General features: G+C 52.8%; 5 protein-coding genes across 9 annotated transcripts in view; all 5 read left to right on the forward strand.

Annotated features, from left to right (window-relative positions):
- The first annotated feature begins 5,977 nt into the window (after positions 1-5,977).
- Madcam1 (mucosal vascular addressin cell adhesion molecule 1) lies at positions 5,978-9,926 on the forward strand. 2 transcript variants are annotated; one of them, XM_021641825.2, is made up of 5 exons: positions 5,978-6,050; positions 6,465-6,731; positions 6,977-7,306; positions 8,059-8,496; positions 9,623-9,926. In XM_021641825.2, exons 1-5 carry the CDS (start codon positions 5,990-5,992, stop codon positions 9,751-9,753), a joined length of 1,227 nt encoding a protein of 408 aa, XP_021497500.1. In that variant the 5' UTR covers positions 5,978-5,989; the 3' UTR covers positions 9,754-9,926. The 2 variants fall into 2 exon arrangements, with proteins under 2 accessions (XP_021497500.1, XP_060227063.1); XM_060371080.1 differs by having other exon boundaries at positions 8,059-8,286.
- A 902-nt stretch (positions 9,927-10,828) lies between these two features.
- Positions 10,829-16,560, forward strand: Tpgs1 (tubulin polyglutamylase complex subunit 1). Its single transcript, XM_021641909.2, has 2 exons — positions 10,829-11,190; positions 15,824-16,560. Exons 1-2 carry the CDS (start codon positions 10,853-10,855, stop codon positions 16,359-16,361), a joined length of 876 nt encoding a protein of 291 aa, XP_021497584.2. The 5' UTR covers positions 10,829-10,852; the 3' UTR covers positions 16,362-16,560.
- Positions 16,561-25,711: 9,151 nt separating this feature from the next.
- Cdc34 (cell division cycle 34, ubiqiutin conjugating enzyme) lies at positions 25,712-33,441 on the forward strand. Of its 2 annotated transcripts, none has more exons than XM_060371082.1 (5): positions 25,712-26,120; positions 28,870-28,956; positions 29,074-29,171; positions 29,301-29,435; positions 32,917-33,441. In XM_060371082.1, exons 1-5 carry the CDS (start codon positions 25,944-25,946, stop codon positions 32,957-32,959), a joined length of 540 nt encoding a protein of 179 aa, XP_060227065.1. In that variant the 5' UTR covers positions 25,712-25,943; the 3' UTR covers positions 32,960-33,441. The 2 variants fall into 2 exon arrangements, with proteins under 2 accessions (XP_060227065.1, XP_021497596.1); XM_021641921.2 differs by having other exon boundaries at positions 25,715-26,120; positions 32,913-33,441.
- Positions 33,442-33,595: 154 nt separating this feature from the next.
- On the forward strand, positions 33,596-38,977 carry Gzmm (granzyme M). 3 transcript variants are annotated; one of them, XM_021641922.2, is made up of 5 exons: positions 33,596-34,780; positions 37,010-37,169; positions 37,822-37,960; positions 38,037-38,303; positions 38,708-38,977. In XM_021641922.2, exons 1-5 carry the CDS (start codon positions 34,726-34,728, stop codon positions 38,879-38,881), a joined length of 795 nt encoding a protein of 264 aa, XP_021497597.1. In that variant the 5' UTR covers positions 33,596-34,725; the 3' UTR covers positions 38,882-38,977. The 3 variants fall into 3 exon arrangements, with proteins under 3 accessions (XP_021497597.1, XP_021497598.1, XP_060227064.1); XM_021641923.2 differs by having other exon boundaries at positions 38,770-38,977; XM_060371081.1 differs by having other exon boundaries at positions 37,013-37,169.
- A 10,772-nt stretch (positions 38,978-49,749) lies between these two features.
- Positions 49,750-50,651, forward strand: part of Bsg (basigin (Ok blood group)) — a 7,505-nt gene continuing 6,603 nt past the window's right edge. The window contains exon 1 of the mRNA XM_021641864.2: positions 49,750-49,909. Coding sequence (XP_021497539.1) covers positions 49,843-49,909 — 67 coding nt within the window. The 5' untranslated portion in view covers positions 49,750-49,842. The remainder of the gene's footprint in view (positions 49,910-50,651) is intronic.

A 50,651-nucleotide genomic window follows, 5' to 3' on the forward strand; every position in this document is an offset into this window, starting at 1 on the left:
GACTAGAGTACTTCCGTGCTTCCCTACCACAGGCGATGCCCCCAGTTAATGCCCGGCGACCTCTCTGCCGTGTAAGGCACAGGACATAAGCTCCTTGGGCCAGAAGTGTCTGTGGTCCTTAGAACAACCCTTGCACATAGTATCCCTCAATAAATTCATACCGAGTTACTGACGGTCCCTCGCCCAAGTAACTGCGCTCACACTCCAGGACCTCAGGGCTCTGCCACAAATTCTTGCATCAAACAGAACCCCAGCATCCCTTACCACCATGTCTGTTTCCAGACACACCCTGCAAACCTTTAACAGAACATTGCATCTGCGTGCTGTGGTGTACTCCTGTACCGGAAGAGTCGGGAGGCTGAGGCAGGATAATTGAGTTTGAGAAAAGCCTGGGCTACAAAGTGAGTTCCTGGCCAGCCTGGCTTATAAAAATTAAATAAGGAAAACATCACATTTCCCCAGCATCTTCACTCCAGGCAAGGAAGCGAGGCACTTGACTCCATCCTGGCAACAAGGCTTGCTGCTTAGCAACCTTGTCATCATGATCTCAGCCCCCTAGTAACAGGACCGTAACTTTGGTAACAGAACCCAGACACAAGGAAATTGAACTCGTCTCCCTAGCAACAAGACCCCAGACCTATCAACACGAAGGCAGCCCCTATCAACAAGACTTCAGGCTTAGCAGTAGGCCTCTACCCTTGGCAACATGGTCCTATCGCCTAGCAACAGGATCCCAACCAAGTAACACGGTCCCAGACCCTAGCAACAGGATCACAGCCTAGCAATATGGTCCCAGCCAACTGTGCCAAACAAAGCCAAATTCCCCTCGAAGCCAGGAGTACATCTCTCTTCTCTACTGCCTCCACCCTGGCACTGGCCAAGGCCCCCTAAGGGAGATCTGTGACTGACAGGGAATTGAGAACCACACTTCACTCAGTTCCAAAGCCCTCTGCAGCCCTTGTATCCTCACCTGGGGGTGCTGAGGACTGAGCACTCATAAAGCTTCCATAACTCTGTGGGTTACAGACTCAGCCAGAGGCATGATGGGAATTGGAGTTCATCCACGGTGATGACAACAGAGAACTGTGGACTTGGCTGAGACCAGAAGGAAAAGCTAAGCTTGTGTGGGTGGGGCCAGGCGTGGAGAGGTAGAAGGGAGGGTATTGAGCCCATAGGCTTGTCCTTGGTGGGTGGGGAGGGCTAGAGAAAGGCGTTCTCTGATGGGCAGGGCATGGAGCCCGTAAGCGTGGCATTGGGTAGGTAGGTCAGAGGCAAGGGAAAGGCTGAGTGCTGGTGGGTAAAGAGGATGTGGAGGGGAGGACGCAGAGTTCGTGGCCAGGAACTGTTACAGGTGTGTGTGGCTGAAAACCGGACTCTGCTCCTCCTCTGCCGACTTAAGGCTAGAGTGGAGTTAGGATTGAGGCTAAGGCAGAGTTAGGGTCAGGGTTGAGGTAGAAGGTTAGGGTTAGCAGTAGGGCTAAATGCCTCGTCGTCTGTAATTTGTGCTCCTAGATCCTGGTAAACCTTCTCCTTCCTGTGTCCAACCATCAGCCATGTGAGTTTGGAGACCAGCCAGGGCCCCTGCTGGAGGGTGGCTTCACGTAAGAAGTGAACGTGGCATACCCTGGCATGTGACAATCGACAGGAGACCTGAGATCGGGGCTTCAGTCTGTTCAGTCGAGTGAAGGGCAGTTCTGGACGCCAGGCCCTGTCAGGTCCTAACTCAGGGTCCTCAGGCCACCTGTGACACTCCCCCCAGGCCTGCCTGCTGCAGCTGGCCCCACACCTGAGCAGAGGCAGCACTCACCAAGCAGCTATGACTTAGTAACATGGCACTCCAGTCCTCCAGCTGTGAGGAGCCACCAAACCCCCCCACACACACACAGGCCTCCAGCCTCTCAGTCTAGCTTCGTCCTCCGAAGCCGCTGTCCCCATGTGGGATGCCTTTTTTTCTTGGACATCCAGCTGCTTGGGGCTTCCCAGACCAGTACCGTCTGCCTGAGACAGCCCCACAAGGCCCTGCAAACCTGCCACCAGCCCACCCCACCCCTGGCCAGCAGGTGTCGCTATCAGCCTAACCAGGAATCCAGGAAGCACTCGGTCGCCCAGACCCCAGCAGGCGTTCCTGGCATCCTCAAAGCTAGAATTCATCTTCCCGGAGCTACTGTGGCCCCGATGTCTCCAGGGCCAGGCGAATAACCTCCTCCTGCCTCCCCCGATGGAAGGCAGCGAACAGCATGACGTAGTCCCTCAGGCTGCCAGGCCCTGAGACAGCTTCCCCACCCCCATCTCTGCAAATGACAAAGACAGGCAGAGCAGACCTCTCTCTCTCTCTCTCTCTCTCTCTCTCTCTAACAGTTTGTTTTCATTTTATGTACATTGGTGTTCTGCCTACATGTGTCTGTCCGCGTGAGGGGGTCAGATCCTCTGAAACAGTTGTTACAGTTGTGAGCTGACATGCGGGTGCTGGGAATTGAGCCCAGGGTTCACCCAAAGAGCAGCCAGTGCTCTCAACCGCTGAGCCATCTCTCCAGGCACCACAGACTTTCCTTCATTGCTTGTGGTCCGGTCTCCCCGCCCCCTCCCCCCCCACCCCCACCCCCACGGCCTCCCAGGAAGCCCAGCACAACTCAAACAGATGATTTCTGGGGCACAGGGTCATGTGGGCTGCACTCGAGTGTCCCCCCCCCGCCATGCATGGACGGTGGATAACCAGCTCTGGCCCTACCTCCGAGGGTGATCCATGTGTTTCAACCATGCACGAGGGCATGTTGTTTTTTAAGATATTTTTAAAATTTATTTTATTTTATTCCTTTATGTGTGATGGATGTTTTGCCTGCACTTATGCTCATGCCCTACAGCGCGCCGTGCCCACAAAGGCCCTTGGGACTGGAATTACAGGTGGCTGTGTACCATCCTGTGGGTGCTGGGGCTCAAACCCCGGTCCTCTAGAAGAGCAATAAAAGCTCTTAGCTGCCCCCCCCTCCAGGTCCTATTTTGGTTTGTTTTGTTTTATATCTATTTGGTTTTGTTTTTCAGTCAGGGGCCTCTATTCCTAGCCCAGGCTCTCCAGGAACTCACTATGCAGACCAGGCTGGCCTTGCATTCACAGGGGTCTAGCTGTTTCTGCCTCCTGAGTGCTGGGATTACACCTGTGTGTGCAGGGATGGGGATGGGGGTTAGTACACGTGACCTCAGAGGTCAGGCTAGAAGGTCAGATCTCCTTGGAACTGGATTTACAGGTGGTTGTGAGCTACCTGACCTGGGGTGATAGGACTCAGGTCCTCTGAGAAGCAGCCACTGCTCTTCACTGAGCCATCACCCCAGCCCCCCACCCCACTGTCTCAAAAAGTCCAACCTCCACCCAGCCCCCACCCCTCAAGCTCCTCTGGATCAGACCACACACCAAGCCAGGGATCCCAGAGAGTCTCTGCCACCCTGGCCTCTGGGAACCACACTCTGAAGGAGCATGCAAAACTGACGGATGGATGAGGGTGAGCGGAGATACACTCTCAGAGCAAGCTACCTTCTGGAACCTTCCTCGGGCTATGGGCAGGGGAGCCAGGATGTCAGGTCTCCTGAGAAGGTTGGACCTCTGTGGGGAGGGGGGTTTCCTGAAGAGCCAGGAGGACTTCCTCCTTGCAGGACAATGGCGGGAAGGGGGGTCGGGCCCTGGGTTTGCAGGGGAGAGGTGAGGACAGGAGGCCCCCCAGGTGCCCAGAGAGCACAAGAGTCCTGCTGGCTCTTGGCCCTTCTGGAAACAGCTGGCTCTAGGCCAACAGCGCTCCGGGGCCCCTGTGCCCTCACTGTTGCTACCTGTGTCTCTGCTTTTGTACCTCTCTGTGTCTGTTTCTTAGTCTCTGTCCCAATTATCTGTCTCTGTCTGGCTCCATCCCTGTCCCTCTCTGTCTCTCTGTCTCTGTCTCCCTCCCTCCCTCTCTGTCTCTCCATTCTTGTCTCTGTCTTTCTATGTCCCTGTCCCTCTCTCTCAGCTCTGTGTCTGTCTCTGTCACTCTGTCTCTCTGTCTCTCTGTCTCCCCATTCCTCCTTGCAGCTCTGGCCTTCCCCTATCTTGTCCCCTCTGCACGTGGCTGGTGGCTCCTGCCCCTTCTCTCTCTTCACTAACTTGAACAGGATGCCTCAGTGTCTTGCAGATGGAGTCAGGGCTGAAAAGAGTGTCTCTTGAGACCTTCAAGGAAAGCAGGGACTGCGCCTTCGGCTCTCAGCACCTCAGCCTGCCAGGGGCCTGCTGACCCCTCCCCACCTGGCCCTGGTGTAGCAGGAAGCTGGGGCAGGGGCAGGGAAGCAGCCCATTCACCAAGCCTGCTGACCCCCACTCGGGTTAAGGGCCCAGCTTCCCGGGAATGACCAGTGTCTTGGAGTCACCTTCCTGCACAGCTTCCGGGCACTGGTACATGCTGGACAAGAGGGGGGGATGGGACCCAGGCAGCCATAGCACCTGAGCCTGGTGTCCACTACTCTCTCCATGCCTCGGTTTCCCCATTGTGAAACCAGCCTCCATCTGCCACACACCCTGCCACTGGTGCCTCAGTTTCTACTTCTAATAAGATTTTCCACAGTCTGTTTGCTGGGCAGGAGTCAGGGGTCATGGCTGAAACAGACAAGGTCTCACCCTGTATAGTTCAGGGTTTTGTTGTTGTCATATAAACACCATGACCAAAAGCAACTTGGGGAGGAAAGTGCTTATTTCAGTTTATAAGTCCTTGGGGGAAGGAACTCCCAAGGCAGGAACCGGGAGGCAGGAGCTGATGCAGAGACCACGGAGGGGTGCTGCTCACTGGCTTGCTCCCCATAGCTTCCTTTGCCTGCTTTCCTATAGAACCCAGGACCACCGCCCCAGGAATGGCACCACCTCCAGTGGGCTGGGCCCTCCCATATTAATCATTAATCAAAAAACAAACATACAAAACAGAGGCCTGCCTATGGACCAGTCTGGTGGGTAAATTTTTTTTCCAATTGAAGTCCCCACTTCCTGAATGACCCTGTTTATGTCAAGTTGCCTAAACTCTAGGCAAGACGTTTGGGTTTGGGAACGCTCCCCATGCTGAGTGGAGACAGACTTCAGGTATTCAAGATGCCTGGGGGGGGGGATGCAGAAGAAGGAGGTGGGAGGGTCTTGGAGACTAGAGAGAGCAGAGCAGTGGGACAAAGGTCCTGTGGCTGCCTGCAGCCGGGACACAGAATTCTAGCCCTCCTTTTGTGGGCACGAAGCTCCAGCCTGGAAGTGTGGGTGTGCGGCGGGGTGTTCCTCAGTAAGGGTCTGGGCCAGAAGGGAAACATGGGGGAGACAGTGGGCTGATCTTGGAGGAGAGCGGGAGAGAACTCAGAGGGGTATATGATATTGTCAGAACTCAGCAGTGGGGCCCAGGATCCACCCAGACCTGGTCTCCACGCTGCAAAGGGAGCCAGAGTCCAGGCTCTGTTGGGCTGCAGGCTCCTACGCAGTGGAAGCACACAGACTCGGGACAGCTGGGGACTTCTTCCAGACACGCATCACCTAGAACCCAGTCCCAGGAGAATTCCTACCCTGGTGTGACCCCCTCCCAGGGGACCCCAACCATCCAGACCCAGGCCCCTCTGCCACGCTCATGTGGCCACCAGTGGAAGTAAAGGCACAGTTCAGGCCAGCTAGGGTGGAGCAGCCTAGGACTGGCTGATTTCCACACACTTGACCATGGTGACCCCCCTCCAGCTTTTAGCTTCAGCCTTCCTGTCCATAGGAAGGAACCTTCCCAGACTGTCCCTACCCATCTGTTCTGGGTCCCTGGGTCCCTGCCTCACCTCTGGCCTTTGCCTCTCTGCCTCCTATGAAGTGGGGGTCGGGCTGGGAAAGCCCCCCGGGAAACTCCCACAGAGCAGGGAGGAGGGGGAGGAGAGGCAGGGTCTCAGGCAGCAGGAAGCCGCCAGCCTGCTGCTATTTAAACCGCTCCCCCCCACACACCACTGTTTAGAAGGCAGAGGGAAAGGCATGGAGTCCAGCCTGGCCCTTCTTCTGGCCCTGGCCGTGGTGCCCTTCCAGCTCTGCAGATGTGAGCAGGGATGTGGGGCGGGGAGGAGGTTCCCAGGGATGTTTGGGAACGCTCTGAAAGCCAGGAGCTTCTTTTGAGAGGCTGGTCTGGGGAGGTGGGAAGCAGGCTCTGGCTGCTCTCAAGGCCCAGGGTTGTGAGACCCAGACCTCTAGACAGCAGTCGAGAGCCCTGGGGTCTGAGAGCCCTGGGGTCTGGAGGAGAGCGGGAGAGAACTCAGAGGGGTATATGATATTGTCAGAACTCAGCAGTGGGGCCCAGGATCCACCCAGACCTGGTCTCCACACTGCAAAGGGAGCCAGAGTCCAGGCTCTGTTGGGCTGCAGGCTCCTATGCAGTGAAAGCACACAGACTCGGGACAGCTGGGGACTTCTTCCAGACACGCATCACCCCAACGGAGCTGCTGTTCTCCCTCAGGCCAGTCCCTCCAGGTGGATCCCCCTGCGCGTGAGGTAGCTGTGGCCATGGGCACCTCCCTCCAGCTGACCTGCAACCTGTCCTGTGAGGAGGGGGTCGCCCGGGTGCACTGGCACGGCCTGGACACCGACCAGGGCAACACGCAGAACTTCCCGGGCAGCAGCATCCTCTCTGTCCAGGGCTTGCTGTCAGACTCGGGCACTCGTGTGTGCGTGGGCTCCTGCGGAGGCCGGAGCGTCCAGTACTCCATGCAGCTGCTTGTGTACGGTGAGGCTCACCCTGCCTTTCTTGGTGACACCTACCCAGGGGGATCAGGGCCTTGTACCACACCGTCACCCAACAGGCCCCCTATTCCACCGCCTCCCCCACACCCTAGACCTTCAAAGCTGACTATCCGCCCTTCCTGTTCTGGCCACCTAAGGCACATAGCTGCACTATCACCACAAACCCACCTCTGCCTGGTCCAGCCCTAACCTCTAAGCTCAGCCCTGGGCCCCACCATCCATCCACAGCCTTCCCAGACCAGCTGGTGGTATCCCCGGAGTCCCTTGTACCTGGACCAGACCAGGAAGTGTCCTGCACAGCCCACAACATCTGGCCCGTGGCTCCGGACATTCTCTCTTTTGCCCTGCTACTGGGAGAGCAGAGGCTGGAGGGTGTCCAGGCCCTGGAACCGGAGCAAGAGGAGGAGGAGATGCAGGAGGATGAGGGCACACCACTGTTCCGAGTGACACAGCGCTGGCTCTTACCCTCCCTGGGGACGCCCGCCCCTCCTGCCCTTTACTGCCAGGCCACCATGCAGGTGTACGATCTGGTACTGACCCTCAGAAAGGAGCTTCCAGGTAAGCCACCGGGACCCATCTGCCTCTAGGCTAAGATGCTCTGGGACTTGGACCAGGATCACTTGTACCCACTTGTAGATCCCCAACAAAACCGGTCAGTGTCTGTCCCATGAAGCAGCCAAAGAAAAGAACAACTCAAAAGATGAGGACCTACTCTGTGCCAGGCCCGATATTTCTGTCATTTCTGTCCAGAAATTCTTGGCTTGGCCAAGATCACACTGTCCTGAAAGTCTAGGATAGAGCCACCAGTCAGTAGGTGTTTTATAAACACTGCCAAGACTCAAGGTGGGGCCCAGAACTTAAGAGGTGTGCTACAAAAGCTGGCAGAGCAGTCATAGGACCTGGCACTTCATAAACACTGACCGAGTACACTCGGAGAACCCTGCACCCAGTCGGTGTTTTATAAACAGCAGCGTGGGCAGGCTGTGGTGGTGCATGCCTTTAATCCCAGCACTCTCTGAGTTTGAGGCCAGCCTGGTCTACACAGTAAGTTCCAGAACAGTCAGGGCTACGCAGAAAAACCCTGTTTTGAAAATACAAAAATATATAACATCAACTAGTGACCTAGTTGACTTATATAGGACTCCGGTACCCACTAAGTGTGCTGTCTGTGTCATCAGCTCCTGGTCCCAGCTCGCATGATGCCCTGTGTCCTTTGAGTGATGGGGCGGGGGGTTCTGGCCCAACACTGGGTTGGCAGATGAAGAACACTGAGGCAGAAGGGCTTGTACAGAAGAACATTCTGTTTGCAGTCCTACAGGGCCAGACCTCACCAGAGGCCCCCAACACTACTGCTGAGCCCTACACCCTGACCTCATCACACACTGCCGAGGCTGTCTCCACTGGGCTCCCCAGAAGCATGACGGGGTCACCCACCCCTGCACACTCCGCACTCGGCGCTTGGAATGCGAGCGCTGCTGGAATCAGCCCCTGCCGCCCTGAAATCCGCCAGGACCTGGAGGCAGGCTACAAGCTGCTCTGTGAGGCACGCTGCGAGCCGGGAGTGACTGTGCGCTGGACACTGACTCCTGGAGGCCTGACAGCCTACCACAAGGAGGAGGCTGGGGCCCAGGCGTGGCTAAGCATGCTGCCCCCGGGTCCCATTCCTGAGGGCTGGTTTCAGTGTCGCCTGGACCCCGGGGGGCACGTGGCCAGTCTGTATGTCCCCGGCCAGGTGGTCCCAAATCCCTGTGAGTGCTGGGGGCCTGGGAGGGATAGACAAATGGGATGAAAACAGTAGTGGGGGTTCTGTGCCAGGTCTAGCCTATGTTCTCCCTAAGTTCTGTATGCTTTCCTGACTGTGAGACCACTGAGAACTCCAAGCACCTTGCAGACTCTAAATTTTCGAGACCAGAAGATCCAGTGAAACAAACAGTAAAGAGAGAAGTCCCAGATATCTATCTATCTATCTATCTATCTATCTATAATGTTAGTTTCATATGGCCAAAGCTGTCTTCAAACTTGCTTTGGAGCTGGAGATGACCCTGATGGTGCCCTCCTGAGAGCCAGGATAACAGGCATGCACCACTGCACCTGTTTCAATGGTTGATTTTTAAAACACATTAATCGGGGCTGGAGCAATGGGTGGCCCAGAGTCAGGAGTACTTCCTGCTCTTGCAGAGAACGTGGGTTCGCCACAACCACCTAAACCCCAGATCCAGGAAGCACTAAAAAGTGCTACCCATAAAAACAGGTGTGGTGCTGCACGCCTTTAACCCAGCACTCGGAGGCAGAGGAAGGAGCCTCACAACAGCCTGAAACTCCAGGACCCAGGGGCTTGACGCTCTGCCCTGGGCTGGCCTCCAAGGGTACCTGCCTGTGGCACACACAGACACACACGTTTATATATATAAACAAAAATAATCACTAAAAAAATTAATCTTAAGCCAGACAGTGGTAGCATACAGCTTTAGTCCAAGCGCTTGGGAGGCAGAGGCAGGTGCATCTCTGAGTTCCAGGACAGCCAAGGCCACAGAGAGAGACCCTTATCTCAGAAAAACAAAAGAAACAGACAACTTTAGAACTATGCTGGGTATAAGCATTCACAACTGTAACCTAAGTACTTGGGCAGTAGAAATAGGAGGGCCAGTTTCAGCCTGAGCTACAGAGCGAGAGCCCAATTTAAAAACAAACAAAAGAATACTTCCTTTTAAGTATGCTTTCATTTTTCCATGCTGTGTCTGCACAGCTGGGTGGCTGTTTCTCCCCAGGTGGTGGCCGGCCAGTTGGGGAGTCCATTTGTAAGCAGTAGCCGTCTATGTACAGTTCTCTGTGGGGCAGTGAGGCTGATAACTGCCTTTCTTCCTACTCTTTCAGCCTCCTCGGTGGCCCTATGGACTGGCAGCTTGGTGCTGGGGCTGCTCGTGCTGGCCTTTCTTTACAAACAGCTGCGGAAACGCTACAGGCCAAGACCTCGCCCAGACACCAGCTCATGCACTCTCCTATGAAGCTCGATTGTGCCACACTAAGGGGTCCAGACGGTGACCCCTGCAGGGTTTGGGGCAGTCAAGATGATACACTGTGTCTCCTTTCCTCAGTCAGCACATCTACACAAGCTCCTCCTAGATGCTGGGCTTTCCTGCCTGCTCGCCCGCCCAGGGCAGAATAAAGGACCCATCTCTGCTCACTGGTGTGTCCATTCATACTGCGCATCTCTCGGTCCTACAACCCGGAGTCCCCGAAAACAGCAACACATCCCAGTCCAGCTTGGTAGGCCCGAGCAGAAGACAGGAGGATGGCAGGCCGGGAAATAACTGCACTTAACGAGAGTAACTAAGCAGGTACCCAACGGCCTGGGAAAAAAGTATTTGGAGCGTATCCTGGGCAAACACGAAGATGAGGTATGGGAGCGAGGGGGGGAGGGGAGGGGGGAGGAGGGTGGAAATTATGTCAGTGGATGAAGAGGCAGCAAAACACAGAAAAGGGACAAGCGGTACTAGTGCGCACTTCAGTTATAACAAGCGCAACCCCCTCTGGTGGTCAGGAAGGGTAACGAACAGCCTAGGAAAAGAAGGGTAACCTGGTCAAGACTCGCTCCAGGCGCCCCAAACGCTAAGGAGACAAAGGGACGCCAAAAGCCCGGCAGAGCCCAAGCCGAGTACAAAGTGTGACACAAAACACAGAGAAGGTCTGGACCCTACTCTCAGTACATCCCCAGTGGATGTAAGTTTGGTGGGGTTTCTCTGGTACCCAGGGATCCTGGTTGCTAGGAGACCATGCTTAGGAAGACTTGCCCACTACCAAGATGGCAAGCAATCACACTTCAAGCCAGAAACCAAGCCCTTCCTGGGGGGCCATTTTGAAGTCTGGCAAGCCCACAATCTCGGGCCGAAGCTAGGAGATGCAGTCACGGAGTACCAGGAAACACGCAAACAGAGCAAGCCATTAGGACACAGGAGGGAAAGTAGCCTGCGCTTGTCACTGCCGAGACTCTTAACACTGACGGGGCAATCGCCTCTGCCCTTAACAAAAATGGCCGTCCAATGAGGGCGCCTCGTCGCGCCGTGAATTATGGCGGCGCTTCCGGTCCCGCTGCCCTCAGCAAAGATGGCGGCAGTGGAGAAAAGACGGCCGGCAGTAGCACCAGCGGCCAATTTTGCGGACAGTGGCCGGACGTCGGTGTCTCAGGCGGCGGCGGCGGCCGAGAGCGAGGAGGACTTCCTACGGCAGGTCGGCGTGACGGAGATGCTGCGCGCGGCCCTATTGAAGGTGCTGGAGACGCGGCCCGAGGAGCCCATCGCCTTCTTGGCGCACTATTTCGAGAACATGGGCCTGCGCTCGCCGGCCAACGGCGGCGCCGGGGAGCCCCCGGGCCAGCTCCTCCTGCAGCAGCAGCGTCTGGGCCGAGCGCTGTGGCACCTTCGCCTGGCTCACCACTCGCAGAGGTGCGGACCGATGGTGGGCGGGGGTGTCCGGACTACAGTTCCCGAAAGGCCCCGCGCGGGCTAAGCCTGCCGCCGGCGCGGGGCGTTTCCGGGAGTAGTAGTCCGTCCTCTTTCCCCGGGCCTGGTCCGCTTGGGGCGGTGTGGCGACCGGATTACAGCTCCCCCGGCATGCTTCGCGTAGATTTCGGCCTCTGAGCGCGGGGTGTGCTGGAAATTGTGGTGCTGGTAGGAAGTGTTGGGAGTTGTAGTCCACCCATTGCTTGAGCTTCCAGGTGGTTAGAGCCTAGGAAGCTTTTGCTTTTGTGTCCATTTTCTCCTCGCAGCCCAGGGTTTTGGAGGTCAAGAATTCCAGCGAGGACTTGGCCCAAGATGCCATCTCTGCAATCCGAGCATGAATAGCTGTGATGCTTGTCCAGGAGATGGTCAGTCAGTGTACTGAGGACTCAGCCCACTGACAGAAGTTCCTGAAATACACCCCTGGCTGGTCTAGAACCGATGTGAATACTGCTGAGAGGCCTGGAGCTCGGCAGTTGCAATCGCTCCTGTACCCCAGTGATAACAGTTCCTAGTGTAGAAGATGACTGAGGGACACTTTTCCATTGCATAGTGGGGGGGTGACGCTAATCAGGTATCACCCACCAGGGGATGACAGGCCAAGTGGGTGAGCTGAGGGTGTCTGGGGGCTCAACATGGAAGTGGCTTTACAAAGGAGAAATACTTGTGGGGGAGAAGAGGATGCAAGGTAGATGTTGGGCACAGAGGCTCTGGTTTTCCTAGGGAAGTGAAGGTCCAGGATCATAATTCCTGCTGGTTCCCTCCTAGAGTCCTAGAAAAGCTAAAACAAGTGGAACGGGGGGGGGGGGGGTACCTTTGAAGACCAGACATCTCCGCAGCAGCGGGAGGGGGCTCAGTGTCCCAAGATGATGGCCAGGCAAGAAAGGATGGGGCATAGTGAACTGACGTGGCCAGGGGGAGGGCCCTGGCAGAAAGGGAGGAGACCAGTGATTTTTGAAGGTTGCTGGTCACTTATGGAGGTTCCCAACCAAGAAGGTGACAAAGTCTGTAGCTGAGACAGCGATGGGGGGTGTGAGACCATGAAGGCATCAGCAGAGAAGCAAGCATACAGGCCTGCATCCAGAGGTGTTCCAGGGGAGGAGGGACAAGGAACAAACTACTTCCTGGGTCATCCAGAAGAGATTCCCCCGGGGATGAAAAGCAGTCAACTTAGTGATTTAAAATAGAAACATTTTCTGATTTGAAATCAAGCCTCACCTGAGGACCTGGGGCAGGGTTGGTGAGCATGTGACCAGATCTCTGTATCCTTCACCACCTGGTCACTGTGCCACCACCCTAACCCTGCCAATCACTGAATCTAAACCTGCCATCCGCTGGCGTGGTCTCTGATTAACCAACTGAAACCATGAAAGCTGTGTCTACCACATTCTGAGGTTCTGTGTGGACATGAACTTGGGGTCACTGCTCACCCCAGGACCTAGTGTTATACTACTGTCAGCAGCCCAGGACAGCAAGGGACATGAACAAAAGCTAGCAGGCTGGTGGGGTCCCCAGAAATTCAGCCTAGGGTGGACCCAGAAGCCACAGCGTGACTCAGTCTGGCTCACAGTTCAGTTTGGCCTCTCTTTTTCTCCCCCAGGAAAACCCCAGTCTCCGCTCCCCACTTAAGACCATGTGATTGATGTCTATGGAGAGAGTGGCTCCTTGTGCAGTGCTCCACCTGAGCCTCCACACATGGCAGCCCTGTCCCTGCCACCTGTCAGCAGAAGCTAAGCCACTTCCCCGGGACTCTACAGGCCATGACCACACCATCCCCATGGTCACCTCCCTGCCAGCCAGTGAGAGCCCCTTAGGGTCACTGCTCACCCTGGAAGATAGCCAAGCCAGGAGTCAGACCTATGGGACGCAGCTCCTGCAAACCCTCCTAGCTCCCGTGCTGGCAGGAGAGGGACACTGACCGTACTGTCCTTAACATGATAAGGAGTCGTTTTCATGACTCTCTTAGGGCTCTTTTGACCAAGCTACTTTAGTGGCTTAAAGTAGCTGAATCTCTGGCTGGTCACATTGAAGGACTGGCCAGCGTAAGCCTCCCGCAGCCACACGTCATTGCCTGTGAGGCACCCCAGACCCTGCAGGATGCTGTCAACATCCCCACCCCTCTGTGTCAGGAGCTCATTAAGCATGGAGAGGTGGAACAGGGCTGCATGGCCCCACACATCATCCCAGCCTTGCCATAGGGAAAGCGCTACTGGCAGGAAAGCCTGATGGTGGTGGCGCACTCCTTTGCTCACTTTAGTCAGGAGGCAGAGGCAGAGGCAGGCAGATCGCCTGGTCTACAGAGAGAGTTCCAGGACAGCCAGGGCTACACAGCGAGACGCTGTCTGAAAGAATTAAAAAGCAGGGGAGCCTCCCGTGTCTGGGCACAATGGGGAGCACTCTGCAGAGAGAAGCATGCAAAGCTGAGCCCAGCCCAAGCTCTCCCAAGGCTGCGGCTGGACACCTGGTCCCTGCCCCCTCACCTGTCAGTGACTCAGTGGAGACTTCCAGGAGCGGATGTGAGCCACCTGTGGGGTGGGTGTCCTTGTTCTAGGCCATAATTACCCATCCTAAGGCTGTAAACAGCCAAAGGCAAGGTGGGTGCGGCCTCCCCATGCCAGCACAAGGGCATGTCATTTATCCTCCCAAGAATCTGGAGGTGCGGAATGGAGTTTACATTCCACAAATGAGCAGAGAGCAAGGCTCGCAGAGGCAGCTTTAGAAAGCTAACAACCCTGGGAGGTGGATATGGACATGGACCTGGCAAGGAACCAAGCAAAGGGCCCAGGCCTTGTGCCCCTGGAAGTCACTGCCAGAGAAGTTAGAATCAGATGAGGCTGGTAGCCATCGGTCAGGAAGAGCTGTTATGCTGCCTTAACAAACAGTAGCTCCTGACACTTAACACAGCTGGGATTCTCTGCGGTCCTTCGGGTGTCAGCCACAGCTGGCCAGCATTTATTAAGCACAGCAGGTCTCTCAAAGATGAGGCTCAAGGAGGTCAGTGTGGCGCAGAACACCCTAGTTAAGCTGCGCTACACCAAAAGGCAGAGTAGGATCCACTGTCAGACCATTACTCTCTGAGTCCTGAAATCAGACTGTCAGCCTGCCCAGAGCCACAGTTTTCCACAAGGCTGTGTTAATTGTCACCACTGTGGTCCATCAGGAGGGACCCCACCCTGGGGTCAGGGAAGGAACCACCTCACTCAGTAGAACCTCTGTGTGCTCACCAGCTCTTAGTTGAGAATGTGACTTAGCTACAGGTCCATGTGGCCTATTAGCCATTCTGTGTCTCAATAAAACTTTACTTACAAGCCAGCCATGGTGGCTGAGTCAGGAAGAGCATGGGCTTAAGGCTCAAGCCTCAGCAACAAAGAGACCCTGCCTCAAAATAAAGAGCTGGCTTGCCACAGGACAATGCATGAAGACACCACACGAAGGCTTGGTGTGTAAGGGAGGGCAGTAAGGGCTGGCCCCGCCCCCACGCGCTGAGCTGAGGGCACAATGGATGATCCTTCAGGGACACCCCAGTACGTCTGCTGGCTGGTTGAACGGGCATTTATCGAGAGTGAACCGTGTGCTGGAGCCAGGCTCAGCTGGCAGAGTGCTCACCCAGCGTGCACGAAGCCCCGGTTCCAGCCCCAGCCCCATAGAAACTGGACGTGATGGCACTTAGGGAGGTGGAGGCAGGAGCATCAGGAATTCAGGACGGTCCTCAGAGTCACAGAGAGTTCAAGAACTCGGCTGTCTCAAATAGAAACCCCCAATGGCTCGTGCAGTAAAGGTGCTTGCTGAACTCTGCAACCCAACGTCAATTCCTGGACCCAACAACATACAGTTGTCCTCTGACCACCCACACATACATCACGCATGCACATATATGCTTATGACTAATTGTTTTAAGACATGCTGTCAGTATGTAGACCAGGGTGGTCTGGAACTCAGAGATCCACCTGCCTCTGCCTTCTGAGTGCTGGGATTAAAAGATTACCATTTTCTTTAAATATATATATATATATTTACACACACACACACACATATCTATATACATATATGTATACATGCAGTGTTCTGCCTGCATGTGCGCCTATAGGCCAGAAGAGGGCACCGTATCTCAGTATACATGGTCGTGAGCCACCGTGTGGTTGCTAGGAACTAAAGTCAGGACCTTTGGGAGAGCAGCCAGTGGTCTTAACGGCTGACCATCTCCCCAGGCCAAGATTACAGTTTTCATCTTAAATACTTTAAGATTTCGTATGTACGGATGTGTCGCCCGAATGTATGTCTGTGCACCATGTGCCATGTACCTGCCTCAGAGGCCAGACAAGGCATCAGATCCCCTGGAACTGGAGTTACAGATGGTCGTGAGCCACCGTGTGGGTACTGGGAATCGAACCCAGGCACTCAGCAAGAGCAGGCCTACCGACTGAGCCCATTTCTCCAGCCCCTTAAATCTCGGGATTCAGCCCCTTAAGCTTGGGATTCCTCGGTACCTGGTGCCCTGAATGGCAGACAAATGGAGTGCTGGGGAGGTCTGGAAAGGCCCGGTGGCCTGGGCGCTCCTGACACCACACTATCCCCACAGGACGGCCTTCAACAACAACGTGAGCGTGGCCTACGAGTGCCTGAGCGCCAGCGGCCGCAAGAAGAGGCCGGGGCTGGACGGGCGCACGTACAGCGAGCTGCTGAAGCGCGTGTGCAGGGACGGCGGGGCGCCCGAGGAGGTGGTGGCCCCGCTGCTGCGCAAGATCCAGTGCCGGGACCACGAGGCTGTGCCGCTGGGCATCTTCCGGGCGGGCATGCTGTCCTGCTTCGTGCTGCTGGAGTTCGTGGCGCGCGCGAGCGCCCTCTTCCAGCTGCTAGAGGACCCAGCCCTGGCGGTGGCCGATCGTCGCGTGGGCCAGGCCGTGCTGGACACGCTCGAGGGCGCCCTGGGAGCCGGAGACATGGCGGGAGCACCCTCACACTACCTGGAAGCAGGTTCCCGCCTGGGCCCCGACAGCCTGGCCCGTGCCCTGGACAGGGCGGCGGCCAGCCGGCGACCCAGCACACCCATGGCCCGGGAGGAGTTCCTGGAGAAGGCTGCGGCCCTCTTCATCGCCAAGGTCAAGCCGGTGGGCTGAGCCCACGACGCACCCACGCCCCGCCACCTCCCCAGGAAGGCGAAGACTTGAGACCCGCAACCCCGTGTCCCGGCATCCTGCTCGGGGTCCTCACCCAGGGAGGGGGACCCGCTTGGACCCTGCAGGACCAGAACCTGCAGCTCAGTTCCCTCTGTACTGGCCTGCCTTCCCCACTCACGGAAATAAAATCTAAAAAGACCCTGCCTCGCCGGCCACCTGTGTGCAGCGCCCTGGCCAGTGCCATGCACTACAGGCCCCCCAAGGTTCCTCAGAACTATCAAAGAGAATGTGGGAAGACCAGCGACATCCCGGGGTACAGTTTCCACAGACCCCAGAACCCCTGGGGTCCTCGCTGGGGACTTTAGGCTGGGCCTCTGCCACGCCCCCAGCCACTCACTGGGGATTGGGGCTCTCTATTCCTTAGCCAGACCTTCAGCCTTCTTTAGCGTTTTTATTACTTTTATGTGTCACGGTGAGAGAACAGCTGGCAGGAATCAGATCTGTCCTTCCACCAACTAAGCCCATGTCAATTTTGGTGGCAAGTGCGCTTACCAGCTGAGCCATCTCACCCGCCCTTGTAATGCTGAGACAAGGTCTCAGCTGCCTGGGCTGACTTGAACTCATGACCAGAGCTCTACCTCAGCTTCCCATCAGCTTGAGTGACATGGGTAGCTACCGTGCCCAGGCGCATTGGTGCGTTCTAAATCCCTTGTTTGATTAGAGAGCAGCTGGGTCTGTCCGACGTCTCAGCACAGCTGGGGACATGAGCGTCAATGCTGCCTAGTTGAGAGATTTCCAGAAACTTCCTCAGTGTCCTGAGCTTACCTGGGAGCTCACTAATACATTTTCCCCACCAACAAAATAAGCCAAGTCAAGCCGAATTAAAAGTAAAAATGCAGGTTTATTGGGAGCAGCTCGCACTGGTCCCAAGGAATGGGGCCAGGGAAATAGCCAGGCAGACCTGTGGTGGGGGGAGGAGGCATGCCCACTCAGAGAGGGAGAGAAACGCAGAGGAAGCAAAATGATCTGGATTATGTAAGAAAGAGCCTCCACGGGAGAAAGGAAGCCCAGCCAAACGGTAGAACGGAGGGATACCGGGAGGACCGGAGGCCAGGTCGGCTTTGATAATGTTAAATAAGTATCTCAGCCCCTTGCCAGGAGTCTGAGACCTAGCACTCACTAGGTTGGTAAGAGGGAGAATTGCCTTATCCGTGGAGAAGCCACCCGTGGCCAGAACACCAGAGTGACGCCCGCATTTCCCTTCCTCTGCTTTGCTAGCCCAGGCAATCTGTCTTGCAGGACTTGGAGGAAGCCCTGGGGAAGGGTCACACTAAGAGCCCGGAAGCTTTCTAATGGGGGCGGCGGCAGGCTGGCAATGAACAGAACCTGTCTGCACCCCAACCCCTAGCTTCCCTTTCTTCACCTCCTGGCACTGCACCAATAACAGACCACCCCGATCTCAACAGCCAGGACCCCAGCTATATGAGGGGGTCCCTGGAGATGTCAAACAGGGAGGCAAACTGCTGGAAGAGAGAAGAATGAAAACTCCGAGGAGGTTGATTTTGACAACCTGGATAAGACTTGAGGAGTCTAAGGCCAGGTGGTTCGTTGTCAGCATGTTTACAATGCAGTACAATTCCAGCTACACAATAAAGCTTAAGATGTTATCACAGCCGGGCAGGGTTGGTGCATGACTTTAATCCCAGCACCCGGGAGGCAGAGGCAGGCAGACCTCTGTGAGTTCGAAGCCAGCCTGGTCTATAGAGTTCTAGGACAGCCAGGACCATTACACAAAGAAACCGTCTTGAAAAGAACAACAAGATATGAAAGATATGACCACACAGAAACTCTTTTACAAAGTACATGTGACCATGAAGGTAAGTGGAATAGCTAAAAGGCCTGACTGAGACAGGATAGAGGTCAGCAGACCATAACGAACTTGTAACATGTCCCCTAAGCATGGGTAATTGTCTACGGAGGGAAAGAGTCTATAATAACCATTCTGAGAAATTTCAGTGAGGTCTGCCTCTATAGAAAAAGGTAAGTGAGGTCTGCTTCCATAAATAGCGAAAAGGCCATCTCAGCTTTCTGGATGGAATGCAGGGATATGGTTTCATCTCCTCCACTGAGGAGATGCTCCTGTGTGATTAACATTCCTGGTTCTCTCAGTGCTTCTTTTCGCCATAAAATTACTGTGTAATTCAAATGCTGATTTCTGTATCCTCCATATCTGGTTGCAATCCCTGTTCTGAGAGTCTCCTGTCTCGATGTTGTGTAAACACTGATCCCCAGTTGTCCCCTAATAGCCAATAAAGCAGCTTACAGCCAGTCAATGAGCAGGGAGAGAATAGGGCTGGACATCCTATCCTGCCAGCCAGAAGAGGAGTTAGAGGTAGGAATTGAGCTACTGGAGAGGTCAAAGTGGTATCAGAAGCTGAAGCAGAAAAGCTGCAAAGTGCAAGTATTTCTGGGATGTAGGCTGGAAGGAAACCAGATTATTTTAGAGGATGAAGAATAGAGTAATAGCTCTCTCTATCTTGAGTTTCTTTCCTGGGGCATTCCACCCAGCCTCCCTTTCTCTTCCCCTATGTTCTCCTACTGTTTTTGCCTCTTTATGTCTCTTTCCCACTCTGCCCTTAAATAAACCTCTTTGTATCAGGAAAAAAAAAAAAAAGAAGAAGAAGAGTAATAGCTGTTCAGTTGTGTCATGAAGTTTATTAAACAAATATGAGTCTCAGGTTATTTGTGTGATAACCGGGTTAAGAGAAAAACTTAGAGAAAAAACTCAGTTTTATAAAAAAAAAAAAAAAACCTTAACAGCTCTGTGAGTACAAGGCCCTGTACCCCAACAGCTATCCAGCAAGTTGCAGCCCTAAGAGATGGCTCCTGTGTCCACAGCAATCCTCCTGTGCTGTCCTGGCTCCTGTTCTCTCACCTCTGGCACACTTTTTTCTCACAGGAATTAGTTATCACAAAGGTTTATTTGCATTCTTATTATTACTATTATTTTGTTGTTTGAGACAGGGACTCACTGTGTAGCCTTATCCTGGAACTCACTCTGTAGCTCAGGCAGGTGGAGAATTCACAAAGATTCACTTACCTCTGTCTCCTGGAGTGCTGGGATTAAAAGGTGTACACCACCAGGGTTTGTTTGTTTGTGTGTGCGCACACACACACAGGTGGATCTCTGTGAATTTCAGGCCAGTCTGGTCTACAAAGCAAGTCCAGGACAGCTAGGGCTACACAGAGAAACCCTGTTGTTGTTTTTGATTTAACTTTTAACAGCGGTTATTCCTAAACCAGTTGTAACCCAAATCACCACACAGAGACTAGGATGTATTTAGTTAACCTAGAGCACAATGCTGGGCAATAGTTACTCCATCCTAAACCTCCAAGCCCGAATATTTTCCTACCATTCAAATTTTACCCATTACACTTGCTTTAGGTTTGGTTCATTTCTTCAAATGGTTCCAAGTCCTGTCCTGCCGACCTCTGCTCTCCTCCTCTCCTCCTTCCTCCCCCTCGGACCAGGATGTCCCACCCTATTCTCCCCATTGCACAGCACTGGCTGTATGTTTAATTGACAATATAGAGAACAAATGGTGGCATGTTTATACAAACTTGAGCCAGGTGATGCTTGGAATAAGCATCACAATGCAGTGTCAGGATTGAAACCAGATAGTAGGGGAGAGAAATCAGCATTTGAATGAACAGGGATAAATTGTATACATTCCACAAGAACATTATACCAACATCCTGTCTTGAAAAAAAAAACCAAAACGAAGAAGAAGCAGAAGAAGGAGGAGGAGGAGGAGAAGAAGAAGGAGAAAACCAACCTTAGCTTATCTAGTCAGAGTATGGCAAGTGCCAACAAAGGCCACCCTCCAGAAGACTACCGGTGGCACCCCGAGGACATACTGGATTTGAAAAAATTAAAGTTGTCACCAATTATGAAATGCATTCACCATTCATGAAACAGATATTAAATTCTTGGACGATTCAAAATAGAATAATCCCCCAAGACTGGAAAGGTATGACAAGAGCAATATTGAAACCTAGTCTGCAGGTACAATGGTGATCATGGTGCAGAGAAGAGGCTAAGGAGAGAGAACAGAGAAACAGGGCCAAAGTCGCTGATATCTCTTAACATCAGCTACTAGGTGTAGGTTCATATATTGAGGGACAGATGCAAGTGGCCTATGACCAGGCAACCTTGGCATTGTGTCACATTGTAGCCTTGAGTACTTGGGACAAGGTTGAAGAAACAGGAAAAAGACTTGAAACATTTACTCAGATTATACAAGGTTCAAAAGAAACATTCACTAACCTTTCACAACCATTGACTTCAGCTATAGATAGAAGGATATCAGAGCCACAGGCTAGAAAAGTATTGATCGAATCTTTAGCTTTCAAAAATGTTAATGCTGAATGCAAAAAAAAAAAAAAAAGTGAGGCAAGATCAGCACCAACAGATGAATGGGTTAGAAACACAGTTGAGGGCTGGAGAGATGGCTCAGAGGTTACGAACACTGGCTGTTCTTCCAAAGGTCCTGAGTTCAATTCCCAGCAACCACATGATGGCTCATAACTATCTCTAGTAAGATCTAGGGTGCAGGCAGAATATTATATAAATAATAAATCTTTAAAAGAAAAAGGAAAGAAACATAGTTGAAATTGAATCTCATTGATGACTTTAATAGAAGTGATCTCAAAAGCTTTTGAAAAAAATCCAAACTCTCAAATGTCTTAATTGTGGTAAGCAAGGTAATTTTAAAAGGATTTAGAAAGAACTAAACTAATTCTGAAAGAAGGCCTATGCCTTCTGAATATGCAAAAGGTGTGGCAAAGGCTGGCATTGGACTGATATAGACCAACAAGGAACAAACAAGGTAACCCTTTATCAAAAACTGCCCAGGGTGCCTCTGGCTGGCCCCAATACCAAATTCAAATCAGCCATTTCAAAGCAACAGCAGAGATGCCCGTCTGTACAACAATCAAACAACACTGCTCTGAAGACAGACATTAAAAACCCAGATATCAGCCAGGCATGGTGGCACATGCCTTTAATCCCAGCTCTCAGAGGCAGAGGCTGGCAGATTGCTGTAAGTTGGAGGCCAGCCTGATCTACAAAGGAAGTCCAGGACAGCCAGGGCTACACAGAGAAACACAGTCTTGAAAAACTGAAAAAGAAAGAAAGAGCCCCTACTAATACCCCAATCCTACACCCAGACCAGACCAGACCCAAACCAGCCCAGCCCAGACCTAGCAAGTGTTTTCCATACCATTTCATCCCATGCTTCTTACAGATAAAAAAAAAAAAAACAAAAAACAAAAAACCTGGTTTTGGAGGGCTACATCCAAGGTTACCATGAACTTGAACAAATAAAACCATACCTTGGCAGGTGACAAAAGCCCCAACTCAAATGGCTCAATTCACTTTTTGTTTGCTTGCTTGTTTGTTTTTACCAAGCCAGGGTTTCTCAGTGTAGCCTTGACTGCCCTGTGACTTACTTATAGGTCTGACTGGCCTCAAACTCAGAGATTTGCTTGCCTCTGCCTTATGAGTGCTAGGATTAAAGACGTGTGCCACTGCTGCAAAGCAATGGCTCAATTCAAAAACAAAACAGCCAGATGCTGATGGATCTCTAAGTTCGAGGCCAGCCTCGACTACAGAGTGAGGCCTAGGACAGCCAGGACTACACAGAGAAACCCTGCCTCGAAAAAAAAACAAAACAAACAAAATCCCACAGCCTCCCCTCTAGGGGAAGTCAGGTATGGCTGGATCCAGGAACACTAATAGGAATAGGGCCTAATTGTACACATTTGGCACCCCAAGGAAATTAAGCAGCTCAGGCAGGATATTGGGGATGGTTTGTGCACTGTGTAGTCAAATGCTGAGATTTGGTTGCAGTCTGGACATGTGCATTGTCATTATTCTTGAAGCATCTCCTTTCTCAATATTATGTAAAAAATCTTTCTCCATCATCTCTGATTCGTTAAACGAGAGCTAAACAGCCAATAGCCGGGAAAGAAAGTTGAGATGGGACTTGCAATCCCAGGAGGGGGGCTGAGGGAGAGAGAGAGGAAGTAACCAAGAGGAGATCACCATGAGAGAGTTCCCATGAGGACTCAGGTGGAGCAGGAGCAGCCAGGGCGATATTGATGGTAGGTGATGGGGCACACAGCTGGGAAGTAGTCCAGGTCAGCATAGATGGGTCAGAATAGCTCAATATATGCCCAGCTGTAGTGCTTAAAGCTTGTTAATAAATGCACTAGTTCTCTATGTCATTATTTGGAAGCTGGTGTGAGCATAAAAAAAGCCCATACTTTTTACAGCAGGACAAACACACATTCTAAGCCATCTGGGGTACGGAATGAGTTTGAGGCCAGCCTCAGCAATGTTGAGAGACCCTCTCTCAGAAGTAAACACACCCAGTTGTGGTGGCACCTGCCTTTAATCTCGGCATACACAGGCAGGACTCTGCATTTGAGACCACCCTCATCTACATAGCAAGTTCCAAGCCATCCAGGGCTACATGGTAAAACCGTGTCTCCGTAAGCCCCTTCTATCTCCTGGAGGTCTGAGCTTTCCAGAATGTCCTAGCTGTCCAGAGTCTCATGGAAAGAAATGGTCCTGTGATCCCTTTCCCAGAGCTCCTAGATCTGATCCTAGAAAATGCCCAGGACTAAGGCTCATCATGAGCCATCCAGTGCAGCTTGTGGTGGGTGCGGCCAGAATGCTCTGGCTGGGTAACCCTTTATTGGAGGAGGCCTGGACTATCCTCACCAAATGTTCAGTCTCTGTGGCTGGGAACCTGGGGTAGACAGCACCTGGCTAAATAAGCCTGACCAACTCCATGATGGGCTTCATTTTCTTGTTAGACAGAACAGACAGACCTAAGAGTTGCAGGAAAAGCCACAGAAAGGGCAACCAAACGGAAACAGCTAAGACATCTGGCCTGGGGAAGATAAGGTTGCTTAACTACCGATTTGAAAAGCACCTAAATCCTGACCAGAGTCATATAGCCTCCGTGGGCACCAGCCAATCCCAATCCAGGTCACATAGTCACAGTAGGAATTCCCCTCTCTGGCTATAAAAGGGACCTTCAACTCCTCTCAGGGTCACCGCCATTTTGTGAAGGTGGTGACCCTAGCATGCTGTGAAAGAATCAGACTAACTTTGTAATCTATGTTTCTTTTAATTGCCTTATAACTTATATTTGCAAGTTTTAGGCCCATGTTAATTAAAGCCTCTTAGTGCTTCTTCAGAGAGCCGAGGAATGTAAAAATTCCTGACATTGGCCATCTGTGAGGGCAGAGATAAGGAAGAGAACAAGCAGAGATCTCTACTAAATGGAGAAAAAATCACCAGCTGGCGCCGGTGAGATGGGCTTTGTTTGGAAACTGGGCCAAATGGCCCCAATCCTTCTGCTGACCTTTGATCCAAAGCCTGTAACCTCCACTCCTCAGAACAGACATGGGATGAGTTATCACTCTCCCATCTTTAACTGTGGATGGCAGGAAATTCCAAACTGACTTGAAAATCAGATATTTACAACAGGGCTGACTGGACCTATGGGTGACCAGAACTAACCAATTATTTTAAAAGTTAAACACCTCCTCCAATCCTAAATTGCCAAGATAGCAACTCCAGGAGATTCCCGCCTTCTGCCTTTTAAAAACCTAAGGTCTTTGTCTCCCGGTGCCACTCCTAGCTGACCAGCAGGGGTGACCCCATTGTGCAATGGTCAAGAGGAGTCTCTTGCGTTTTTGCATCGATGGATGATTAGTTTCCTGAGTTCTCTTCATACCTTCTTATATTTAGGCTCTTGCTGGGCCTAACAGCTGGATTTCTGAAGAATAAACGCCCTTTGTTGCTTGCATGCTACTTGAGTCTGGGGTCTTTCTTTCAGCGAATTCTGGACCCTAACAGGATCACGAACATCCATGTCCGAACGTGCCATGGTTAGGCGGCTCCAGTCCCAGATGCTCAGGATGCCTATGAGCCCAGGTACAGGCTCATCTGGGAATAGGGCCATGGATATCCCAGTTGGAGGGAGGGGACCCCTGTCTGTACATCAGGGCTTCCCAGGTGAAGGATGTGGGAGTGGTGATCCCAGACACAGTTAGAGGGAAACCTGGGCTATCTGCTGTGTTCTGACAGCTAGATTACACCATAAGGTGGACAGTCTGACTTGGACTAGAGAAAGAGAACACCGGAAACCCTCGAAAAAGGAGTATGAACAGAAAGCCTTCTAGCCCAAGGCTCCAAAGAGCCGCCAGGGAAGGGCAGCCAACCTTTGACACTGTTTCCCTGTGCCCAAACAGGTCTATCCCCAACCAGGACAGGATGTTGGAGCACCTGTCATAGGGAGCTGCCCTTTCTCAGCCCCAGATGTTCATGCAGCTGTAGCTCTCCAGAACGCCCACAGTCAGGGTCAGTCACCAGCACAGCCTAGGGCCAGAACCACCCACCCCTAGAGATCTCGGGTACACAACAAACACTTCCTGCAAGGCTTGACTACGCTGCCACTCCCAATACTCATAAACAAATGTCCAGGTAAGGAGTGTGGGTGTCTGCGCCAGACAACCTCCGGGACTTTGCACATCTGCTCCCGCTCCTGTAACCTCCCAGGATGCATCTCCACTGCTTTTTCTGGTCTATTTAAGCAGGACTAGGGTGTGGTTTAAAGGTCAGCCTAACATGAGGGTCCTCCCAGGGCAGGGGTTCAGACTCCACCTCCTGGAAGCCAGGTCTGCGGACCCCAAGTCGTCGATTCTGTCAGCCCTCCTTCTACTTGAGCCCTTAGAAACCAAAAGGTGACATCCACAGCTTCACGATGGGAAACGAGGGAGGATCCTGCTCCGCCTCCGGTCAAGCCACGCCCATCTCCCCACCCACAACCACGCCCCCCGGACGTCACAAAAAAGGCCCCCAAAGCAGCAGCTGCCGGTCCGCCACCCGCAGCCCTGCCCTGCCCGCCACCCCGCACACAGGCATCTGCGGAGCTCTTCGGGCCGGAGGCGACGGCGGCCTCCGGGGCTTCGGAAACGCAAGGCGCCTGCGCGGCAGGGCGGGGGAAGACGACTACACTTCCCGGCGTGCCCCGCGGGCGGGCGCGCAGACACATTCCGGACCCGGTGGAGGCGTCGCACAGGCGCATTCTAGACCCGGCAGTGGCTCGCAGGCGCATTTCCGGCCCGGCGGCAGCGGCACGCAGGCGCATAAGAGGTCCGGGTGTGGCACGCAGGCGCATTCGGGGTCCAAAGGAGACACGCAGGCGCATTCGGGGCCCGGAGCCGGTGCGCAGGCGCATTCGAGGCCCGGCGGCTGCGGCGCGCAGGCGCATTTGGCGCGGGCCGGGCCGGGCCGAAGCGAGCGCCGGGCGGGCAGCGGCGTCAGAGCGAGTGGAGCCTTCGGGGTCTCCGGGTGGCGGCGGCGGCGGCGGCGCAGAGGAGGAAGGCGGCGGCTCTCCCCCTGCCGGCGCGCGACCCGGTCCGTCCCGCGAACTCGCGCCGGTCCTGCGGCCCGGCCCGGCCCCGGCCCCGGGCCCCTCCGCCGCCGCCGCCGCCGCCACCGCCATGGCCCGGCCGCTGGTTCCCAGCTCGCAGAAGGCGCTGCTGCTGGAGCTGAAGGGGCTGCAGGAGGAGCCGGTGGAGGGCTTCCGGGTAACGCTGGTGGACGAGGGCGACCTGTACAACTGGGAGGTGGCCATCTTCGGGCCCCCCAACACCTACTACGAGGGCGGCTACTTCAAGGTGAGCCAGGCCTCAGTTTCCCCTTTGTGCCTGTCCCTTCCCGAGCTTGGCTCCGGCTCCGCGTGCAGAACGGCCCCTCCCTGTTTTGTTGGCCAGGTGCTGACCTCACCCCGAGGATTGGTCTCCCTGTACTGTCCTCCAACAGGCCACAGAGGACCAGGGACAGCTAATGACTGGCATATTTCCAGGCATTCTCTACCACAAGACACAGGGGCCTCCAGGTGGCTGCTGGCCATCGTGTTTCCAGGCAACATGTACCTGGGGAAGGCTCTCTCCAAGTTGTCCCCACCCCTTCCAGCATGCTTCTGGTGAAGGGTCTCCCCAGGGACAGCTGTTGTCCTTCTTGTCCCCAGGCTGTTCCCACACATGCAAGACCCAGAAGCCTCCGGAGCCCCCTGCTGGCAAGCATGTTCCTAGGCTGTTCCCCCACCCCACCAGCATATCCCTGGGAAAGGTCTCCTTGGGTACACAGAGGACCACTACGTAGTCCTCTATGGCAGCTGCTGGCTGGCGTCCCCAGGCTCTCCCCCACCCTGGGACACAGAAACAGGGCAGCTGCTGGCAGGTCAGTCCCCAGGGAAGGGACATGCAGCCTGGACAGCCACCTGCTCTAGTTCCAGCAGAGGCCCTGACAGGGCCTTGGCAGCCATGCCTGCTTGGACAGCGGCCACCTTTAGCCCTAGCCAGGCTTTATGTAATGCATTCCAAGGGGGCAGTGGGGGCAGGAGCCCAGCTTTCCACTTTTATTCTCAGAGCCACACCCTAAGTTCTTGCCAAGGGCCCTGGACCCCGAAGCTCTGTTTTCCCCCTGCCCCCCAGCAGCCTTTCTCAGGTTCCACTAACCAGGTGGCTTCTTGGGGCCTGTTTTTCCTTTCTAGGCAGTGTTATCTGCCCTCTGGTGGCTTAAGGCTTAAGGTTCAGTGCACCAGAAATCTTCATGGTTGGTGCAAGGGGCCTTGGGCAGTCCCCACACTGTGTATGTGTGGCCAAGGACAGGTACCCACAGTAGCACAGTTTGATCATGCTGGCTGCTGTTGGCTGCTGTGGACTAGAACTTCTAGCAGAGTCAGAGTCTCATGTTAGGACCAAGAGGAACAAGGTGAGGACCAGGTGGGTGCAGTTTCCAGCCCAGGTGTAGGGCCATGGCAGCTATTTGTCCATGGCAGATGTTTATCCTGTGTCTTCATTTGTGGCTGATGTCCTCACCCTTCCTGCTCACGGACTAGGAGAACAGCAAGTCTACCAGTCAGGGTAATTATAGAGGTAGCTTCCTGGTAGAGCATATGTGGACACCCTTGCCTTCTACCCTGGAACCTGGTCTGAACTTAGAAACCTTCAGGATGTCCAGATGCTATTAGCACCTTGTCTTCTGTGTCTGCTGGGGGGAGGGGAGAGCCACCAGGAGGACGAGAGTTCTGTTCAGAGGATGGACATCTGAGCTGCTTGCCACCTGTGAAGGGCTGTGGGCAGAGCCTCCACGCTCACATTATTCTAGAGACAGCTTGGGAGGAGGCCCTGTGAGATGTCAGTCTGCCAGCGTGGGAGCCTCCTGTATGGCGTGGGTGGCTAAGACATAGAGAGACCCTGTAAGAAGAGAGCTATGAAGAGCTTCCTCTGGACAACCCAGCCTGTCCAGGAAGGTGGGGGTGCCTTTCCTGTTACTGAGCCTCAGTTTGCTCATTCCTAAAAAGCTCTTGAGCCACAGAAGTGTGGGGTCTTGTTCCAGCAATGCTACTTTTTTCTCTGCTGTTCGGAAGTGTTGGAAACCCCACACTGGGTTTGTGTATGTCAAGTGGAAAGGAACTGGGCAGGTCATCTAGCTTGAATTCCTGGCCGGCGCTGAGGCCACAGGCTCGCTCCCCTAAGTGTTCTCTGTAGTGCCAGTTTTGGAATTTTGGTTTCTTTTAAAAACACAGTAATATTTTGAGACCATATTTTCATCACAGATGTGGGGATATGAGGTTGCTTCGCAGCAGCCAACCATGATTTGCCTCATGCTCTAGCAGAGGTGTGGTTTTGCGTGCTGCAAATAGTTTCAGCGATTGTGGGAATTGTGGGAACTTTTCAGGGGCTATATAAATGCTAGGGTTCTGATAGGCAGGGCTGGTGGTTGTTGATCATTCCAGGGGTTTGGCTATAGTTAGTAGTTATGCTCAAAGAAGAAACAAGAAGAAAGAAATTAGGCTCAGGGATCTCTTTTCCCCTCTAATCATGTTTCTCTCCTGTGTAATGATAGAGGTGAAACCAGGGAGATAAAGGGTGGGAAAAAGGAGAACCCACAAAGTAGTAAAAGTCAAGCTACAGTTCTCCTTGCCTAGGGGACGTTCTAGAAGCTGCCCTTGGGGAGCCCTAAGACTAAAGAAAACCTCAGGCCTTCTTCTACCTGTCCAAAGTCCTGGGGGTCAGTGGACAGGGTGAGTGTCAGTCAGAAGCAGATGCAGTGGCCAGGCAGGTGGCTCCAGCTTGTCTCTGGTGGCTGCCCTTGGCCTGTGCCACTGAGCCTAGGTAGTGTTGGTGGGAGTTCAGAATGAGCAAGTCTCCCTGAGGGCAGGAAACCTGCTGACTCATCCCCCTGGCTAGGTGACATACCAGGTGACACTGTCACTCTAACCTGGAGGCTGTGTCACAGAGTGCTGCCTGGACTTCACAGACTGAGGTCAGTGTCAGTCCCTGAACACCCTAGAGCCAGGCCCTAACTCCAGTGCTCAGGAGGCTACCATTGAGCCACCCCACTTTCTGCCGTCTGTAGGCTCGCCTCAAGTTCCCCATCGACTACCCGTATTCCCCACCAGCCTTCCGGTTCCTCACCAAGATGTGGCACCCAAACATCTATGAGGTAAGTCACTGTTGACACTACAGACACTTGCCTCAGGCACATCCCACCAAACGCACACCCCATGTCTCCCTTGCACACGCCCCATGCCTCATCTTCTAATTTTGCTCACTCTTGCAGACAGGGGACGTGTGCATCTCCATCCTCCATCCCCCAGTTGATGACCCACAGAGTGGGGAGCTGCCCTCAGAGCGGTGGAACCCCACACAGAATGTCAGGTGAGAGCTGCACATGTCTTCACACCATGGGCTTCCTGAGACCCTGTACCCTGAGGTCCCTCCTTCCCTGCTCCAGTCTGGGGACCCTGGGGTCTGTGAGGAGCTGAGCTTGCGCCCATGGCCCCACAGGACCATCCTCCTGAGTGTGATCTCCCTGCTGAATGAGCCCAACACCTTCTCGCCTGCCAACGTGGACGCCTCGGTGATGTACAGAAAGTGGAAGGAGAGCAAGGGGAAGGACCGCGAGTACACGGACATCATCCGGTGAGCACTGCTGGCAGCCTGGGCGGTGCCGCTGCGCCTCTGTAATAGATGCTGTTTGTTGGAAGACTGAGCTGTGCACAGCGCACACCATGACCCACTCCTGAGCCAGCTCTTTCTGTCTCCGTGACATAGTTGTTTCTCGAGTGGGAAGTTGTGTGTTTCCATTCTTGCATCCCCAGCTGGATGTGGGGGCTGTGTGCTCCCCGGGGCACCGAGCTTACCATCCAGAATGGCCAAGATCCAGGTGTGTCTTGTCACTCTGCATATCTTCATGAGTGACTGGGGCATGCAAGGCCACATCCTCACTGTCTACCTAAACATTGCTTGCATTTGTGTTTCTGAAATTTAGATTCTTTTGCAAAGGTGGTAGGTCACTGAGCCCATTGTGAACCCATCCTCAGGAGCCTGGGAGTATCACCCACAGGTGCTCTGACAAGGACCCAGACTGTGGCCTGTTCCCCTCCTGTCGCCACCTGTGAGTGGCTCTGTCCATATCCATCATCATTTTGCAGCAGGAGTGCCTGGCTTGTTCTGGGCTCGGGTGGTCTCCCCTATAGCCCTAATGGTGGGTATGCAATTGCACTTGCGAGATTCTAGGCAATTGTCACACCCTGCTGCCACCCAGCCATGCTGGGTGTCCACACCAGTACCCACATACCCAGTGCCTATCTCTTACTTCCGTGTTTTCTGAGATAGGCTTTCCTATAACCCCTCCTGATGTCAGGGTGACAGTACACACTACCTCGTTTTAAGATGTCATCTATTTTATGTGTATTAGCGCTCTATCTGCATGTACACCTGCACGCCAGAAGAGGGCATCACACCCCAGTATAGATGGTTGTGAGTCACCATGTGGTTGCTGGGAATTGAACTTAGGACCTCTGGAAGAGCAGCCAGTGTGCTTATGTGCTAAGCCATCTCTCTAGCCTTGTGCACTACCTCTTAACCTAATAACACCTCACAGCTAGCTATCCCCTGCCTCAGCACTGACCCAGGACAGGTGCTTGTCCACACAGTGACCCAGACACAAGGGCCTGTAATGTCCCCACACTGACAGCAGCCCAGGCCCATCAACAGGCGTGCTGAGCAAGCCAAGCTTGTCAGCCAGTTGCCTGGAGCCAGACACGGGGTGAGCACTGGCCCAGCAGGAGCCGTGTGGCCTTGTCCTACAGCAGGCAGGCCTGACTTCTCAGAATTGACATGGTCTGCAGCTTAGTGGTCAGTGCTGGGCCAGCACATGCAGGACGCTGGGGTTTATCTCTGGCCTCAGAACAAGGTAGAGGTAGCCGCCAGGGCCATCATGGGGGTGTTAGTCGTGAGCTACTTAGGAAGGTCTGAGCGCTGCGCTATGGAGGTGTGCCTCCTGGCCTGGATCGCCGCAACCCTTTCCCCTTTGTTCTCCGTTCAGGCAGGCCCACAGTTCACCACCCTCACACCCTGCCCCAACTGGGAAGAAGGCTGACTGTCCTGTGGGATTTGTTTTATTTGTTTGTTTGTTTTAAGATGAAGTCTCACTAGCCCTGGCTATCCTGGAACCAACTGTGTAGACCAAGTTGGCTTCAAACTTAGAATTATGCCTCTTGAGTGCTAGGATTAAAGGTATGGGCCACCACGCCCAGCTTAGTTATGGCCTACTTTTGCTGACTAATGTAGTGACATTAAGAATTCTGGAATTTTAGATTCTTAAAAGAAAAAAAACAAAAACATTTTAATCTGGGTGTGGGGATATGGGGCTGCTTTAGAGTGTTCACAGAAACTGACCATGATTTATTTGCCCCATGCTCTAGCAGAAGCATGGTTTTTCAGCTGCAGATGATTTCTGCAATTTTGTGACATTTAGAATTCCAGGAACTTTTCAGAGGATATTTAAATGCTAGAGCCCCAATAGGTGGGTTTGTTGGTTGGTGGTTGTTACCTTTTTTTTTTTCGTCTTTTTGTTATTTTGTCTTTTTTTTTTCTTCGCCAGAGCTGAGGACCGAGGTTAGTGGTTGTTTAGGGGAGGTTAGTTGCCGTTAGTAGCTGAAGTCAAAGAAGAAAGAAAAGGAAAGAAATTAGATTGAGGATTTTCCTAATTCTCTCTCCCCTCTACCTTTGTTTTTCTCCTATCTAGTTTTAGGGGGTAAAACTGGGGTGGGGTGTGGAAAGGGGGTGGGAAAAAGATGAACCCACAAAGTAGCAAAGACTAGCTATAGGCTGTTTTGTGATGTCATTTGTAAGTAAACATTTTAAGTTTGAGATTGCCATGGGTACTCTCAGCCTTTTTCCACTGCCCACTTCCTGTCAACCTGAGAGGTGATACCTAGTGTTTTGGGTGTAATGGTGTCTGATGGGCTACAGTGGACCCTGCCCAGTACAGGCCACCATTGGGTGCAGGCGCCAGTAGGGACTCTGGCTCTGGCCCCATCATTGCTGGTTTTCAGCCTCCTGGCAGCCTTTAGCCCAGTTCTGGCTGCTTCCTTGAGTCTCTGTCCCAGAGCAGGAGCCCTGGGCTATTTTTATCATTCTCGCTCTAGGAGCCACTTGCTATGACCATGAGGCCTGTACTGCTCCTGGAACTCAACCTGAGAGCCAGTGTCTAGTCATGTCCATCCCAGGCCACAAGGACGGGACAGCTGGGAGCCTGTGGGAAGGGCCTTGAGATGGGTCTAGGCTATCATGTGCTGCTGTCACAGGTGCCCCTCAAACATTGTCCTGTACCCCGTTCTCTATGGGAAGCTAAGGCCAGTGTCTGCTCCACTCCGCTCTCCCTTTAGGACCTGCACTCTGAAGCTCCATCCCAGGCCTCATTTCTTTAGTTAATGGCTACCCCTGTGCAGGGAAGCTTTTGCTGTGTGTTGCTTCACCTGTGTCCATGGGACTCGCCTGTGGCCTCTGAGGCCTGGAGCCTCGGTTCCTCCAGGACTGCCCTTGACAGAATGCCTCGCTCAGCTCAGGCTGCGCTTTGGGAGAGTGTGGTGTCAGTGTGGTGTGTGGGCGGGTGCACCCACAGAGAAGCCAGGGGACAAAATCTGGTGTCCTTCACTGTCAGTCTGCACGAGGCCTCTCACTGACCTGGAACTAGGCTAGTGGCCAGCAAGCCCCAGGTCTTGTGCACTCCTCACAGCACTCACTGGCCTGATGCTGCCATGCCCAGGTATTTCTGTGGGTGCTAGAACTGGACTGAGGTCCTTGTGCTTGCTTATACGACAAGCACTCTTACTGTGTTGTCTCCAGCCCTGTTTGTCATTTTAACACAGCTCCATTATAGCCCAGGCTAGCCTGAGACTCACAGCAGCCCTCCTGCCTCAGCCTCGAAGTGCTGGACAACAGCCATTTGTCCCACACCTGGCTGTGGTCACCTTCTTGCCTGGGAGCTAGTCACTGAGCCACTCCTTGTCTTCTGTCCCCTTCCTCCCACCTGCTCCTCGCCCTCCATTCATTGTCTTCCTTTGGAATCCCACTGGCTGGGCTGTAGCCTCACCTGTCCTGTCTCCCCAGGAAGCAGGTCCTGGGGACCAAGGTGGACGCAGAGCGCGATGGCGTGAAGGTGCCCACCACGCTGGCCGAGTACTGCGTGAAGACCAAGGCGCCGGCGCCCGACGAGGGCTCAGACCTCTTCTACGATGACTACTATGAGGACGGCGAAGTGGAGGAGGCCGACAGCTGCTTTGGGGACGAAGAGGACGACTCTGGCACCGAGGAGTCCTGACCACATCCCCGAAATAAACTTACAAATTTTACCTCAGCGGGACCCGTGTGGGCCTCAGGCGACAGACTACCTCACCGAGGTTCCATGACCCTTAGGTCCTCTTACCCTGTGTTCCCCATGGGTTTTCCTCGGCTTTAGAGAAGAGCCGTGGCGCCGGGCAGACACCCCACTCAGCTCACAGATGGTGACAAGCCTGGAAGGCTGGGGACCACCTGGTGGGGAGCCAGAGACTCCATCCCAGCCCGAGCAGGGCCAGCCCCAGTCACCTCCTCTCTGCTTTGGTATGTGTGAAATCCAAATAAAATGGCTTTCTGAGAAGCTGGGAGAAGCAGCCAGGACGCCAGTGGAACTGGCCACTGACGACCACCTGGGTAGCCCGGCCAGGGCATGGGATGGGCAGAAAGGTAGTGATAGCAGTCTGTTCATTGGCACTCAGTGTTCTACAGGGTGCCCGGGCCCAGAAGCAACTTGCCACTGCAGATCCTGTCAGCCTGCATCTGGCACTGTGGCTGCACCCACATCCCACATCTACCTCAAGCCTCCGGTCGGGCTGGGCCTGGGTCCTGAGACATGCCGAGACCTGTAACCAGCAATCCCTGTGTTTGGGCCGCTTCCTCAAACCAGGAAACTCCAATGCTTGCCTGAGAAGTCCCTGTGGCCAGGGACGGAGGTACAGCCTAGTGACTGCCCAACAGGGCGGGCCAGGGTGCCCACAGTGACCCAGTGCTGATGGACCAGACCTGTTGTGCTGCCCACACTTCCATGCAAAGGATGGAACCCAGAGCTTCAAACCACCAATAGCTTATGGCTGTCCTGTAAAGAAGGTGCCACTTCCCCGGGAGTGGGTCTCTATGTCCAGAGTTTCGGTTTCCAGAACAAAGGCCATTCTCTACTGAGCAGCACCTAACAAGAACCCTGCCAGTCATAGCCTGTTACAGAAGTGGTTGGAAGGAGGCTGGGGGTCGGGCCCCGGCTAAGAGACTACTGCCCAGCCATTGCAGTAAGCCTTGCCAAAGTCTTACTAGTTAAAAGAGTAAGAAAGTGGGGTGTGGTGACAGCACTCTGATCTTGGTGAGCTCAAGGCCAGCCTGGCCTACAAAGTAGATTCCAGAATAGTCAGCTACAAAGTGAGACCCTGTGTCTAAAAACAAACAAAAAAACAAAAGGCACCAGGAGTTGAGGCCATCCTGTGCTCCATACAATTTAAAGCTGATTATATAGAGCTCAGTGGGTAAAGGCCACCAAGCCTGAGGACAGGAGTTCCAGTCCAGAACCCATATGGTTGAAGGAGATAACTGATGCCTGCAAGTTGTCCCCTGTGGGAGTTGGGGTGTCAGTTGAGCCAGACCGGAGGTCTACCCCAGCCCCAAAAAAACACCAGAAAAGTGAGCACTGGGGATCTAATTCATCACATGGCTCTAGGCACCATCCCCAGAAACGGTATCTTTGATGGCAGAGATGCTTTCTAAAACCACGGAGAGCAGAGTGTGAAGGAGGAGGGGTTGACACTTGTGCAAGGTGGGCGGGGCTTGAGAAGCCTGTCCCCACAGGAAGAGAAAGTGAGGACCCTCTTCCCCTGGGGGCCACAAGTCTTTCACCAAGATGGAGGTCTATCAGTTCCTGCTGTTCTTGCTGGCCTTGGAGAAACTGGGGGCAGGTGAGCATGAAAGAGCCTGATCTTTCAGGGGTCTGTGGATTGAAGAGGGTTTATGTACAGGGAAATTAGATAATTCAAATCTCTGAGGAATGGCATCTACAAAAAGTACACCCTGAGTGAAACTAAACGCTGAAAGCCGTGCTTCGTGGAGTACGCCTGTAATCCCAGCACTGGAGGGTCAGGAATTCAAAGCCTTCCTCTGCCCCACAATGAGTTTGAGGCCAGCTGGGCCACATGAGACCCTGCTTTGGAAAGAAAAAAGCTGTGGTCCATCGTGGTGGCACGTGCCTTTACTCCCCAAACTCAAAGAAAGGTAGGTCACTTGTAAATTCCAGATTGGACTAGGCTACTTGGTGAGGTCTTGCCAAAAGTGGAGCAGAATGGCCATGTACTTTTAATCCCAGCACTCGGGAGGCTCTGTGAGTCAATGCAAGCCTAGTCTATATAGTGGGTTGCAGAACAGCCAGAACTATGGGGGCTGTGGGGAACACTAGGGAGGGGGACATAGGATCCTGGGGGCTCCTGAAGACTAGCAGACTCAGTGAGCTCCAGGAACAGTGAGAGACCTTGTTTCAGTTAAGGTACAGGATGATGACCAGATTTGGTCTCTGACCTCCATCTATTCGTACATGTGTACGCATGTACACAGAGCCAAACACACAAATTTCTTTTTGAGCCAAGGTCTCATTGTCACAATCCTGGCTGACTGGAACTATCTGCTTGCCTCTGCCTCCTGAGTGCTGGGACTAGAAGGATGCAACACCCCTCCCAATTGTGGATGCCTGTATTTCCTTGGAACCTTCTAGAACTTTCCCCAAGGAACAAGAGAGGAAGTTGGCTTTGCAAGTATAACAACTTTTTTAAGTCATGGACCTTCCACAGGCCTCAGCCAGCACTGTAGTTTTTGTCCTGAGAGCTGGTGGAGACCTTGGCACAGTGTAGCCAAGGCGGATGTCATACTCCTAGCAAGTGCTGCCTCTATAACAAGATTTTAAAGTATGGAGAGGGCCTGGGCCTGCACCTCAGCAAGCTTTTGCCTAATGTGAGGGAGATCCTGGGTTCCACCAGGCACGCTGGCACATGCCTATCTGAAAACAAGGATCCTCACTACAGGCCAACCTGTAGGAGATAATGTCTCGAAATAAAGGGTTTTGGGGTTTTTTTGTTGTTTGTCTTAAAGTGGAGAAGGGAAGAATGCACACATGGGTGGAGGCTATCTTGGGTGGTGAAAAGCCACTCAGTTGTGGGGGTGTGAACTGGCCCCCACGAAGCTGCAGAGGTGAGACTTCACAGAGAAACTCTGGTTTCTCTTTAGACTTGTTTTGGGTTTCTTTTTCCTCCCAGCGCTCAAGCCTGGGGCCTGCAAACCATGCTGGCATCGAAACTCAAAGATCCACCTGCCCCTGCCAAGCTCCAGGATTAAACGTGTTATATTACCACTACCCAGCTTGTTTCAAATTTTTAATCCTGATTCTACTACCTCCCTAGGGCAGGGATGACAAGTGTCCACCAGTAGATCTGGATTCTGTGGTGGTAGCGGAGGACTGGAGCCCAGGGCTCTGTATGTGGTAGGCGAGCATTCTAACCACTGAGGCCAGCCTGGTGCTCTTTATCAACCCTTCAAGAGAAATAATTCACACAGTGCACAGCTCACTGAAATTCAGAAGCCACACAAAAGCGTAGGCACGCCCACATCCCCAGGAACACTCACCCCCATGCCCTAGCACCCACAAATCCACTTCCTGCCATGGAGTTTCACACTGTGACTTTTTGTGACTGATTCGCCCCTGAGCATTGTGTGCTCAAGGCCCTGCTACTGTCATGGCAAGTGTCAGAACCCCACTTCTGTGTGTCTGGGTAATACTGCAGTGTGTGGCAGAGCGTGAGTCAATTCCTCACACACACTTGCCCTCCCTGTGACTACCAGGGAAAGACATGTATGTGGGTTTGTGGAAGGGTGAGTGAAATGTCCGAGGAAGCCAGAAGAGGACATCAGGTCCCCTTGAGCTAGAGTCCTAGGCAGCTGCGAGGTGCCTGGAATAGATGGTAGGATTTGAACTTGGGTCCTCTGCAAGAGCAGCCCATTCTCTTACCCTCTGAGCTGCCTCTCCAGTCCCTCATTCACATGTTAAGCCTCTGGCAGCTGAATAGTGTCTGAGCAGCAGGACCTAGCAGGGTGGAGGGGTGTGGGCAGCACCCGCAAACGGCCCTCCCTTCCTCCCTTCTCAGCAGGCGACACGTTTGAGACCCAAATCATTGGGGGTCGAGAGGCAGTCCCGCACTCCCGACCATACATGGCCTCTCTCCAGAAAGCCAAGTCCCACGTGTGCGGGGGAGTCCTTGTGCATTCCAAGTGGGTGTTGACGGCTGCCCACTGCCTTTCTGAGCCGTGAGTACCCCACTGCACTCCCCACTGGGGCTTGAGACACTGAGGGACTCAGGCCAACCCTCTCCAGGCTGTGGATTCAAGTTTAGTGAGTCACATGGTACAAGGAAGAATAGCTCCTTCCAACTCCTCCTGTGACACCCAGCAATCTGTGAATGCCAGCCTGCCAGTAAGACAGAACTGCCAACAAGAAGCCACTAAAGAGCTCCATCCTGTAGGGATGTCTTTAATGGCAGAGTCTCTGCTTCATGCGGGGTCTCATCCTCAACACTAAGAAAAAATCCTGAGACCTGAGAAAAGGAAGCAGTCCCTGAGTACGATGGCATGTGCCTTTAATCCCAGCCCTCAAGGACAGGGAGGCGGGTGGGTAGCTACCTGACCCGTTCTCACACGGCTGCAAGTGCAACGCAGGAGGCCTGTGGAAAAGGTTATTCCTCTGTAATTTGGATGAATGCAGGAAGTCGACACAGGCAAATCACAGAAGAGAGGCTGCAGTTGGGGGAGGGGCATTTTGAGAGTATTCAAGAATCCTCCAATCTGGCGCTGGGCTGAAGTCAGAGGAGGACTGAGGATATGGTAGATTATCTGCCAGGAGTGGGGCTGGGGAGGCTGCTGTGTGGGGAAGGCTGTGGGCGAGCAGGGTTCTGCGTTGCAGGGTAAGGCAGCTGAAGCTGGTACTCGGCCTGCACCGCCTCTACGACCCCCAAGATCCTGGCCTCACCTTCCACATCAGGGAAGTCATTAAGCACCCTGCCTACAACCTCAATTATGAAAACGACCTGGCGCTGCTTAAGGTGCGGGGCAGAGAGGCTGAGGGCCAGCCACAGCCTGGCTTCCCTCAGCCACTCACTGGCCCTCCTGTCCCCACAGCTGGACGGGCGGGTGCAGCCCAGCAGAAATGTCCGACCATTGGCTCTACCCAGAAAGCCCCGAGCCAGGCCTGCTGAAGGGGCTCGGTGCAGCATAGCTGGCTGGGGCATTACCCACCAGAGTGGGCACCTGGCCAGGGTCCTGCAGGAGTTGGATCTGCGTGTGCTGGACACCCGCATGTGTAACAACAGCCGCTTCTGGAATGGCAGTCTCGTGGCCAACATGCTGTGCTTGAAGGCTGGGTCCAAGAGCCAGGGCCCCTGCAAGGTGAAAGGGGTGGCTTGGAGGCCTGGTCTGGGCGGCAGCCCAAGCTGGCCTCTGACACCCATTCTCTGGGGAGTGGAAGGAGGGTGGGACCAACATTTGCCTCTTTCTCAGATGCAGAAATCACGGCCCTGGGAGAATAAAAACACTGTCTAGGTCGGAAGTCAGGAAGCCAGAGAGTTATGGTTTGAACTCCAGCACCACAGACTAGTCATCTGGGCCCAGAGCAAAGGCCCTGGGGTAGAAAGGACAGGAAAAGGAAGAGACAGGAAGGCAAGGGTGCACATGGGGCTTGCAAGGGGCCCCAGTGCCTCCCAAACCCCCGTTTCTCCCCCTCTCTCCCAGCCCTTACCCCCAACCCCTACCTGCAGGCGCAAGGGCTGACCTGTGTGTCTCACCTCTGACAGGGTGACTCTGGAGGGCCCCTGGTGTGTGGCAAAGGTCAGGTGGCTGGGATCCTGTCTTTCAGCTCCAGAAACTGCACGGACATCTTCAAGCCCCCTGTGGCTACTGCTGTGGCCCCCTACAGCTCCTGGATCAGGAAGGTCATCCATCGCTGGCAACCTCAGCCTCTGGCCTAGTGCCCTAGCTGACCAGGACACATTTACTGGCTGGGCAGGGAAGGGACTGGGTGTGCCTCTGAAAACCAATAAATCCTGATATGTCTGTGGAACCTACCCCTGTCTGCCTCTGGCCTCTGCAAGCCTCTGCTTCCCCTATAGGGTGAGTCTTCTGAACGGCTGTCAAGAAAGTGCTGGGACCTAGGGTAGGCAGGGAGGTGAAACTGGCCTGCTGGGAGCCAAGGACGAGCAACGGTACAGTGTACCAGTGTGGCCAGCAGAGGGCAGCAGCTGTCCTCTGTGGCCCTCTCGCATGCGGTGAGGAGTGGGAGGCTCCACACAGAACACCCTAACTTCCGTTTTACAGACACCTCAACAGGAGCAGCTCAAGTGTCATGCCAGTGGGTGTCAACACTTGCAGAACATTCCATCACTGTGCTTCCACCTCGTCCCCAGGAGAGGTCACTCCATCCCTTCCCCAGTCCCCACAAACCTAGCCTGTGTGGATTCTTCTAGGTATTTCCGGTCATGGAGTCCCACGCCGCGTGGCCTTCGTGTCCAGGTCTATACTGAGCATGGTGTCCTCAAGGCCCTGTCCTATGGTGGCGGAGGATGTAAGACCCTCCCTCCTCTGCTTTTCTTGGGCTCCAAAGTAAACCAGCAGAACACGGATCAGCAGGAGAGAAACCCTCGCAGTGCTGTGGAGGTTAGCAACCAAGGGTGACTGGAAAACATGGCCCTCAGTCCTCGCCTGTCATCTCTGCAGTGGGGGGGCTGAGAAAGGTGGGTTGCCTCCATTTCAAAGTCCCCCTGAGGGGCTGGAGACATGGCTCAGGGGTTCAGAGCACTATCTGTTCTTCCAGAGAACCCAGCTTCAATTCCTAGTACCCACAGGGCAGTTCACAACTGTCAGTAATTCCAGTTCTAGGTAATCCAGTACCCTCACAGAGAGTGCACATTAAATAAATAAATAACTAAATAAGCCAGGCATAATGGCGCACACCTTTAGATGCCAGGGTGACAGGCATGTGCCGCATGCCCTCTTGAACCTAGCCCGAGGTTAGCATGTGCTCCAATGAGCAACTCCCCTCTTTTCTTTCACAAAAACAGCCCTTTCAAGAACAGGAAGTCTGTGAAAGGCCAGCCAAAAGTCAGCGGGTGGAATTACAGCAATGAAGCTTAAATGCCTCGGCTGACTTGTTTTCCACCCTGCACTTTGTCCTAGAATTCTAGGTTTGCTCGCTGCCATGCCCCAGGGAGGACCCTCCTCACCTGGCTCCTGGACTCTGGGTGGCCCTGGCTCGGTAAAATAGGTTTCAAAGGTATCAGCGGATTAACTAGGTTTTATAGACATGGAAGGGCCTGGGAGAAACAAATCTGGGCGTGGTGGGTACACCTGGGATCCCGGGCCTCAGAAAGCTGAGGTGGGCAGGGCAAGAATTCCAAGCCAGCCTGGACTACAGAGCTTTAACAAAGAGGGGGAGGACTCGGGAGCTGGATAGACAGACACCAGCTGCTCTTGCAAAGGACACGGGTTTGATTCCCACAGAGCAGCACAGACCGCCTGTGACTTAGGTTCAAGGGAATCCAATACCTTCTTTTAGCCTCTGAAGCACCCCGCCCCCCGTAAAAAATGAATCTTAAAAGATGAGGGAGGTGGAGGCAGGAGGCTCAGAAGTTCAAGGTCATCCTCTGCTACTTAGGGACCTGAGGCCAGCCTGTGCTACAGGAGACCAGCATCCGGCCTCCACTTCCCCAGTGACTAGACAGGCCACATGTTCCTGCACTATGGAAGGCCACACTAGGCCAGCACGCCTAAATTAAGTCCTAGCCCTGTCTTTCTCTTCTTGTTTATTTTTCTTTTTATTTATTTGTTTGTTTTGATTTTTTTTTTTTTTTGAGACAGGGACTCTATAGCCCTGACTGTTCTGTAACCCCCCTATGAAGACCAGGCTGCCCTCACACTCAGAGAAATTCTCCTGCCTCTGCCTCCCCAGTGCTGGGACTAAAGGCATGCACCACTCCACCCCACTCTTTCATTTTTGAGATGAAGTCTCCCTCTAGTTCAGGCTGGTCTTGAAAACTTTTGGTAATCTTGTGCTTTCACCTTCAAAGTGCAGGGAATCACATCTCTAATGTAATTTCTCTACACCCCTTATAGCGCCCAAATGACATGGAGACCTATTGCATTTATTTTTTTTTTTAAAGATTGATTTATTTATTGTTTAGACAGTATTCTGCCTGAATGTATGCCTACATGGCAGCAGAGGGCACCAGGTATCACTAGATGGTTAAGGGCCACCATGCGATTGCTGGGAATTGAACTCGGGACCTTTGGAAGAACAGCCAGTGCTCTTAACCTCTGAGCCACCTCTCCAGCCCCCCTATTGTGTTTATTAATAAGCTTGAAAGCACTAAGCTTGGCAGATCCCTTTAAAGGAGCCCTGGTTGCTAGTCAACTGGCCCTTTAAGAATTCTTAGCCAATTAGAACCAATTGACCCTATGACCTTCAGAATAAGCTATAGAAAAGCCAGCAGAGGCAGAAAGAGGGGGGGAGAGATAGAGAGAGGGAGAGAGCTTTGAATCTAATTTCTTTCCCAACTGTTCCTCCCAGTTCCAGCTCAGCCCCTTCAAAAGTTTCTCCCAAATGTTCCTCCCCCAGTTCCCCGACAGTGTGCATACACAGTCCTTTCTGCTGGTTTTCCACACTAGCAGCTCCAAGCTTAACAACTGTTCTAGCCTTTGTGCTCAGCGGAGCTCTTCCCAGCTCGAATGTCTCCTAACAGAATCTTCTGCATCCCCTGCCTTCTCCTCCCACCCTGCTGTCTTAGAGCTGTATGCAGTTCTTACAGAATTATTAGATTTTCCCGAACCTCTTAATAGTGAGCCACTGAGTCTGACTCACCTCCCCTTCCAGCTGTGCCCCACCTACCTCCGGCCCTTCAAGCACAGTCCTGAAAAGTTGAGGTGGTGTGTGCAGGTTAACCTTGGGCATCAACAGAAGTTGTTTTGTGTTGTTTGGTTTCCAATACAGGGTTTCTCTGTGTAGCCCTGGCTGTCCTGGGTTACAGATGGAGTGATCTGTAGACCAGGCGGCTTTGAATTCACAGAGCCACCTGCCTCTGCCTCTTGAGTGCTGGGATTAAAGCCTGTGCCATCATGCTCAGCTTGTTTTTTTGAGACAGGGTCCCTTACTGGGACCTAGGAGTCACTGAATTAGCTAGCCTGGCTGTCCAGCGATTCCCAGGGACCTACCTACCTCTCCCTTCCAGCCCTGGAATTACAAACCCTTGACAAACCCCAGGCTTTTTCTGCAGAATGGGACTCAGATCTTTCTGTTGTGCAACGGGCACTGAGCTGATTCAGCTCATTTCATGCTTCTTCCAGTTATCATCCTTGAGGCTGATCAGGGAGGTGGAGGCACACTCCCTTAACCCCAGCACTTGTAAAGCAGAGGTAGGAAGATCTCTATGAGTTAAAGGCCAGCCTGGTCTACAGAGCAAGTTTCAGGACAGCCAGGGTTACACAGAGAAACTCTGTCTCAAAAAGAACTCCAAAACAAACAAACAAACGAATAAATAAATGAGCTCTTGAGGTTTACCAAATCCAGTCTCGGAATTCACTGGGGAAACTGAGTCAGTACATACAACGGGCAGTGGTAAACTGAGGGAGCAGGATTAGGTCGCTGGTGGTGGCCAGTGCCGGCAGCTTCCTGGCGGGGCCATACACCTGTCATGGTGAGCAAGGGCCAGGGCTCTTAGCTCTAGGGGGCTTTCTTTTTCAGGCTTCTTCTCCAAACGTCTCTAGCTTCACACACACACACACACACACACACACTCGCACACACTCAAACACACGCACACACATGCATCCAGGCATACATCCACATTCACACACCCGGCGGAAGGGACAAACTCAGAAGATTGAATTCCACCCCACCTAACATACGTACAATATATACACCTCACATCTCGGTGAATGGAACAAGCGCAGAAGAGCGAATCCCAAGCCACACTTCTAGTCTTTTCCCACAGCTCATACATCCCAGCAAGATCTTTCAAGCAGTTGAAAAAATACAAAAATCGTAGTGTGGCTATATTCTATTTTCCTTTACATAAAGGATTACACTGAGTATACATAAGAAAAACATGTTACCCAATACCCTCAACGTGAACAAATGTTTTACATATTATGTGTGAAAAACAAATATGAAAAACAAGTTATTTGCATTTGTAACTAAGCAGCTTGTTCATACATTAAGAGAGTGAGCAAGCAAGGTAACTTCTCATCCAGCTTTTCTTTCCTGCAGGCTGCAGTTTGTGGTTGCAAAGAAAGAATCTATTTTTTAAAATTCTTTTTCTTTCTAAAGATTTATTTATTTATCATTTACACAGTATTCTGCCTGTATATATGCTTGCAGGCAAGAAGAGGGCACCAGATTTCATTATAGTTGGTAGTGAGCCACCATGTGGGTGCTGGGAATTGAAGTCAGGATTTCTGGAAGAGCAGGCAGTGCACTTAACCTCTGAGCCTTCTCTCCAGAACATTGTATACATAACAAATAAATAAATAAATCTTTTTAAAAATCAGCCATCTCTACTTTAAATCTTTAAGGTGTGTTTCTACTAATTATTTTAATAATATTTATTTATTAATTTTTTTAAAAAAATATTTATTTATTAATGTATGAGTGTTCTATCTGCATGTGTGCCTGCACTCCAAAAGAGGGCACCAGATTCCAGTATAGATGGTTGTGAGCCATCATGTAGTTGCTGGGAATTGAACTCGGGACTTCGGGAGGAGCAGAGTGTTCTTATCACTGAGCCACCTCTCCAGCCCTGCATCTGCTCATTAATAACTTTTGTTAAGCCATATCAGGGAGCTGAGAACAAAAACAAGTATAAGGAAATTGACTGTGGTCTCAGTCACCGGCCACCTTCCGAGTGTCACATCAGCCAGTGCCATTCTGGCTATTGTCTTTGCTCGCCAACCTTAAAAAGTCCTTGGCTTTACTATTTTTGTTTTGTTTTCAGATTGTATTTTTAAAAATTCTTTATTAATTACACTTTATTCACTTTGTGTCCCCACTGTGGTTCCCTCCCTCCTCCCATCCCATTGTTTGTTGTTGTTGTTGTGGTTGTTGGTTTTTTGAGACAGGGTTTTTCTGTGTAGTCTTGGCTTTCCTGGACTCACTTTGTAGAGCAGGCTGGCCTCGGGGATTACAGGCTCTGTCACTGCTGCCTGGCCCTGGCTTTACTGTTAAGAGTGTACTTTCCTGAACTTCAGACTGTTCCCTAAGATTTTCTACGTCAGAGCCACTAGTAGAAACATCTTTACCTAACCTTGCTAACCAATCTGTTTTTCCAAACTTTTTCTAAGGGTAGTGGCCATTACTAACAATCCACATCTGTAGGTTCTTTTCGAGGGTTAAATCAGTCATCTGCTCCGGCGGCAATACCTGAAAGGGATCAAGCACTGCCATGGTGAGCGCCAGCGATGCTGTCCAGTGAGGGGCTGGACGCCCTTCAGAGTTTTCACACAAGTCATATATTCTGAGGCATGTGGTGACCAACAAACAGAGGCATGCTCCGTGACAGCATGAAGTCTTTAGGGCATGTGTTCCTCTGGGTTCTGCCCCTCTAGGACGTCCATCCTGTGTCTGCTATCCGGTAGGCCACATTCCATGAGTTCTAGAGCTGTTTTGCTGTTCCTCCTTCATGGCTCCTGACATACACCCATAAACCCTCAAATACTCAGCCATAGCCTCTTCCCAGACAGAGGTGGCCTCTGTTTCTGATCATCCATCCCTCTGACAAGATTGGTAGAGCCTCCAGTAAAGAAGGAAGTGGCCAGCCGGGCCTCAGCCACTGGCCTGAACACTCATGGCCGGCTGGACTTCCTCTTGGCTCTCAATCCCCAGCAGGGTTCTGGGGCGGCTCCAGACTGGACCCAGATCAGAGGGGTCAGGCCTGTGTGGCAGGCAAGATGTTTACTGCTGCTGTCCAAGGCTTCTCAGCAGTTCCTTCCCTCTAGAACCAGTCCCACCCAACCCCATGAAGAGTAGGAGGCCAGAGGCTTACCAAGAGCCGGGAGCCAGACAGGAACCACCTCTGTAGACAGGAAGGAATAGAGAGCCTGGAGTACCTGGCCCACTTGGCAATGGAGAACCCATATGAGTTTTCTCTCCTTCCTCTCTCTCTCTCTCTCTCTCTCTCTCTCTCTCTCTCTCTCTTTCTCTCTCATTGCCCAGTCTGCCCTAGAGCTTGCAGTGATCCTCCTGCTTCAGCTTCTGGAGTGCCAGGACAGACATGTACCAGCACGCCTTTTTTTCCCCCCAGGACAGCGCTGTGCTGAACACCGGACAGCAGACAGCCCTTCTTCAGCTGATCCCTACCTACTACAGAATGGGAACAACCAGGCTCAGCACCTGGTGGTGGTGCACGCCTTTAGTCCCAGCACTCGGGAGGCAGAGGCAGGTGGATTTCTGTGAATTTGAGGCCAGCCTGGTCTACAGACTGAGTTTCAGGACAGCCAAGGCTACGCAGATAAACCCTGTCTCTAAAATACATACATACAAACAGAAAAATAAAGCAGCCAAACAACATGCATATTTTATATCTATATCTCCGTGGAGCGAGGGGAAAGCAGGTGGGGGCTGGGGGAGCCAGGGAGCTGCCGCCACACCCAGAACACATGCAGGTGGCCAGCCTTCCTAGGGCTGGGCTGCGCTGGCGCCTGGCGTGTCTTCTGTGGGCTACTGCTTCCTATCTCTCAGAAGAGCCCGCACCAGGTGGGCCAGTCAAAGGGTCACACAAAACTTCCGACAAAAAGACCTGGCTGTGCTCTCTCATCTGCAGCCAGAGTTCTGGTCCCTGAGCTACGCAGGTGGTGCCTGGGAGGGCCCTTCCTTCCTCTCCCAGAGTCAGGGACTCTGGCTCTCCAGGCCTGAGCACTTCAACCTCATCCCCTGTCGCTGCTTGGATTCTGCTGGGTGTCTTTTTGTCACTTGCGGAGACCTCATCAGGGCTGAGGGAATGAGTGTCCCAGGGGTGGGGTGGGTAGAGCGCCTGCCTCGAATTCCCCAGTCTGGGGGCATGGCTCAGTGGCAGGGCTCCTGACTAGTATGTGAATCTCTGGATTTCATCTCCAGCACAGCACAAAAACAAAATTAAATTTAAAATCCTGAATTTTAGTGGGGAATGGTGGTGGCGGTGTCAAGTGCCTTTGATCCCAGCACTAGGGAGGCAGAGGCAGGAGGATCTCTGTAAGTTCAGAACCAGGCTGGTCTACATACAGAGTGAGTTTTGGGACAGCCAGGGACACACAGAGAGACCCCGTGTTGGAAAACACAAAAAAGAAAACAATAACAATAACAAAAATCCAAAAATCAAAGCAACAACCACAAAAAAGTCCTGAGCTTTAAATAGAGAGCAGAGAGTTCTTAATATATGTATGTTGCAAACAGTAGGTAAAAAAGACCCTAAAAAAGAAATCTAAATTTTAAAATTATGACATTGAAATTTCATGGGTTGGTTTGTGTGTTTATTCTCTCCTTCCCTCCCTCCTTTTGTTTTGGTTACCGTTCAGGAATAGCAGCACACTGACCGTTCAGACACCAGGCTCAGATTAATGCAAGTTGGTTGAATGCTGAAGAAAGACTGACCAGTCAGGGCCATGATGGGCTCAGGAGCCAGACTATGACACAGGTCTGTTTCTTTTTTTTTTTTTAATTTTTTTTTATTTCTTTATTTTACATATGAGTGCTCTATTTTGCATATACATCTGCATGACAGAAGAGGGCACCGAATCTCATTATAGATGGTTGTAAGCCACCATGTGGTTGCTGGGAATTGAACTCAGGACCTCCGGAAGAGCAGACAGTGCTCTTAACCTCTGAGCCATCTCTCCAGCCCCCACAGGTCTGTTTCTAAGGCAGGTTTTTTTTTGTTTTTTTTTTTTATACTAAACAAGGTAACAACCAGGTAACCAGGAATAGGAAGGCAGGAGGCAGCATTACATCATTTTAATTTGCTAAACTTAATCGATTTTTGTTCCAAGTGTATTGTATTGTATCTAGGTAGTTAGACAAAGCACTTTAAGCCGATTGTCTGGGATTTAGGGTAGGGGAGCTACCCTACCCTAAACCTGGGGGCTTTCCAGGTTTCTGGGAGTAAGGAACGTAGCAGGATGTTGTGGTCTTAACTCTAACAGAACACACATTCATCTTTAACTCAAGCTGGACTATGAATTTATCATCTATTGTTGTATTCTAAGCAGCAAGTATTGAACTACTGGATTGTATCCTGGCCTCAGGCAAGTAGGGCCTGAAAACTTGAACTTAAATTTCATGTTATGATCAAAATAAAGACTTGGAGGCAAAATGGCTTCTGATGTGCTAAAGACAATTGGTGTTAACAGAGGAGCCACAGCTATGCTAAGAACTAAAGCAGAGCCAGGGCATGGTAACCTGTCCATGCCTGTAATCCCAGTACTCTGAGAGGCAGAGACAGGCGGATCTCTGAGCTCGAGGCCAGCCTGGTAGACAAAGGGAGTCTAAGACAGCCAGGGCTACACAGAGAAACCCTGTCTCAAAAAAAAAAAAAAAAAAAAAGCTAGGCATGGTGGCACACACTCAGGGAGGCAGAGGCAGGCAGATCTCTGTGAGTTTGAGAACAGCCTGGTCTACAGAGCGAGTCCAGAACAGCCAAGGCTCCACAGAGAAACCCTGTTTTGAAAAACCAAAAAAACCCCAAACTAAAGTAGGTCTCAACGGAGAGGCTATAGAATTTAAGGAGGTTACAACAGTTTTGTTTTTTGAAGCAGGGTTTCTTTGAGTAGCTCTGGCTGGCCTGGAACTCTCTCTGTAGACCAGGCTCACATAGATTTTGAACTCACATAGATCCACCTGCCTCTGACTCCTGAGTGCTGGGACTAAAGGCATGCAACACCACTGCCAAGTTAGTTCTTTTCTTCTTTAATTTAATTTTACGTGTATGTATATTTTGCCTGTATGATGCATGTTGGTGCACCACTTGCATGCCTGGTGTCTGAAGAGACCAGAAACAGGCATCAGATCCCCTGAAACTGGAGTTCCAGAAGGCTGTAGGCTGCCATGTGGGTGTTGGAGATAAAACCTGGGTCTTCTGGAAGAACAGTCAGTACTCTTAAACAGCTGAGCCATCTCTCCAGCCCCCTTTCCTTTTTTTTTTTGGTTTGGTTTGCTTTTTGGTTTGGTTTGGTTTTGACAGGGGTCTCGTGTAGCCCAGAGTAAGATCAAAATGACTTTTTGCCAAAGAACACTGAACTCCTAGTGCTGGAATGACAGGCATGCACCACCATCCCGGGCTTTCCACGTTATCTGCTCATCCTGGCTGTTCGAGAAGCTAGTCGTGGGAGGTCAGGCGGCTAGGATGGAGTCAGGGGAAAGGACTTCAGAAAGCTGCAGGCCATGTAGGGTCAGAGAAGACTCTAGAAAGCCAAGCCTGGGAGGGGGCTGGGCTTCCCGGCCAACCTGAAATTTCCCAGGGGGTTAGGAATTCCACTCAGCCCAGCCTTGTTTGTTTTGACCCTAAGGGCCCTTTGATGCCAGCTGGCAGCTCCCCTGCCTCGTCCTAGTTCTGCACGTAGCTTGAAAGGGCCTCTCCATAGATGCTTTGGGGATTCTGGGCAGTGTGAGGCCTCCGAGCCTCTGAGAAGCAGCTGCTGCTGTGTACGTGCGTCATCAGGCCGGGAGTGATTTACCACTGAGTCCTGGCCCCTCTGACACCAGGCTTTGTCCCGCTCCTGTACTCATCTGTCACCCCTGGCCACGGCTGGGGCCTTCCTGGACATTCCCAAGCCCCTGGCTTCCTGAGCATCCCTCAGTGGAGCTGCTGACTGACCCCTGAAGCTGCTGCCCAACCCCTGCTTACTCCCTCCTCCCACTTTTTTTGTTTATTGATTGAGACAGGGTTTCTCTGTGTAGCCCTGGCTGTCCTGGATTCACTTTGTAGACCAGGCTGGTCTGGAACTCAAGAGATCCAATTGCCCCTGCCTTCGGAGTGCTGGGATTAAAGGCAAGTGCCACAATCAAGGGCAGTACATGCCTTTAATCCCAGCACAGGAGCCAGAGGCAGGTGGCTCTCTGTGAGTATCAGGCTAGCCTCATCTACCTAGTAAACTCCAGGCCAGCCAAGGCTTCACAGTGAAAACACTTTCTCAAACAAACAAAACCCCCAAATTGTGACATAATGTCCACGACAAAAAATAAGTTTAAAACAAAAAAAGGCAAAAATAAAATTTAAAACAGTAACAAATAAAAACAAGCTTCTGCTGGAGAGGTGGTTCTTAGAATTATTGCTGCTTTTCCAGAGCACCACAGTTCAGATCCCGGCACCCACATCAGGGCCACAACGCCAACTCCAGGGGATCAGGGGCCATCTCTGGTCTCTGTGGCACCTGCATTCATATGTTACACACACATAAATAAATTAACAAATAAATACATAGTTTTGTTTGGTTTTGGTTTTTGAGACAGAGTTTCTCTGTGTGGCCCTGGCTGTCCTGGACTCGCTTTGTTGGATTCACAGAGATCCTCCTGCCTCTGCCTCCCAAGTGCTGGGATCAAAGGCGCGCGCCACCAAACCGGCTCAGATGGAGTTTCAAGACAGCCAGGGCTACACAGAGAAACTGTCTCAGAAACAAAACAAAAAAGAGAAAACTTGGCTCCGCAAGGGCAGTCCACCATCCACGGTTCACCCCCTCGTGGGCGTGGCCTGTCCGGTCACGTGCCAGTGCTTCCCAGCCCACCGGCTCCGCTTCTTCAGTGCGCGCGCAGGAGCGGCTGATGCTGGGTACGTGCCTACTCGCTGTGCGCCCGCCGCCCCGCCCCGCGACGCCGCGTGCGTGCTTGCGTCCTTGCGAGCGTGCGTGCGTGAGCGCGCGCCCCGCCCTCTCTGCCTTCTTATACAGCCGCAGCCGGCCCCCGCTTGGACGAGGCGACATGGCGGCCGCGCTGCTGCTGGCGCTGGGCTTCACGCTCCTGGGAGGCCAAGGCGCCTTGGCGGCGGGTGAGACCGGGGTGCTGGGACTGGGGCTGGGGGCAACGGGCCTAGGTTTAGCCACAGATTTGGGGTCCTGAAGGGGTAGGGAGCCACAGTTTGGTTCTCTACTCGGGCTCGGGGATTTGTGGAGGAATAACAGTGGCCGTGGATGACCCCTGAATTGACCTCAGACCTCGGCTGGGCTACCAGGTGGAGGGAGGTGATTGTAGGGACAGATAAATCCAAAGTTAGGGGTCTGCTGGGCTCTGGGGAAACACTCTAAGGTGGAGGGAACTGCCACCTTGCGGTATTCCCCACCTGGGCTTGGGCGATTTGGAGTACTACAGAAGTGAGTGGAAATGACCCCGATTTGGGACAGCTGGAGTTGAGGGGAGCCGCTGCTTTACTGGCTCAACTCTCGGAATAGGACCAACAAGTGACCCTGGAGGTTTGGGGGTACTAGGTTTGAGGGAGTGGGGAAGGGGTGGGAAGAGGTGACTCCGAGGCGGGGGGACAGTAAGGCTTTGGGGCACCATCACCAAGGTTGAGTGGAGGGTGTCTCCACCTGGTTAACAAGGCTGGGAGGGGACCGTGGAGATTGATTTTCTCCTGATGGAGGGGCCCGGGAGCACGGGGATGAAAGAAGAGGCCACGATGCTGAAGAGTCCCCACCTGAGACAGGGCTGGAAAGTAATCCCAGACGGGAGGGAATTGTGGGACTTGGGGTGGGTGACCGCAGTGCTGCCAGGTGGGTAACTTCCTGTCAGAA

The sequence above is a fragment of the Meriones unguiculatus genome, chromosome 17 (genome assembly GCF_030254825.1).
Source record: "Meriones unguiculatus strain TT.TT164.6M chromosome 17, Bangor_MerUng_6.1, whole genome shotgun sequence".
Taxonomy (NCBI): Eukaryota; Metazoa; Chordata; class Mammalia; order Rodentia; family Muridae; genus Meriones; species Meriones unguiculatus.

Coding starts and splice junctions, on each gene's coding strand:
- Madcam1 (XM_021641825.2), top strand. CDS start 5,990: ATGGAGTCCAGCCTGGCCCTTCTTCTGGCCCTGGCCGTGGTGCCCTTC. Junction 6,732..6,976: donor CATGCAGCTGCTTGTGTACG/GTGAGGCTCACC, acceptor ATCCATCCACAG/CCTTCCCAGACCAGCTGGTG. Junction 8,497..9,622: donor CCAGGTGGTCCCAAATCCCT/GTGAGTGCTGGG, acceptor CTACTCTTTCAG/CCTCCTCGGTGGCCCTATGG.
- Tpgs1 (XM_021641909.2), top strand. CDS start 10,853: ATGGCGGCAGTGGAGAAAAGACGGCCGGCAGTAGCACCAGCGGCCAAT. Junction 11,191..15,823: donor CTGGCTCACCACTCGCAGAG/GTGCGGACCGAT, acceptor CTATCCCCACAG/GACGGCCTTCAACAACAACG.
- Cdc34 (XM_021641921.2), top strand. CDS start 25,944: ATGGCCCGGCCGCTGGTTCCCAGCTCGCAGAAGGCGCTGCTGCTGGAG. Junction 29,172..29,300: donor AACCCCACACAGAATGTCAG/GTGAGAGCTGCA, acceptor ATGGCCCCACAG/GACCATCCTCCTGAGTGTGA. Junction 29,436..32,912: donor GAGTACACGGACATCATCCG/GTGAGCACTGCT, acceptor CTGTCTCCCCAG/GAAGCAGGTCCTGGGGACCA.
- Gzmm (XM_021641922.2), top strand. CDS start 34,726: ATGGAGGTCTATCAGTTCCTGCTGTTCTTGCTGGCCTTGGAGAAACTG. Junction 37,170..37,821: donor GCCCACTGCCTTTCTGAGCC/GTGAGTACCCCA, acceptor TCTGCGTTGCAG/GGTAAGGCAGCTGAAGCTGG. Junction 37,961..38,036: donor ACGACCTGGCGCTGCTTAAG/GTGCGGGGCAGA, acceptor CTGTCCCCACAG/CTGGACGGGCGGGTGCAGCC.